This window comes from Protopterus annectens, chromosome 9.part0, assembly GCF_019279795.1.
Source record: "Protopterus annectens isolate FY-2018-M chromosome 9.part0, PAN1.0, whole genome shotgun sequence".
Taxonomy (NCBI): Eukaryota; Metazoa; Chordata; order Ceratodontiformes; family Protopteridae; genus Protopterus; species Protopterus annectens.
The window spans coordinates 338,991,068-339,063,156 of NC_056743.1; positions in this window are offsets into that span (position 1 = coordinate 338,991,068).

Sequence of the window (72,089 nt, forward strand, 5' to 3'; positions counted from 1 at the left end):
ATAGGTTACATTACCTACAAATGGGAGACTGGAACAGGATAATGATAGGTTACATTACCTACAAATGGGAGACTGGAACAGGATAATGATAGGTTACATTACCTACAAATGGGAGACTGGAACAGGATAATGATAGGTTACATTACCTACAAATGGGAGACTGGAACAGGATAATGGAAATGTTACATTACCTACAAATGGGAGACTGGAACAGGATAATGATAGGTTACATTACCTACAAATGGGAGACTGGAACAGGATAATGATAGGTTACATTACCTACAAATGGGAGACTGGAACAGGATAATGATAGGTTACATTACCTACAAATGGGAGACTGGAACAGGATAATGATAGGTTACATTACCTACAAATGGGAGACTGGAACAGGATAATGATAGGTTACATTACCTACAAATGGGAGACTGGAACAGGATAATGATAGGTTACATTACCTACAAATGGGAGACTGGAACAGGATAATGATAGGTTACATTACCTACAAATGGGAGACTGGAACAGGATAATGATAGGTTACATTACCTACAAATGGGAGACTGGAACAGGATAATGATAGGTTACATTACCTACAAATGGGAGACTGGAACAGGATAATGATAGGTTACATTACCTACAAATGGGAGACTGGAACAGGATAATGATAGGTTACATTACCTACAAATGGGAGACTGGAACAGGATAATGATAGGTTACATTACCTACAAATGGGAGACTGGAACAGGATAATGATAGGTTACATTACCTACAAATGGGAGACTGGAACAGGATAATGATAGGTTACATTACCTACAAATGGGAGACTGGAACAGGATAATGATAGGTTACATTACCTACAAATGGGAGACTGGAACAGGATAATGATAGGTTACATTACCTACAAATGGGAGACTGGAACAGGATAATGATAGGTTACATTACCTACAAATGGGAGACTGGAACAGGATAATGATAGGTTACATTACCTACAAATGGGAGACTGGAACAGGATAATGATAGGTTACATTACCTACAAATGGGAGACTGGAACAGGATAATGATAGGTTACATTACCTACAAATGGGAGACTGGAACAGGATAATGATAGGTTACATTACCTACAAATGGGAGACTGGAACAGGATAATGATAGGTTACATTACCTACAAATGGGAGACTGGAACAGGATAATGATAGGTTACATTACCTACAAATGGGAGACTGGAACAGGATAATGATAGGTTACATTACCTACAAATGGGAGACTGGAACAGGATAATGATAGGTTACATTACCTACAAATGGGAGACTGGAACAGGATAATGATAGGTTACATTACCTACAAATGGGAGACTGGAACAGGATAATGATAGGTTACATTACCTACAAATGGGAGACTGGAACAGGATAATGATAGGTTACATTACCTACAAATGGGAGACTGGAACAGGATAATGATAGGTTACATTACCTACAAATGGGAGACTGGAACAGGATAATGATAGGTTACATTACCTACAAATGGGAGACTGGAACAGGATAATGATAGGTTACATTACCTACAAATGGGAGACTGGAACAGGATAATGATAGGTTACATTACCTACAAATGGGAGACTGGAACAGGATAATGATAGGTTACATTACCTACAAATGGGAGACTGGAACAGGATAATGATAGGTTACATTACCTACAAATGGGAGACTGGAACAGGATAATGATAGGTTACATTACCTACAAATGGGAGACTGGAACAGGATAATGATAGGTTACATTACCTACAAATGGGAGACTGGAACAGGATAATGATAGGTTACATTACCTACAAATGGGAGACTGGAACAGGATAATGATAGGTTACATTACCTACAAATGGGAGACTGGAACAGGATAATGATAGGTTACATTACCTACAAATGGGAGACTGGAACAGGATAATGATAGGTTACATTACCTACAAATGGGAGACTGGAACAGGATAATGATAGGTTACATTACCTACAAATGGGAGACTGGAACAGGATAATGATAGGTTACATTACCTACAAATGGGAGACTGGAACAGGATAATGATAGGTTACATTACCTACAAATGGGAGACTGGAACAGGATAATGATAGGTTACATTACCTACAAATGGGAGACTGGAACAGGATAATGATAGGTTACATTACCTACAAATGGGAGACTGGAACAGGATAATGATAGGTTACATTACCTACAAATGGGAGACTGGAACAGGATAATGATAGGTTACATTACCTACAAATGGGAGACTGGAACAGGATAATGATAGGTTACATTACCTACAAATGGGAGACTGGAACAGGATAATGATAGGTTACATTACCTACAAATGGGAGACTGGAACAGGATAATGATAGGTTACATTACCTACAAATGGGAGACTGGAACAGGATAATGATAGGTTACATTACCTACAAATGGGAGACTGGAACAGGATAATGATAGGTTACATTACCTACAAATGGGAGACTGGAACAGGATAATGATAGGTTACATTACCTACAAATGGGAGACTGGAACAGGATAATGATAGGTTACATTACCTACAAATGGGAGACTGGAACAGGATAATGATAGGTTACATTACCTACAAATGGGAGACTGGAACAGGATAATGATAGGTTACATTACCTACAAATGGGAGACTGGAACAGGATAATGATAGGTTACATTACCTACAAATGGGAGACTGGAACAGGATAATGATAGGTTACATTACCTACAAATGGGAGACTGGAACAGGATAATGATAGGTTACATTACCTACAAATGGGAGACTGGAACAGGATAATGATAGGTTACATTACCTACAAATGGGAGACTGGAACAGGATAATGATAGGTTACATTACCTACAAATGGGAGACTGGAACAGGATAATGATAGGTTACATTACCTACAAATGGGAGACTGGAACAGGATAATGATAGGTTACATTACCTACAAATGGGAGACTGGAACAGGATAATGATAGGTTACATTACCTACAAATGGGAGACTGGAACAGGATAATGATAGGTTACATTACCTACAAATGGGAGACTGGAACAGGATAATGATAGGTTACATTACCTACAAATGGGAGACTGGAACAGGATAATGATAGGTTACATTACCTACAAATGGGAGACTGGAACAGGATAATGATAGGTTACATTACCTACAAATGGGAGACTGGAACAGGATAATGATAGGTTACATTACCTACAAATGGGAGACTGGAACAGGATAATGATAGGTTACATTACCTACAAATGGGAGACTGGAACAGGATAATGATAGGTTACATTACCTACAAATGGGAGACTGGAACAGGATAATGATAGGTTACATTACCTACAAATGGGAGACTGGAACAGGATAATGATAGGTTACATTACCTACAAATGGGAGACTGGAACAGGATAATGATAGGTTACATTACCTACAAATGGGAGACTGGAACAGGATAATGATAGGTTACATTACCTACAAATGGGAGACTGGAACAGGATAATGATAGGTTACATTACCTACAAATGGGAGACTGGAACAGGATAATGATAGGTTACATTACCTACAAATGGGAGACTGGAACAGGATAATGATAGGTTACATTACCTACAAATGGGAGACTGGAACAGGATAATGATAGGTTACATTACCTACAAATGGGAGACTGGAACAGGATAATGATAGGTTACATTACCTACAAATGGGAGACTGGAACAGGATAATGATAGGTTACATTACCTACAAATGGGAGACTGGAACAGGATAATGATAGGTTACATTACCTACAAATGGGAGACTGGAACAGGATAATGATAGGTTACATTACCTACAAATGGGAGACTGGAACAGGATAATGATAGGTTACATTACCTACAAATGGGAGACTGGAACAGGATAATGATAGGTTACATTACCTACAAATGGGAGACTGGAACAGGATAATGATAGGTTACATTACCTACAAATGGGAGACTGGAACAGGATAATGATAGGTTACATTACCTACAAATGGGAGACTGGAACAGGATAATGATAGGTTACATTACCTACAAATGGGAGACTGGAACAGGATAATGATAGGTTACATTACCTACAAATGGGAGACTGGAACAGGATAATGATAGGTTACATTACCTACAAATGGGAGACTGGAACAGGATAATGATAGGTTACATTACCTACAAATGGGAGACTGGAACAGGATAATGATAGGTTACATTACCTACAAATGGGAGACTGGAACAGGATAATGATAGGTTACATTACCTACAAATGGGAGACTGGAACAGGATAATGATAGGTTACATTACCTACAAATGGGAGACTGGAACAGGATAATGATAGGTTACATTACCTACAAATGGGAGACTGGAACAGGATAATGATAGGTTACATTACCTACAAATGGGAGACTGGAACAGGATAATGATAGGTTACATTACCTACAAATGGGAGACTGGAACAGGATAATGATAGGTTACATTACCTACAAATGGGAGACTGGAACAGGATAATGATAGGTTACATTACCTACAAATGGGAGACTGGAACAGGATAATGATAGGTTACATTACCTACAAATGGGAGACTGGAACAGGATAATGATAGGTTACATTACCTACAAATGGGAGACTGGAACAGGATAATGATAGGTTACATTACCTACAAATGGGAGACTGGAACAGGATAATGATAGGTTACATTACCTACAAATGGGAGACTGGAACAGGATAATGATAGGTTACATTACCTACAAATGGGAGACTGGAACAGGATAATGATAGGTTACATTACCTACAAATGGGAGACTGGAACAGGATAATGATAGGTTACATTACCTACAAATGGGAGACTGGAACAGGATAATGATAGGTTACATTACCTACAAATGGGAGACTGGAACAGGATAATGATAGGTTACATTACCTACAAATGGGAGACTGGAACAGGATAATGATAGGTTACATTACCTACAAATGGGAGACTGGAACAGGATAATGATAGGTTACATTACCTACAAATGGGAGACTGGAACAGGATAATGATAGGTTACATTACCTACAAATGGGAGACTGGAACAGGATAATGATAGGTTACATTACCTACAAATGGGAGACTGGAACAGGATAATGATAGGTTACATTACCTACAAATGGGAGACTGGAACAGGATAATGATAGGTTACATTACCTACAAATGGGAGACTGGAACAGGATAATGATAGGTTACATTACCTACAAATGGGAGACTGGAACAGGATAATGATAGGTTACATTACCTACAAATGGGAGACTGGAACAGGATAATGATAGGTTACATTACCTACAAATGGGAGACTGGAACAGGATAATGATAGGTTACATTACCTACAAATGGGAGACTGGAACAGGATAATGATAGGTTACATTACCTACAAATGGGAGACTGGAACAGGATAATGATAGGTTACATTACCTACAAATGGGAGACTGGAACAGGATAATGATAGGTTACATTACCTACAAATGGGAGACTGGAACAGGATAATGATAGGTTACATTACCTACAAATGGGAGACTGGAACAGGATAATGATAGGTTACATTACCTACAAATGGGAGACTGGAACAGGATAATGATAGGTTACATTACCTACAAATGGGAGACTGGAACAGGATAATGATAGGTTACATTACCTACAAATGGGAGACTGGAACAGGATAATGATAGGTTACATTACCTACAAATGGGAGACTGGAACAGGATAATGATAGGTTACATTACCTACAAATGGGAGACTGGAACAGGATAATGATAGGTTACATTACCTACAAATGGGAGACTGGAACAGGATAATGATAGGTTACATTACCTACAAATGGGAGACTGGAACAGGATAATGATAGGTTACATTACCTACAAATGGGAGACTGGAACAGGATAATGATAGGTTACATTACCTACAAATGGGAGACTGGAACAGGATAATGATAGGTTACATTACCTACAAATGGGAGACTGGAACAGGATAATGATAGGTTACATTACCTACAAATGGGAGACTGGAACAGGATAATGATAGGTTACATTACCTACAAATGGGAGACTGGAACAGGATAATGATAGGTTACATTACCTACAAATGGGAGACTGGAACAGGATAATGATAGGTTACATTACCTACAAATGGGAGACTGGAACAGGATAATGATAGGTTACATTACCTACAAATGGGAGACTGGAACAGGATAATGATAGGTTACATTACCTACAAATGGGAGACTGGAACAGGATAATGATAGGTTACATTACCTACAAATGGGAGACTGGAACAGGATAATGATAGGTTACATTACCTACAAATGGGAGACTGGAACAGGATAATGATAGGTTACATTACCTACAAATGGGAGACTGGAACAGGATAATGATAGGTTACATTACCTACAAATGGGAGACTGGAACAGGATAATGATAGGTTACATTACCTACAAATGGGAGACTGGAACAGGATAATGATAGGTTACATTACCTACAAATGGGAGACTGGAACAGGATAATGATAGGTTACATTACCTACAAATGGGAGACTGGAACAGGATAATGATAGGTTACATTACCTACAAATGGGAGACTGGAACAGGATAATGATAGGTTACATTACCTACAAATGGGAGACTGGAACAGGATAATGATAGGTTACATTACCTACAAATGGGAGACTGGAACAGGATAATGATAGGTTACATTACCTACAAATGGGAGACTGGAACAGGATAATGATAGGTTACATTACCTACAAATGGGAGACTGGAACAGGATAATGATAGGTTACATTACCTACAAATGGGAGACTGGAACAGGATAATGATAGGTTACATTACCTACAAATGGGAGACTGGAACAGGATAATGATAGGTTACATTACCTACAAATGGGAGACTGGAACAGGATAATGATAGGTTACATTACCTACAAATGGGAGACTGGAACAGGATAATGATAGGTTACATTACCTACAAATGGGAGACTGGAACAGGATAATGATAGGTTACATTACCTACAAATGGGAGACTGGAACAGGATAATGATAGGTTACATTACCTACAAATGGGAGACTGGAACAGGATAATGATAGGTTACATTACCTACAAATGGGAGACTGGAACAGGATAATGATAGGTTACATTACCTACAAATGGGAGACTGGAACAGGATAATGATAGGTTACATTACCTACAAATGGGAGACTGGAACAGGATAATGATAGGTTACATTACCTACAAATGGGAGACTGGAACAGGATAATGATAGGTTACATTACCTACAAATGGGAGACTGGAACAGGATAATGATAGGTTACATTACCTACAAATGGGAGACTGGAACAGGATAATGATAGGTTACATTACCTACAAATGGGAGACTGGAACAGGATAATGATAGGTTACATTACCTACAAATGGGAGACTGGAACAGGATAATGATAGGTTACATTACCTACAAATGGGAGACTGGAACAGGATAATGATAGGTTACATTACCTACAAATGGGAGACTGGAACAGGATAATGATAGGTTACATTACCTACAAATGGGAGACTGGAACAGGATAATGATAGGTTACATTACCTACAAATGGGAGACTGGAACAGGATAATGATAGGTTACATTACCTACAAATGGGAGACTGGAACAGGATAATGATAGGTTACATTACCTACAAATGGGAGACTGGAACAGGATAATGATAGGTTACATTACCTACAAATGGGAGACTGGAACAGGATAATGATAGGTTACATTACCTACAAATGGGAGACTGGAACAGGATAATGATAGGTTACATTACCTACAAATGGGAGACTGGAACAGGATAATGATAGGTTACATTACCTACAAATGGGAGACTGGAACAGGATAATGATAGGTTACATTACCTACAAATGGGAGACTGGAACAGGATAATGATAGGTTACATTACCTACAAATGGGAGACTGGAACAGGATAATGATAGGTTACATTACCTACAAATGGGAGACTGGAACAGGATAATGATAGGTTACATTACCTACAAATGGGAGACTGGAACAGGATAATGATAGGTTACATTACCTACAAATGGGAGACTGGAACAGGATAATGATAGGTTACATTACCTACAAATGGGAGACTGGAACAGGATAATGATAGGTTACATTACCTACAAATGGGAGACTGGAACAGGATAATGATAGGTTACATTACCTACAAATGGGAGACTGGAACAGGATAATGATAGGTTACATTACCTACAAATGGGAGACTGGAACAGGATAATGATAGGTTACATTACCTACAAATGGGAGACTGGAACAGGATAATGATAGGTTACATTACCTACAAATGGGAGACTGGAACAGGATAATGATAGGTTACATTACCTACAAATGGGAGACTGGAACAGGATAATGATAGGTTACATTACCTACAAATGGGAGACTGGAACAGGATAATGATAGGTTACATTACCTACAAATGGGAGACTGGAACAGGATAATGATAGGTTACATTACCTACAAATGGGAGACTGGAACAGGATAATGATAGGTTACATTACCTACAAATGGGAGACTGGAACAGGATAATGATAGGTTACATTACCTACAAATGGGAGACTGGAACAGGATAATGATAGGTTACATTACCTACAAATGGGAGACTGGAACAGGATAATGATAGGTTACATTACCTACAAATGGGAGACTGGAACAGGATAATGATAGGTTACATTACCTACAAATGGGAGACTGGAACAGGATAATGATAGGTTACATTACCTACAAATGGGAGACTGGAACAGGATAATGATAGGTTACATTACCTACAAATGGGAGACTGGAACAGGATAATGATAGGTTACATTACCTACAAATGGGAGACTGGAACAGGATAATGATAGGTTACATTACCTACAAATGGGAGACTGGAACAGGATAATGATAGGTTACATTACCTACAAATGGGAGACTGGAACAGGATAATGATAGGTTACATTACCTACAAATGGGAGACTGGAACAGGATAATGATAGGTTACATTACCTACAAATGGGAGACTGGAACAGGATAATGATAGGTTACATTACCTACAAATGGGAGACTGGAACAGGATAATGATAGGTTACATTACCTACAAATGGGAGACTGGAACAGGATAATGATAGGTTACATTACCTACAAATGGGAGACTGGAACAGGATAATGATAGGTTACATTACCTACAAATGGGAGACTGGAACAGGATAATGATAGGTTACATTACCTACAAATGGGAGACTGGAACAGGATAATGATAGGTTACATTACCTACAAATGGGAGACTGGAACAGGATAATGATAGGTTACATTACCTACAAATGGGAGACTGGAACAGGATAATGATAGGTTACATTACCTACAAATGGGAGACTGGAACAGGATAATGATAGGTTACATTACCTACAAATGGGAGACTGGAACAGGATAATGATAGGTTACATTACCTACAAATGGGAGACTGGAACAGGATAATGATAGGTTACATTACCTACAAATGGGAGACTGGAACAGGATAATGATAGGTTACATTACCTACAAATGGGAGACTGGAACAGGATAATGATAGGTTACATTACCTACAAATGGGAGACTGGAACAGGATAATGATAGGTTACATTACCTACAAATGGGAGACTGGAACAGGATAATGATAGGTTACATTACCTACAAATGGGAGACTGGAACAGGATAATGATAGGTTACATTACCTACAAATGGGAGACTGGAACAGGATAATGATAGGTTACATTACCTACAAATGGGAGACTGGAACAGGATAATGATAGGTTACATTACCTACAAATGGGAGACTGGAACAGGATAATGATAGGTTACATTACCTACAAATGGGAGACTGGAACAGGATAATGATAGGTTACATTACCTACAAATGGGAGACTGGAACAGGATAATGATAGGTTACATTACCTACAAATGGGAGACTGGAACAGGATAATGATAGGTTACATTACCTACAAATGGGAGACTGGAACAGGATAATGATAGGTTACATTACCTACAAATGGGAGACTGGAACAGGATAATGATAGGTTACATTACCTACAAATGGGAGACTGGAACAGGATAATGATAGGTTACATTACCTACAAATGGGAGACTGGAACAGGATAATGATAGGTTACATTACCTACAAATGGGAGACTGGAACAGGATAATGATAGGTTACATTACCTACAAATGGGAGACTGGAACAGGATAATGATAGGTTACATTACCTACAAATGGGAGACTGGAACAGGATAATGATAGGTTACATTACCTACAAATGGGAGACTGGAACAGGATAATGATAGGTTACATTACCTACAAATGGGAGACTGGAACAGGATAATGATAGGTTACATTACCTACAAATGGGAGACTGGAACAGGATAATGATAGGTTACATTACCTACAAATGGGAGACTGGAACAGGATAATGATAGGTTACATTACCTACAAATGGGAGACTGGAACAGGATAATGATAGGTTACATTACCTACAAATGGGAGACTGGAACAGGATAATGATAGGTTACATTACCTACAAATGGGAGACTGGAACAGGATAATGATAGGTTACATTACCTACAAATGGGAGACTGGAACAGGATAATGATAGGTTACATTACCTACAAATGGGAGACTGGAACAGGATAATGATAGGTTACATTACCTACAAATGGGAGACTGGAACAGGATAATGATAGGTTACATTACCTACAAATGGGAGACTGGAACAGGATAATGATAGGTTACATTACCTACAAATGGGAGACTGGAACAGGATAATGATAGGTTACATTACCTACAAATGGGAGACTGGAACAGGATAATGATAGGTTACATTACCTACAAATGGGAGACTGGAACAGGATAATGATAGGTTACATTACCTACAAATGGGAGACTGGAACAGGATAATGATAGGTTACATTACCTACAAATGGGAGACTGGAACAGGATAATGATAGGTTACATTACCTACAAATGGGAGACTGGAACAGGATAATGATAGGTTACATTACCTACAAATGGGAGACTGGAACAGGATAATGATAGGTTACATTACCTACAAATGGGAGACTGGAACAGGATAATGATAGGTTACATTACCTACAAATGGGAGACTGGAACAGGATAATGATAGGTTACATTACCTACAAATGGGAGACTGGAACAGGATAATGATAGGTTACATTACCTACAAATGGGAGACTGGAACAGGATAATGATAGGTTACATTACCTACAAATGGGAGACTGGAACAGGATAATGATAGGTTACATTACCTACAAATGGGAGACTGGAACAGGATAATGATAGGTTACATTACCTACAAATGGGAGACTGGAACAGGATAATGATAGGTTACATTACCTACAAATGGGAGACTGGAACAGGATAATGATAGGTTACATTACCTACAAATGGGAGACTGGAACAGGATAATGATAGGTTACATTACCTACAAATGGGAGACTGGAACAGGATAATGATAGGTTACATTACCTACAAATGGGAGACTGGAACAGGATAATGATAGGTTACATTACCTACAAATGGGAGACTGGAACAGGATAATGATAGGTTACATTACCTACAAATGGGAGACTGGAACAGGATAATGATAGGTTACATTACCTACAAATGGGAGACTGGAACAGGATAATGATAGGTTACATTACCTACAAATGGGAGACTGGAACAGGATAATGATAGGTTACATTACCTACAAATGGGAGACTGGAACAGGATAATGATAGGTTACATTACCTACAAATGGGAGACTGGAACAGGATAATGATAGGTTACATTACCTACAAATGGGAGACTGGAACAGGATAATGATAGGTTACATTACCTACAAATGGGAGACTGGAACAGGATAATGATAGGTTACATTACCTACAAATGGGAGACTGGAACAGGATAATGATAGGTTACATTACCTACAAATGGGAGACTGGAACAGGATAATGATAGGTTACATTACCTACAAATGGGAGACTGGAACAGGATAATGATAGGTTACATTACCTACAAATGGGAGACTGGAACAGGATAATGATAGGTTACATTACCTACAAATGGGAGACTGGAACAGGATAATGATAGGTTACATTACCTACAAATGGGAGACTGGAACAGGATAATGATAGGTTACATTACCTACAAATGGGAGACTGGAACAGGATAATGATAGGTTACATTACCTACAAATGGGAGACTGGAACAGGATAATGATAGGTTACATTACCTACAAATGAGAGACTGGAACAGGATAATGATAGGTTACATTACCTACAAATGGGAGACTGGAACAGGATAATGATAGGTTACATTACCTACAAATGGGAGACTGGAACAGGATAATGATAGGTTACATTACCAACAAATGGAGACTGGAACAGGATAATGATAGGTTACATTACCTACAAATGGGAGACTGGAACAGGATAATGATAGGTTACATTACCTACAAATGGGAGACTGGAACAGGATAATGATAGGTTACATTACCTACAAATGGGAGACTGGAACAGGATAATGATAGGTTACATTACCTACAAATGGGAGACTGGAACAGGATAATGATAGGTTACATTACCTACAAATGGGAGACTGGAACAGGATAATGATAGGTTACATTACCTACAAATGGGAGACTGGAACAGGATAATGATAGGTTACATTACCTACAAATGGGAGACTGGAACAGGATAATGATAGGTTACATTACCTACAAATGGGAGACTGGAACAGGATAATGATAGGTTACATTACCTACAAATGGGAGACTGGAACAGGATAATGATAGGTTACATTACCTACAAATGGGAGACTGGAACAGGATAATGATAGGTTACATTACCTACAAATGGGAGACTGGAACAGGATAATGATAGGTTACATTACCTACAAATGGGAGACTGGAACAGGATAATGATAGGTTACATTACCTACAAATGGGAGACTGGAACAGGATAATGATAGGTTACATTACCTACAAATGGGAGACTGGAACAGGATAATGATAGGTTACATTACCTACAAATGGGAGACTGGAACAGGATAATGATAGGTTACATTACCTACAAATGGGAGACTGGAACAGGATAATGATAGGTTACATTACCTACAAATGGGAGACTGGAACAGGATAATGATAGGTTACATTACCTACAAATGGGAGACTGGAACAGGATAATGATAGGTTACATTACCTACAAATGGGAGACTGGAACAGGATAATGATAGGTTACATTACCTACAAATGGGAGACTGGAACAGGATAATGATAGGTTACATTACCTACAAATGGGAGACTGGAACAGGATAATGATAGGTTACATTACCTACAAATGGGAGACTGGAACAGGATAATGATAGGTTACATTACCTACAAATGGGAGACTGGAACAGGATAATGATAGGTTACATTACCTACAAATGGGAGACTGGAACAGGATAATGATAGGTTACATTACCTACAAATGGGAGACTGGAACAGGATAATGATAGGTTACATTACCTACAAATGGGAGACTGGAACAGGATAATGATAGGTTACATTACCTACAAATGGGAGACTGGAACAGGATAATGATAGGTTACATTACCTACAAATGGGAGACTGGAACAGGATAATGATAGGTTACATTACCTACAAATGGGAGACTGGAACAGGATAATGATAGGTTACATTACCTACAAATGGGAGACTGGAACAGGATAATGATAGGTTACATTACCTACAAATGGGAGACTGGAACAGGATAATGATAGGTTACATTACCTACAAATGGGAGACTGGAACAGGATAATGATAGGTTACATTACCTACAAATGGGAGACTGGAACAGGATAATGATAGGTTACATTACCTACAAATGGGAGACTGGAACAGGATAATGATAGGTTACATTACCTACAAATGGGAGACTGGAACAGGATAATGATAGGTTACATTACCTACAAATGGGAGACTGGAACAGGATAATGATAGGTTACATTACCTACAAATGGGAGACTGGAACAGGATAATGATAGGTTACATTACCTACAAATGGGAGACTGGAACAGGATAATGATAGGTTACATTACCTACAAATGGGAGACTGGAACAGGATAATGATAGGTTACATTACCTACAAATGGGAGACTGGAACAGGATAATGATAGGTTACATTACCTACAAATGGGAGACTGGAACAGGATAATGATAGGTTACATTACCTACAAATGGGAGACTGGAACAGGATAATGATAGGTTACATTACCTACAAATGGGAGACTGGAACAGGATAATGATAGGTTACATTACCAACAAATGGAGACTGGAACAGGATAATGATAGGTTACATTACCTACAAATGGGAGACTGGAACAGGATAATGATAGGTTACATTACCTACAAATGGGAGACTGGAACAGGATAATGATAGGTTACATTACCTACAAATGGGAGACTGGAACAGGATAATGATAGGTTACATTACCTACAAATGGGAGACTGGAACAGGATAATGATAGGTTACATTACCTACAAATGGGAGACTGGAACAGGATAATGATAGGTTACATTACCTACAAATGGGAGACTGGAACAGGATAATGATAGGTTACATTACCTACAAATGGGAGACTGGAACAGGATAATGATAGGTTACATTACCTACAAATGGGAGACTGGAACAGGATAATGATAGGTTACATTACCTACAAATGGGAGACTGGAACAGGATAATGATAGGTTACATTACCTACAAATGGGAGACTGGAACAGGATAATGATAGGTTACATTACCTACAAATGGGAGACTGGAACAGGATAATGATAGGTTACATTACCTACAAATGGGAGACTGGAACAGGATAATGATAGGTTACATTACCTACAAATGGGAGACTGGAACAGGATAATGATAGGTTACATTACCTACAAATGGGAGACTGGAACAGGATAATGATAGGTTACATTACCTACAAATGGGAGACTGGAACAGGATAATGATAGGTTACATTACCTACAAATGGGAGACTGGAACAGGATAATGATAGGTTACATTACCTACAAATGGGAGACTGGAACAGGATAATGATAGGTTACATTACCTACAAATGGGAGACTGGAACAGGATAATGATAGGTTACATTACCTACAAATGGGAGACTGGAACAGGATAATGATAGGTTACATTACCTACAAATGGGAGACTGGAACAGGATAATGATAGGTTACATTACCTACAAATGGGAGACTGGAACAGGATAATGATAGGTTACATTACCTACAAATGGGAGACTGGAACAGGATAATGATAGGTTACATTACCTACAAATGGGAGACTGGAACAGGATAATGATAGGTTACATTACCTACAAATGGGAGACTGGAACAGGATAATGATAGGTTACATTACCTACAAATGGGAGACTGGAACAGGATAATGATAGGTTACATTACCTACAAATGGGAGACTGGAACAGGATAATGATAGGTTACATTACCTACAAATGGGAGACTGGAACAGGATAATGATAGGTTACATTACCTACAAATGGGAGACTGGAACAGGATAATGATAGGTTACATTACCTACAAATGGGAGACTGGAACAGGATAATGATAGGTTACATTACCTACAAATGGGAGACTGGAACAGGATAATGATAGGTTACATTACCTACAAATGGGAGACTGGAACAGGATAATGATAGGTTACATTACCTACAAATGGGAGACTGGAACAGGATAATGATAGGTTACATTACCTACAAATGGGAGACTGGAACAGGATAATGATAGGTTACATTACCTACAAATGGGAGACTGGAACAGGATAATGATAGGTTACATTACCTACAAATGGGAGACTGGAACAGGATAATGATAGGTTACATTACCTACAAATGAGAGACTGGAACAGGATAATGATAGGTTACATTACCTACAAATGGGAGACTGGAACAGGATAATGATAGGTTACATTACATACAAATGGGAGACTGGAACAGGATAATGATAGGTTACATTACCTACAAATGGGAGTTTTGAACAGGATAATGATAGCTTACATTACCTACAAATTGGAGACTGGATCGGGATAATGATAGGATACATTACCTACAAATGGGAGACTGGAACAGGATAATGATAGGTTACATTACCTACAAATGGGAGACTGGAACAGGATAATGATAGGTTACATTACCTACAAATGGGAGACTGGAACAGGATAATGATAGGTTACATTACCTACAAATGGGAGACTGGAACAGGATAATGATAGGTTACATTACCTACAAATGGGAGACTGGAACAGGATAATGATAGGTTACATTACCTACAAATGGGAGACTGGAACAGGATAATGATAGGTTACATTACCTACAAATGGGAGACTGGAACAGGATAATGATAGGTTACATTACCTACAAATGGGAGACTGGAACAGGGAGAATGGAACAGGATAATGATAGGTTACATTACCTACAAATGGGAGACTGGAACAGGATAATGATAGGTTACATTACCTACAAATGGGAGACTGGAACAGGATAATGATAGGTTACATTACCTACAAATGGGAGACTGGAACAGGATAATGATAGGTTACATTACCAACAAATGGAGACTGGAACAGGATAATGATAGGTTACATTACCTACAAATGGGAGACTGGAACAGGATAATGATAGGTTACATTACCTACAAATGGGAGACTGGAACAGGATAATGATAGGTTACATTACCTACAAATGGGAGACTGGAACAGGATAATGATAGGTTACATTACCTACAAATGGGAGACTGGAACAGGATAATGATAGGTTACATTACCTACAAATGGGAGACTGGAACAGGATAATGATAGGTTACATTACCTACAAATGGGAGACTGGAACAGGATAATGATAGGTTACATTACCTACAAATGGGAGACTGGAACAGGATAATGATAGGTTACATTACCTACAAATGGGAGACTGGAACAGGATAATGATAGGTTACATTACCTACAAATGGGAGACTGGAACAGGATAATGATAGGTTACATTACCTACAAATGGGAGACTGGAACAGGATAATGATAGGTTACATTACCTACAAATGGGAGACTGGAACAGGATAATGATAGGTTACATTACCTACAAATGGGAGACTGGAACAGGATAATGATAGGTTACATTACCTACAAATGGGAGACTGGAACAGGATAATGATAGGTTACATTACCTACAAATGGGAGACTGGAACAGGATAATGATAGGTTACATTACCTACAAATGGGAGACTGGAACAGGATAATGATAGGTTACATTACCTACAAATGGGAGACTGGAACAGGATAATGATAGGTTACATTACCTACAAATGGGAGACTGGAACAGGATAATGATAGGTTACATTACCAACAAATGGAGACTGGAACAGGATAATGATAGGTTACATTACCTACAAATGGGAGACTGGAACAGGATAATGATAGGTTACATTACCTACAAATGGGAGACTGGAACAGGATAATGATAGGTTACATTACCTACAAATGGGAGACTGGAACAGGATAATGATAGGTTACATTACCTACAAATGGGAGACTGGAACAGGATAATGATAGGTTACATTACCTACAAATGGGAGACTGGAACAGGATAATGATAGGTTACATTACCTACAAATGGGAGACTGGAACAGGATAATGATAGGTTACATTACCTACAAATGGGAGACTGGAACAGGATAATGATAGGTTACATTACCTACAAATGGGAGACTGGAACAGGATAATGATAGGTTACATTACCTACAAATGGGAGACTGGAACAGGATAATGATAGGTTACATTACCTACAAATGGGAGACTGGAACAGGATAATGATAGGTTACATTACCTACAAATGGGAGACTGGAACAGGATAATGATAGGTTACATTACCTACAAATGGGAGACTGGAACAGGATAATGATAGGTTACATTACCTACAAATGGGAGACTGGAACAGGATAATGATAGGTTACATTACCTACAAATGGGAGACTGGAACAGGATAATGATAGGTTACATTACCTACAAATGGGAGACTGGAACAGGATAATGATAGGTTACATTACCTACAAATGGGAGACTGGAACAGGATAATGATAGGTTACATTACCTACAAATGAGAGACTGGAACAGGATAATGATAGGTTACATTACCTACAAATGGGAGACTGGAACAGGATAATGATAGGTTACATTACCTACAAATGGGAGACTGGAACAGGATAATGATAGGTTACATTACCTACAAATGGGAGACTGGAACAGGATAATGATAGGTTACATTACCTACAAATGGGAGACTGGAACAGGATAATGATAGGTTACATTACCTACAAATGGGAGACTGGAACAGGATAATGATAGGTTACATTACCTACAAATGGGAGACTGGAACAGGATAATGATAGGTTACATTACCTACAAATGAGAGACTGGAACAGGATAATGATAGGTTACATTACCTACAAATGGGAGACTGGAACAGGATAATGATAGGTTACATTACCTACAAATGGGAGACTGGAACAGGATAATGATAGGTTACATTACCTACAAATGGGAGACTGGAACAGGATAATGATAGGTTACATTACCTACAAATGGGAGACTGGAACAGGATAATGATAGGTTACATTACCTACAAATGGGAGACTGGAACAGGATAATGATAGGTTACATTACCTACAAATGGGAGACTGGAACAGGATAATGATAGGTTACATTACCTACAAATGGGAGACTGGAACAGGATAATGATAGGTTACATTACCTACAAATGGGAGACTGGAACAGGATAATGATAGGTTACATTACCTACAAATGGGAGACTGGAACAGGATAATGATAGGTTACATTACCTACAAATGGGAGACTGGAACAGGATAATGATAGGTTACATTACCTACAAATGGGAGACTGGAACAGGATAATGATAGGTTACATTACCTACAAATGGGAGACTGGAACAGGATAATGATAGGTTACATTACCTACAAATGGGAGACTGGAACAGGATAATGATAGGTTACATTACCTACAAATGGGAGACTGGAACAGGATAATGATAGGTTACATTACCTACAAATGGGAGACTGGAACAGGATAATGATAGGTTACATTACCTGCAAATGGGAGACTGGAACAGGATAATGATAGGTTACATTACCTACAAATGGAAGACTGGAACAGGATAATGATAGGTTACATTACCTACAAATGGGAGACTGAAACAGGATAATGATAGGTTACATTACCTACAAATGGGAGACTGAAACAGGATAATGATAGGTTACATTACCTACAAATGGGAGACTGGAACAGGATAATGATAGGTTACATTACCTACAAATGGGAGACTGGAACAGGATAATGATAGGTTACATTACCTACAAATGGGAGACTGGAACAGGATAGTTATAGGTTACATTACCTACAAATGGGAGACTGGAACAGGATAATGATATGTTACATTACCTTGAAATGGGAGACTGGAACAGGATAATGATAGGTTACATTACCTAAAAATAAGAGGCTGGAAAGGATAATGATAGGTTGCATTACCTTCAAATAGGAGACTGGAACAGGATAATGATAGGTTACATTACCTACAAATGGGAGACTGGAACAGGATAATGATAGGTTACATTACCTACAAATGGGAGACTGGAACAGGATAATGATAGGTTACATTACCTACAAATGGGAAACTAGAACAGGATAATGATAGGTTACATTGCCTACAAATGGGAGACTGGAACAGGATAATCACATGTTACATTTTCTACAAATGGGAGACTGGAACAGGATAATGATAGGTTTCATTAGCTGCAAATGGGAGACTGGAACATGATAACTATATGTTACATTACCTACAAACGGGAGACTGGAACAGGATAGTGATAGATTACATTATCTACAAATGGGAGACTGGAACATATGATGGTTTTGGAATCTTTGCATGGAAATGTCTCCACAGATATTTTTAGACCCCACAAGTAAATATTCCAGGAAAAGAAAAGTGTCCAGAGGCCTCTGGAAATTGTTGGAGATGTAAGAGGAACTAGGAACAGTGGAACATATATTTTGGGAATGCAAGGGTCTAGTGCAATTTAAAAAGATTTACTGTAGCTAAGAATGATGGACAGTTATTCAGGAAAAATAAACAAAGACATATTTCTTCTCAACTTGAGTATAAATGGAAAAAACAAATGTGCAAATAATGTCCGTCTCCTTTTGATCATAGTAGAAGTAGAAGCAATCACAAGAGTTTGGGGAAAAAAAGAGAGGAATCTAAAATTAAATGAGGTGAAATGAGTGCTGAATGAAATTAGAGCGTTATAATTAAAATGCAGGTGATGACACAAAGGCAAGGACAGAGATAGAGAGAAAAACATGGAAGGTGTGAGAAGAATAGTTGGGTGAAGTAGTTATAATATAATTATAATATTAATAATAATAATAATAATTATAATTATAATATAGTAGTTATAATAGTAGTGAGGTAGTCATGAAGACACTTACCAGATAAGGCAACAAACAGTCATGGAAATAGATGGGTATTCACAGGAATAGCAGGGGAAACTGGAATTTTGGGCAAACCAGAGACAGTAGATGAAATCTGGACAGAAAAAATAAGACACAGCTATTGTAAATAGTGGTTAATATAGTTAATGATTAATTGGTTGCATGCCTAATGAAGCCAAACATGGAAGGAAAGAATGTCTACTAATTTTCATAGGTGAAAACTCTGAAATCAGAAATGCTTAACAAGCAAATGTAAAGAAAGGAATATAGGCAATTGATTTTGTTGTGGTTTATTGGGGAAACTTAAATAAAACACTGACTGTAAGCACGTATTCCCTAGTACTGCACCAAGTCCAAAGGTACTAAAATTATTTGAAAATATTGACTGAGTCTGAAAAGAATAAAAATGGGCCAGTCACTGAGGGATCAGAGAAACTGCAAATGATGCAAAATTGCTGTGTTATGAGATATAGTTTAACATTAAGATGGACATTAAAGATATTGTTTTTATTTAAAAAAATGAAGCAAATCACACTACCTGCATATGATTTGTATAGGAACAACACAATGTATGTGCTATTTGTACTTATTAATTAAAATGCCTTATGCACAAAAATAATTTAAAAAACATAATGCTAATGCACACAAATCAGTGTACTACTTTTATGATGCTCTCATTTAACAGTACTTAAAAAACAAAATATGGTGGAAAGTATCCATTTCTGTGCTACTTAACTGAGTCTTACGGCAGTGTGGAGATTTGTACCAGTTAATGACCCTGACCTGAACTGTCAGCCTTTAACAGGACAGCAGTACCTGTTCTTAGAGAAAAAGCAAGGCAGTCGCCTTTAAAAAGATGGATTGACAAAGTATGGATATGCCTAGTTTATTCATAAGTATCACAACAGCACCACTTTGTAGAAGCGAGAATGTTTTAAAAGACACAACCTAATCAAGCTGTGGATATTCCAGATACATTCTGAAACAAACTGTCATCTGTACATGATAGGGTGAATCAGCTTGCCTGTTAACACCTGTCATCTGTCCACAATAACAGGAGTGAATCAGCTTGCCTGCTAACACCTGTCATCTGTCCACAATAACAGGAGTGAATCAGCTTGCCTGTTAACACCTAGAGGTGTGGAATGCCACACCTCTAGCAGCTTGCATACACGTGCGCGCACAAACACACACACACTTCCATTCTAGTGCAGTTTCTGAAAAATCAACTTAAAAGCATAAGATAGGCATATATTGGAAACCGTACAGCCTAGACATATATTGCTGTAACACTTTTGGTAACCAGACATAAGCCTTCCCTTGACAGCAAGAAATTAATCTCTAAATGTATACTTATTGAGATATTTACAACAAATATGAAAACATATGCTTAATTGCATGATTGGCAAAATAAGTAACACTGAGTATCTCTTTGCAACCTACAGTGCAAATATTAATGACAGCTTTCTGCAACAACATCTAAGGTTTCACCTGATATTATGCAGTAGTTTGTAAGTCACTTAGATTTTAGTATTAAGTACATACAAAAATATTGCTTATTTTCATAATTATTAATGACAACTCCAGTATAGTGTTCTGTAAATGGACATTGACAATGAGTTTTCCTGTCTCCCACTTAGATTTTTCATACCACACCCCTCAACATCATGTAGGTCTGTAAGTTATTAAAATATGAGCATACATAGGAAAATATGAATAGTAAGTGGCAAATCGTGAATAATTTCTCTTCTGCAGACATAGGTGCTGGAAGCTGTTGAAGACTGGAGGGGCAGAGGATGAGAGGGGCATTTAGTGATCTAAAAAAGGCAATTTTTTATAACTATTTACTACCACAACATATGTTCACTTGGAGGACATTTTTAGCTTAGCCAATTCCCTTTTGATGTTTGATTTAACATTTTCTGATTGGTCTTACCTATCCCATGACTGATAACTGTATATTAGCCCTAGTGAGTACAACTGTGATCATTCCATAGATAATTTGAGGGGACCCATGTAAGGGATGCAGCACTGAGGAACTGCCGCTATCAATTAGTGGCATGAGGGGCAATCCTGGAGTACATTTTCTATTACGCATCCTTAGGTCCAAGCTGCATATGAATATGGGCAGATGAACTTTCTTTTATTTTTATGGATAGTCTGTTCTGGAACAGTGGTAGCCTCTGTGTATTGGGTGTGTACCAACTTTAATCAGTTGTTTTAATGAGTAGTACAACAATGACAGGCCTCCAGCAACTTTAGTTAAGAGTGATAACACACGAAGAATAAAGAAACTTATGATGAGATAACAGATGCATATAGAAATAATCATATACCCAGTGCATTAGACATGATTTTTCATTCACAGTTAAACTGGGGTCTGCCAGGTACATCCATATATCAGGGTCCCCTTGAAAATTTTGAAAGTATAAACTGCCCAAAGTACAACATTTTGAAACCTATTTTATGCAAGGAGGCAAGCACCCCCACACCCCCTGCTAATAGTATATACCAACACCAGGATCACACAAGTGGGGAAAGGACAAATTCCACTTTCAACATTTTCTACTTTTGATGTTTTTGGAGAGCTCAAAGAAAATCAGTGATGTTTAAAACTTGGTGAAATCAACATGATGGGTTCAGACCCCTCTAAAATGTCCCCATTTTGAAGTACATCCCTGTTCTGATGCTTACTTTACCCCTTTTCAAAAATTTCTGAACCCTGACCCCCCATCAGATTTGATTTTTAAAGCTGTTTAGTACACACACAGACTACATGACCAACACAATAACACAAGACACATTTCTGTTTTCCAGGAGCAAAGATAAACGGACCTCCCTGATAGAACTTTTGCAACAGTGTTCATAAAGTATACAATATTTTACACTCTCTTTAATAACATACTAACATTTTTCCATCACTCTTTTTTCAAACATCTGTTTCTGAACGAGTAATATCTCATATTCCTACTGGACATGGGAAGAGTTAAGTGTACTTGGTATTCAATTTTATGCTAAATAGATATCCATATTTTTAGCTGGGTGTTCCTACCTTTCAAGGACCTTTGCTCCTGTTTCCATCCAATGTCTGCAGTTCGAGAGGTATGAATGTTTTTTAGTAAGAGTCCTACTGGGCGGATGGATTCCATAAACAGGGGCTGGTTAGTTTGGAATGTTTTCAAAAACTCCTAAAGATTTTAGTATTGTAGATGCACACATATATACATACATACATACACACACACACACACACACACACACACACACACACACACACACACACACACACACACACACACACACACACACACACACTGCTGCAGTCAAGTAGTATGCATGCAAAACTCTGGGCTAATAGTAAGGTTAGTAGTAAGGAACTCTGAAACGCAATTTGGTGACTATATTTTCAGTGATTTGCCAGAAAATCACATATTTACGTGAAACAGATCAAAAACCCGAGGCAAAAATTTGGACATTTGAGAGGTATGTCACCAACCTACCCCTCTCTGCATATGTAGCATACCATGAGAGTTTTGAAGCATATACAATGGGAAAGTAACTGACAAAGGTGTATTTTTTTCTTTTTAATGTTACCTACGGTCAAATCCAGGTTGCCCTATTTAATGCGATTTGTAAAATGTCACCAAAATTATGCACCATAGAATTTTAAAATGGACATTTATAACCAATGGATATTCCACACCAGTTTAAAGACAGCAGGGGTTCAGATTCCAGACAGGATAACACCAGTGATCGGATATTCATCCTAATGGATCAGACTTTGTTCTTTTCATTCCCAGATTTGTGTTCGTTCGGACTTTTAATACACCACCAAGTGCACCCACAAATAACATTACCCGAACAAAAAACAACACAAACTAGTCACCAAGTGCAGCAAACCACAGCTGAATTCCAAACACAAACCAAGAAACTGCCACAACCTGTTTCCTGTGAATAATGAGCTGGGAACGAAGCTTCCAGTTAAAACCAAGTTTTAATGTATTAAACTGCCACAACACGTTTTCACTGTTAATACATGTATTTGGTACATACGGTACAGTCATCTGTAAACTTGGTCAGCTACAACCCCTTAGTTTTGACTGATCGTCTAAGAAGTATATACCAAACAATAGGGGGCCCAGCACTGACCCATGTGGAACCCCACTGATAACACATCTGCTGACTGATGTGGAGTCACCCACTTTGATAGCATGTGTCAACAGCAGTTGGCAACCCATCTTAAAACAAAGGGGTTTACATTCAGTTTGCTAAATTTATTAGTAATGCCTGAATGTGGGATTGTGTAGATAGATTTTCCCAAGTCGAGGTTTGCCGTTTGCACAGGTTTGCCCTCATCAGTGGCCTTGGTCACACTTTTGAAGAAATCCACTAGCTTTAGCAAGCAGGATCTGCCCTTCTCAAAATCAAATTGGGTAGGATCCAGGGTTTGGAGGTCACCTATGTCTTTATATATGAGGTCCATAATGATACATTCCATGGCCTTAAAGATGAGGTTGATCAGGCTTCTGGGTCTGTAATTTCCCAGGTCTGTTGCTAGGCCACCTTTATGGAGGGGGAATAACTGTAGCTGTTTTCTGTTCCACAGGAACAAAGCCTGTGGTTAGGCTATGACTGAAAAGGTACTTAGGGGTGATGCTAGTTAATGTTTTAGCCTGTTTAGAAGACAGCCTGGGATGTCGTCTGGTCCCATAGAGGCTGTGTTTTGTTGCCTTGGACAGGGCTTTGAGGACCAGCTCTTCAGATATGTAAGGTGGGGTGGAAGTTTGGGGGAAGGTTTGTTGTAAGTTAGGAGGAGATAAAGTAGTAACATTTTCACCAAAAGTATCCAGTAGCAGGTTTGCTATCTCCGTGGGGTCAGTGTGTGTGACACCGTTGGCCACTAGTTCTGCACATGCTTGGGTCCTACCCTTTAGGTTACATATGTAGCTGTAAAAGGCCTTATGGTTATCCTTGGCTGTATTTGCTAAGTTTCCCTCAAAGGAGCCCTTAGAGGATTTGACAAGTTATCTTATTTGCCAGTTGAGGCATAGAAGGGTCCTTTTCCATTGTTGGGACCTTGGCTTTGTTTTCTTGGACAGCAACCTTTTGCATTTATTGTAAAGTTTGTTGATGCTGGATGTCCACCATGGCAGCTTGTTTTTATTTGGTGCTCTGGCTTTGATTCCTTCTGGTACAGCTGAGTTTATACACTTATGCAAGAAATTGAACAGGCTTTAGTGTAAGCTTCAGTGTAGTTACCACTTCCAGCTTGGGGTGGGACTTGGAATGCATTTATACCTTCACCTAGGCAGGTATAGTCTGCTTTCACCCTTTGTGAGTTCTAGTGTTAGTTCGAAGGTGACCGATTTGTGGTCAGATTTAATTAATGAGGGTCCGACAGTAGCAGCAGTGCTCCTGCTGGACATGTTGTGGAGGACCAGACTCATGATGTTTGTTCCTCTTGTCAGAGTATGGACAATCTATTCCAGGGCACCTGAATTCACAAAGTCAAGGAACTTTCACTAGCGGGTTAAGGCGAGCGTATATTTCTCAGTTGATGTAGGGAAAATTGAAATCCCCCATACCCAGTGTGTTTGGTAAAATTTGGATCGTCTCCAGTTTGGATGCATAGGCTTTATAAGTGTTGTGGCCCATGGAGGGGGATCTTTAACTGGATGTGACTTGAATGGGGGTCTCACCCAGAGAAACGTGGACCTGGAGTAACTCCATGGTGTTATCTAGTCTAACTAGACGGGAAGTGAATTTATCTCTAATATAGAGTGCAACACCCACCTCCTTTGGTTTTCATGTGTTCATTTTGCAGTCTAAAGGTGTGGAAGGCATTGTAGCATTGTAGGACCAGGGTACTCTCTGACCAGGTTTCTGTAACTGCTCAGATATCTACATCTTCTAGTGATAGAAGTGCTTCCAGGGAGTGCCGTTTTTGGTTTAAGCTCCTAGCATTTAGCAGCATGACCATTATTTTGTTCTAATTGGTTAATTTCACATTGGTAATGTTGCTTTTGAGACCTAAAAAGGCACTACTGGAGGAGGCGAGAGCATTTTCCAGCAGCCGAAAGCCTAGCGGTGCCAGGAGCAAAACATATCTGGCAGAGCAGCGAGGTTCGTCGACCATGGCTTCCCAGGCTGACAAGAACTGGATCCCCTTTAAATGACACCAAAATCTAAGCCAGTTATTGAAATTGATCATTTTTGTTTATACTGTGGCATCATTCTAGGTGAGAGTAACATGCTGCTCAAGCCTAGGGACATACCTGCCTGTGACACATACTCAGAGAGCTCAATCATGTCTCTCTTCATATAGTCCATTGAGGTATGTCTCAGGTCATTCTCACCATCATGAACTATGACAGAGTCATAATGCTACTTGCTGCTAGGAGCCCTGAGTGTATGCATGATCTGACAAATCCTGGCACCAGACAGGCAGCTAACCGTGACTTTCTCTTTGTCCAGCCTGGTGAGTAGGACATCTCTATGTCTCACTATTGCAGCAAAACAACAACAGTGAATTCACCAAGGCTAACGCCCTGTTTGGATGCAAGTAACACTCAAAAAAGGTCCATAAGAACGAAGAAGCTTTCTTGAAACAAATTGAATGGAAACAGATTTTTCTGTTCCTTTATTTTGGATTCATAAATATTTATATTGAACTGCAAAGTTTCCAATTTATTTATCTGATATGGAGTTAGATTTACTTTTTCTAATTCAGCTTGTTTCTCTTTTATCTGTTGTGCAATTTTGTCTTCTTCTGGTTTAAAATATTCTAAAAGAAGCTTGATGTATCGAAAACTAGTTTAGAGATTAATGGCTTGCCAGCTTGCTAACAGAGCAGGATGCTGATTCCCATAACTGGGCATGCATTTAACCCGCATGCCCCTAGGTATAACTTGGTGGTGCAGACATGCTTCTAAATGGTATCGCTGCCAGGTTAGTCTTTTTAACTTAAATGCTACAGTTTCAATATCTTTAAATATTGCATCGAAGTTAGAATTATCCACACCCTCAGATGTGTTATTGGTTGCACTTACATCATTTAAATCAAACTGTAGATTCAGTAAAGGATTCAAGCTGGTTTCTGCATTGTCAATATTTGTACCATGGATGAAGTTCAAGCTGGCAAAATTACCTTTATTATATAGGGTTTTGATTCTCAAAGTGGATAGGAGGTGTGTTACCAACAAATGAAAGTCATTGGCTCTAGCTATGCAAAATAGATGGAATGATCTTAAAAGTGATTGGTCTAAACCACAATTATCATATTTGTATTGGATGACCAATTATTGTTAGGTTTTATTTAAGCAAATGATTGTCCCATGTCTTATTACGATCTGAGGAAGAATAATTCAAAAGTGCTTATCGTTTGTTGAAAGAAAGGGACTTTATTTTTTGTTTTGTTTTTAATCTGTTTCCATTAAATTTGTTTCAAGAAAGCTTCTTCGTTCTTATGGACCTTTTTGAGTGTTACTTGCATGCAAACAGGACGTTAGCCTTGGTGAATTCACTGTCATTGTTTTGCTGCTATTTTTCTTTAGGCAGTTCACTGCAGCAGTGGGGAAATTTGCTTTTTGTATATGTCTCACTATTGAGTCTCCAGTGACAAGAAAACTTGTTTTTTGAATGTTATGCCTTATGGGCTTGAGGGTGAGACATTGGTGTTGCTATGTGTCATAGGTGCTGTGGGGACTTTGTTAGCTGTAGCAGTGTTGTGTTTTCGAGGTCTCTGGTGTCTCCGTAACTTTTTTGAGAGAGTCTCCACGTATGTGGATTTAAATATTTGATACATACTATGTGAATGAGTAGTGATATGTGAATATGTAGTGGTGGGTGAATTGCTTGCTTCTTCTACTGGTAAGCCTTGCTTAGAGACAGACCTAATGCAGTGTTTTACCTTGATGAGGTGAGATACAGTGGTGGGCTGTCTCTCTGGCCAACTACAAATAGTAAATGAGGTATCTGGGGTAGAGACGTGATAATATGCACTGTGGTCTGCCCAGGAAATGCCTGCAGGAATTGATTCACACAGTGAAGAGATTCATGGAACTGCTTAGCTGTGTAAATAATGATTGCTAGCCACATTAATTAACATGCCCAAATCCCAACGTTCATCCATTGCTTTTATAGGTTCATAGGTTCATACTAGGCTATCTGCCCTAGGGCATTTATAAGCCTAGCCAGAGTGTGTTTGGCTTTCGCCACTCATTTTAAATTAATTTTGCTATGCCCTTTTTTAAGGTTAGTATACTGTGCCTCTGTCTAACAGTGACACAGAAGTGATACCCTGGGTAAACCTACGATCTCCCATCCTCTCATCAAGATTCCTCTTGAAGAGAGTCAATGATGGACTCTGCATAACCTGGACTGGGATTTTATTCCAGAGTGAAGGGAGCCTCTGGCTTATGAATCTGTCCCTCCAGCATGTCCTATTTATTTCAGTGCTGAGGTTCAAGTCTCTCGAGCGCGTAGCTCAATGGGATTTGGATTTTCTGAGGTGCAGTATGTCCATTAATTCTGGGTTGGACATGGCTTTATACATCAGGCACAGATCGCCTCTGAGCAGGCGGTATGCCATTGAGTAGAGCTGGTGTTTCTTTAACCGGGCAGCATATGGCATCTGTTTGAGCCCTTTGATCCTCTTGGTGAGGTACTTTTGGGGTCTTTCCAGTTGCTGCAGGTGTCTGGTAAGGTACATCCCAAAAGGGGCATTGTACTCAATTATGGGCCTGATGAGGGATGAGTAAAGAGGCACGATGACCTCCCCTGATCTAGATGTAAATCCCTTCATGATTAGGTGGGCTATATAAAATGTTTTTCTAACCACTTTGGCCATGTGGTTGTCAAATGAGAGATTGCTATCAACTTTGGTCCCCAGGTCCCTAATTACTACTTCTGTACTTAATGAATTGCCACCTATGTGGTAATTTGTGGGCACTTTGTTTTTGCCAAAGGGGATGACTATACACTTTTTGGCGTTTAGCTTGAGGCCATGGCTCTGGCACCAGTTGTCTGTTTCTATGAGGCCCTTTTGGAGGATGCTTGTGTCGGCTGGAGAGTCAATTATGGCGCCCAGTTTGCAGTCATCTGCGAACTTGGTTAGCCACAGTCCTTCTGTGTTGGCCTGTACCTCCGAGAAATATATACCGAACAAGAGAGGTCCCAGGACTGAGCCTTGTGGGACGCCACTTGTAACTGGTTTGGAGTCTGACATGGCTCCAGCAATTCTAACCATGTGGGTTCTGTCCTTGAGCCAGTTTGCAACCCATCTAGTGACATAGGGGTTTATATTTAAGCTGGTGAGCTTATCTATAATGCACGAGTAGGGTATTGTATCAAAGGCTTTTGCGAGGTCCAGGTAGGCTATGTGGACCACCTTCCCCTTGACAATGGCCCTCGTGACTGTTTCAAAGAAATCAACCAGGTTTAAGAGGCAGGATCTGCTCTTAACAAAGCCAAACTGGGTAGGATCCAGTGTCTATATGTCCCCAATATCTTTATTTATGAGGTCCATAATGATCCTTTTCATAGCTTTGCAGACCAAGCTAGTCAGGCTTATGGGGCGATAGTTTCCAGGATCCGTTGAGGCACCACCTTTGTGGAGAGGGACCACTGTTGCTGTACGCCACTCTTTGGGTACATATCCTGTAGTAAGGCTGAGATTGAACAGTAGTTTTATGTTTGGGTTTAGCTTTTCTTGGAGTTCATGTAGGACGCAGCTCGGGACACCGTCTGGTCCCATTGATGCTGTGTTTTTTGCTTTGGAGAGAGCGGCTCTTACCTGAGCATGTGAGATGTCAGGGGGGGGGCAGCACTCTGCTGGGATAGATATTTGCCCTTTTGGTGGGGAGGGGGGGAGAAGTTTGCGCTAAACCTGTCAGCTAGGATGTTGGCAATGTCTGTGGGTTTGATGTATTTTTTGTCATTTTGGAGTAATTCTGAGCATATCTGGGAATTCCCACCCAGGTTCCTAACATAACTAAAGAAAGCCTTGTGATTATCCTTAGTGTCCTGTGCAATTTTTCTCTCGAAGCTGGCCTTAGACTATTTTATGAGTGCACATAGTTTTTGCTAATACTGATCAGAGATGCCTTCCCTTTTTGGGATTTTGCTCTATCATGTAGTAGCTTCCTCCTTCTATTGTATAGTTTGTTTATGGCTGGGGTCCACCAGACAGGATGTCTGCCTTTGGAGGATTGGGTCTTGGTTTTATTTGGGATTGCATGATCCATGCATTCCTGAAGGTGTTCATAGAATGCATTTATAAAGGATTCTGCGGTCTGGGCCGTATTTTCCACAGGCTCGGGTGCTTTGAAGGATTCCACCTCGGTTTTGAGGAGTGTGAAATTTGCTTTAGAGAAGTTTTTCACTGTGGTTTTCTGGGCAGGGGGTGGGGTCAGGATGTGAATATCCAGTGAGATTAGTTTATGGTCTGATCTTACCAGTGAGGGATACACTTCTGGTCTGGAGCCTCCATAGGTATCAGGTCCAGTATGTTTTCCCCTCTTGTGGGAGTGGTAACAAGTTGTTCCATAGCATTTGAGTTTATAAATTCTAGGAACCTTTGGGCTAGGGTGTTGGAGCTAGAATAATGCTCCCAGTCTATGTTTGGGTAGTTGAAGTCGCCCAATATAATGGTGTTTGGAGAGACCTTCATATTTTCCAGTGTTCTCAGGAAAGCCGAGTGGGGTTCCTGGGTTTGGGAGGGTGGTCTGTAGCAGGCTATAAACTGGAAGGCAGTTTTACCCACTGTTAGTTGCACATGGATAGTCTCTGATGCTTCGTGCTGTGCCACCAACCTGGAGGTGTGGGTATCTTTGACAAATATTGATACTCCCCCTCCTTTTGTGGTTCGGTCCAAGTTTTGGGGCCGAAAAGCATGGTATGAGGTATAACCTGGTAGTGCTGGGGTGCTCTCAGGAGTCTTGAACCAGGTTTCTGTTACTGCACAGATATTGATGTTCTCCATGCTAAGGAGAGTTTCGAGTGCGTGCATCTTGAGGTTTAGACTTCTGGCATTGAGTAGCATTACTCTTAGTTTCTTATCTCTTGTGATACCTATGGAGGTGGGTTTGTCTTTTGAGCCTTGCCTAAAAAGGCACTATGGTGGAAGCAAGAGCCTTTGCCAATATCTGAAAGCCCAGGGGTGACATGTGCAAGCAGTCCCTAGCGAAGCATCGTGGCTTGTCGAGCATGTCATCCCAGGCTGACAGGCATTGGTTCCCCTTTGAATGACACCAATACTTAAGCCATTTGTTGAAATTGATCGTCTTGTCTTCATATTGTGGCATCATTCTTGGTGAGGGTAAGATGCTACTCAAGGTCAGGGTCATACCGGCCTGGGCTACATGCTCAGAGATCTCCTCTATGTCTCTTTTCATGTAGTCCAGGGAGGTACGTCTCAGGTCATTCACACCAGCATGGACAATGACCGAGTCATATTTGTACTTGCCTTGGAGTGACCTGAGTGCTTGTGTTATGTGGCAGATCCTAGCGCCTGACAGGCAGCTCACCATGACCTTCTCCTTGTTCAGCCTGGTGAGCAGGACGTCAGTGTACCTGATGATAGAGTCACCTATTACAAGTGTATCAGGTGTGTTGTTTAGCCTTAAGGGCTGTGACTGTTCGGCACAATGGCTTTGTGAGCTATGTGTTGCACGTGTTTTGTTTTGGGGTAGCGGTTGCTTGGGTGTCTGCTTTGGAGGTCTCTGCTGCTTAGGCAGATTTTTATTTAGAGTCTCCAAGTATGTTTTTGTGTGTTTATGTGTTTGGTTTGCTGTCGTGGTAGGTCTATGTGAGACTGGAATTGTAGTGAGTGTGGTTTCCTTCTCCTCCTGACTGGTTACGCCAGTACTGAGTTGAGAGAGCTTAGCCTCCAGTTTGGCTATATGGTTGCATCTCTCACGTGTTGGAATTTGTTGGGAGGAGGAGAGGGTCTTGTAACATTGCCTCAAGATTCCCAGATTCACCAGCTGGACCGGAGAGGAGATTGACAACTGACCTTTGGACATGCTAGAATAGTATTGGGAATTCCTTTATAATTGACAGAAAGGGCCAATGGGGAACAAGGTACTCAAGGGGAGTTTATGAGGGTGTAGTGCTTTTATTTTTTTAGTGCTGACTTATATAATTGCTTTAGTGAGCAAGTGCCAGGTAACTTAAGTGCAATGTGTTACAGGTAACTTAAATGCAAAAACGACAAACAGTAACTTTCTTTCAAGTGAAACAAGGAAATAAGTACAGTAAGCAATGCAGTCATGGCATAACTGGGTGAGACTGTGTTAGAGGTAAGTGTTGAGGAGTTTAGTGGACAGGTTGGAGGTATGTGCATGTCTGTATGACTCTGTGCAAGAATATAAGTGGTCTCATGTGAGTGTGTGTGTGTGTGCGCATGCATGCGTGTGTGAGCACATGTTTGGATGTGCTTATGGAGGGTGAATGAATAGGGTGTCTGTGCCTACATGATATAATATGTGGGCCACTGGCAGTGATTTCCACAGAAGATGCTTGTTAACAATTGTAACAATTACCAGGCAAGTCAGAGACTTGCGAATTAGCTGATTATAATGATGGGTTACTGTGAGGTAGAGGGATATTAAGGTACTGATCACACACATAATTCCATTTGGATTGGTCATTCCAGTTATGCCATGACAGTAGCCTTTTGTAAACTGTGAACCATGTGTATAGTAGGCCATGGACTAATAATTCATATGTATTTCTGAAGCAGTATTCCACTGACTTGTACCCATTACAAATCTGAAAACATTTTTTCATGCCAAGATTTTTAGTGAGTTTGAAAACAGTTTAATTGCACATGCAGCATGCTATCTGCTGTGTTAGTATGACAAATTACAGAAACACCGAGGAAAGTGCAGACAAGCACGGACTCCACATTAGTTCTCTAGTTTTCCTTTGCATCACTGAAGATACTAAGATCATTTTTAGAACATGTAAAACATTTCTGTTCCCTGTGGATCCAGAATTCTGCAGAATGATAGAGTCACAACTGTGTCTTGTACTGCCAGATATATTGGGAAACACAGTATGCTAAACATTTCTGAGACACATTTTAATACTCAGGAGACATTTTGAACAATGACTTGACCTGAAGATTTGTTAGGACCTATGTGGACAGCACAGGGAACAGATGGACTCTTTTCCGGTACACAGTCTGCAGGTGATGATCACATTGTTTCTGCGGTAGCTCTTGAATAACATTTTTATTTGCTAGGAACAGTAGAAGCTTTATGTTCTTAATAAGCTGACACAAGCAGTGAACAAAGGGCCAAAGACATCCATCCGATTGTTGGCATTAATTGTTGTGGAGCTTTAAAATGCAGTGTAGTGAGAAAACGTATGGATGCCACATTTGTCCAGTACTGGATTTCACAAATTCTTTATTTTCAGAATTGTTCTGTGCTACATTTTCAGGTCATAAAAGCGCAGCTAAACCTTTTCTACAGCTTAGCAATATTTCTTCAGACTGCAATTTAAAATTATTGAAGACGTGTAAATAAGTATATACTGCTCTTGTTTTACGAAATACCTTTTGTCCTAAAATGAGAAAGTGATCATCTTTGTATGTGAGGAATGAAATGACACACTGGTATCTTTGCATGAGAGGAACAAATGTATTTTAATACCACAAGCTTCTTTACTCAAAGGTGCTTTAAATCCCTGTGATCAGAGTTACTATTGATCCAGTCTTCAGAGGATATGCATTCATTCAGTCTTATCTGCCTGCATTTTGCTTAAATGACATAGGATTTGCAAAAGGAAGCAAATGCTAAAATGTGATATGTACATTATCAAGGCAAGATACAGTCCCTTCTGTAACACACTGAAACAAGGTTAGAAATGCTTTGTGTACAATGAAATGTGTTGTTTCAGAGACAGGCACTGGTATGGCATTTAACAACCCGACACCTGGGTCACAGTCAGGGGTCCATCCATCTGTGGTACAGAGACAGGCACTGACATGGCATTTTGTATTCCCGACACCTGGGTCACAGTCAGGGCTCCATCCTTGTGTGGAACAGAGACAGGCACTAACATGGCATTTTGTATCCCAGCCACCTGGGTCACAGGCAGGGCTCCATCCATCTGTGGTACAGAGACAGGCACTGATATGGCATTTTGTATCCCAGCCTCCTGTGTCACAGTCAGGGCTCAATCCATCTGTGGCACAGAAACAGGCACTGACATGGCATTTTATATCCCAGCCTCCTGTGTGACAGGCAGGGGTCCATCCATCTGTGGTACAGAGACAGGCACTGACATGGCATTTTTTACCCAGTCACCTGGGTCAAAATCAGGGCTCCCTCCATCTGTGGTACAGAGACAGGCATTGACATAGCATTTTACATCTCAGCCACCTGGGTGACAGTCAGGGCTCCATCCTTCTGTGGTACAGAGACAGGCACTGACATGGCATTTTACATCCCAGACTCCTGGATCACAGGCAGTGGTCCATCCATCTGTGGTACAGCAAAAAGGACTGAATGGCATTTTACATCCCCAATCACCTGGGTCAAAGTCAGGGCTCCATCCCTGTGTGGTACAGAGACAGACACTGACATGGCATTTTTTATCTCAGCCTCCTGTGTTGCAGTCAGGGCTCCATCCATCTGTGGTACAGAGACAGCTCTGACATGGCATTTTGTATCCCAGCCTGCTGGGATTCAGTGGATGCCATGCCTAACTCTACTACCCCCGAGGACTGATTGGGATCAGTGGATGCCATGCCAAACTCTACTACACATGAGGACTGTCTGGGTTCAGTGGATGTCATGCCTAACTCTACCACCCCTGAGGACTGATTGGGTTCAGTGGATGTTGTGCCTAACTCTACTACCCCTGAGGACTGCTTGGTTTCAGTGGATGCCATGCCTAACTCTGCTACCCCTGAAGACTGCTTGGATTTAGTGGATGCCATGCCTAACTCTGCTACCCCTGATGACTGCTTGGGTTCAGTGGATGTCATGCCTGACTTTACTACCCCTGAGGACTGATTAGTGGGGTTATAACCTCTTTTGGTCTCAAGGAGATGTCTTTACTAATCAAGTCTGCTATATAGAAAGCCTTCCTTACTACACTAGACACATGACGGTCGAAGTTAAGGTCTCTGTCAACTTGTGAACCCAAGTCCCTTACCACTTCGTGGGTACTTGGGGTACTGTTGTTGATTTGATAGTGAGAAGGGACATTGTTTGTGCTGAAGAGAATGATGCATTTCTTTGCATTCATTTTGAGACAGTGACTAAACCAGCAGTTGTTTGTCTGTGTAAGACTCTCCTGGAGTATACTGACATCATTTGGGGATTCAGTAATTGCACCCAGTTGCAATCGTCTGCAAACGTGGTCAGCCACAACCCCTTCATTTTGACCTGAACTTTTGAGAAGTATATTCCAAACAGTAAGGGTCCCAGCACTGACCCCTGTGACACCCCACTGGTAACAGGTCTGCTGGTTGTTGTGGAGTAGCCCACTTTGATAGTGTGTGTCTGGTTTGTGAGCCAGTTAGCAACTCATCTTATAATAAAAGTTGTTTAAATTCAGTTTGCTAAAATTTATCGGTAATGCCTGAGTGTGGGATTGTGTCAAAAGCCTTTGCAAAGTCAAGGTATGCTGTGTGCACAGATTTGCCCTCATCAATGACCCTGGTCACATTTTCAAAAAAATCCACAAGATTTAATAGACAGGTTCTGCCCTTAACGATGCTGAATTGGTTGGGATCCAGGGTTTGGGAGTCACCTATGTCTTAATTTATGAGGTCCATAATGATACATTCCATGACCGTACAGATGAGACTGGTCAGGCTTATGGGTCTGTTGCTAGGCCACCTTTGTGGAGGGGAATAACTGTTGCTGTTCTCCATTTCACAGGAACAAAGCCTGTGTTTAGACTATGATTGAAAAGACTATTTAATGGTGAGGCTAGTTTGTGTTTTAAGCCTGTTTAGAAGACAGCCTGGGATGTCGTCTGGTCCCATAGCAGCTGTGTTTTTTTGTCTTGGACAAGGCTTTGATGACCTGTTCTTCAAATATGTAGGGTGGGGGGGAGTTTAGGGCAAGGTTTGTGATAGATTTGGTGGGGAAGGGGGGAGGAATTTTCACCAAACTTATCTGCTAGCAGGTTTGCTATCTCTGTGGGGGTCAGTGTGTGTGATACCATTGGTCACTAGTTCTGCACATGCTTGGGTCCTACCCTTTAGGCTATGTACATAGCGGTAAAAGGCTTTATGGTTATCCTTGTCTGTGCTAGCTACGTTTTTCTCAAAGAGGCCCTTAGAGGATGTGAGAAGTTGTCTTATTTGCCTGTTGAGGCTGAAGAAGTTGCTTTTCTATTGTTGGGTTCTTGCCTTTGTTTTCATTGACAGCAACGTTTTTGCATTTATTGTAAAGTTTGTTGATGGTGGATGTCCTCCATGATGGCTTGTTTTTTATTGGGGCTCTGGCTTTAATTTCTTCTGGTACAGCTGAGTCTATAGACTTATGCAAGTGATTGTACAGGGCTTTAGTGTAAGCTTCAGTGTCGTTACCACTTCCAGTTTGGGGTGGGTAATACATTTATACCTTCAGCTAGGAGCATATAGTTTGCCTCGGTGAAGTTCTTTAGTCTGATTTTACCCTTTTTTGAGTTCTGGTGTTGGTGTCAGCTTGAAGGTGACTGATTTGTGGTCAGATTTAACTAATGAGGGTCAGACAGTCGCAGTAGTGCATAAGTTTGACATGTTAGTGTGGACCAGATCTTGTATGTTTGTCCCTCTTGTCAGGATATGAACAATTTGTTCCAGGTTATTGGAATTAACAAAGTCAAGGAACGTTTGTGCTAATGACTTAGGGCTAGTGCAGGTTTCCCGGTCGATGGTGGGATAATTGAAATTGTCCATAACCAGAATGTTCGGTAATATTTGGATTGTCTCCAGTTTGGTCAAGTAGGCTTTGTGCGTGTCATGAAACATGGAGGGGGTTTTATACTGGCTATGACTTGAATGAGGGTCTTACCCACAATAACCTGAACATGGAGTTGTCCAGTCTAACTAGACGGGAGGTGATTTTTCTCTAATATAGATAGAAACACTGCCTCCTTTGGTTCTCACACATTCATTTTATGGTCTGAAGATGTGGAAGGCAGTTGTAGCCTGCAAGGCCGGGGTACCGTCTGAGGCCTTGTTCCAGCTTTCTGTGATTGCACAGACATCTACATCTTCCAGTGATAGAAGTGCTTCCAGGGGGTGCTGTTCTTGGTTTACGCTCTTAGCGTTTTGCAGCATGACCCTTATTTATCTTCCAGTGATAGAAGTGCTTCCAGGGGGTGCTGTTCTTGGTTTACGCTCTTAGCGTTTTGCAGCATGACCCTTATTTATCTTCCAGTGATAGAAGTGCTTCCAGGGGGTGCTGTTCTTGGTTTATGCTCTTAGCGTTTTGCAGCATGACCCTTATTTATCTTCCAGTGATAGAAGTGCTTCCAGGGGGTGCTGTTTTTGGTTTACGCTCTTAGCGTTTTGCAGCATGACCCTTATTTATCTTCCAGTGATAGAAGTGCTCCCAGGGGGTGCTGTTTTTGGTTTACGCTCTTAGCATTTTGCAGCATGACCCTTATTTATCTTCCAGTGATAGAAGTGCTTCCAGGGGGTGCTGTTCTTGGTTTACGCTCTTAGCGTTTTGCAGCATGACCCTTATTTATCTTCCAGTGATAGAAGTGCTTCCAGGGGGTGCTGTTCTTGGTTTACGCTCTTAGCGTTTTGCAGCATGACCCTTATTTATCTTCCAGTGATAGAAGTGCTTCCAGGGGGTGCTGTTCTTGGTTTATGCTCTTAGCGTTTTGCAGCATGACCCTTATTTATCTTCCAGTGATAGAAGTGCTTCCAGGGGGTGCTGTTCTTGGTTTACGCTCTTAGCGTTTTGCAGCATGACCCTTATTTATCTTCCAGTGATAGAAGTGCTTCCAGGGGGTGCTGTTCTTGGTTTACGCTCTTAGCGTTTTGCAGCATGACCCTTATTTATCTTCCAGTGATAGAAGTGCTCCCAGGGGGTGCTGTTCTTGATTTACGCTCTTAGCGTTTTGCAGCATGACCCTTATTTATCTTCCAGTGATAGAAGTGCTTCCAGGGGTGCTGTTTTTGGTTTACGCTCTTAGCGTTTTGCAGCATGACCCTTATTTATCTTCCAGTGATAGAAGTGCTTCCAGGGGGTGCTGTTTTTGGTTTACGCTCTTAGCATTTTGTAGCATGACCCTTATTTATCTTCCAGTGATAGAAGTGCTTCCAGGGGGTGCTGTTCTTGGTTTACGCTCTTAGCGTTTTGCAGCATGACCCTTATTTATCTTCCAGTGATAGAAGTGCTTCCAGGGGGTGCTGTTCTTGGTTTACGCTCTTAGCGTTTTGCAGCATGACCCTTATTTATCTTCCAGTGATAGAAGTGCTTCCAGGGGGTGCTGTTCTTGGTTTACGCTCTTAGCGTTTTGCAGCATGACCCTTATTTATCTTCCAGTGATAGAAGTGCTTCCAGGGGGTGCTGTTCTTGGTTTACGCTCTTAGCGTTTTGCAGCATGACCCTTATTTTGCTATAATTGGCAAATTTCATGTTGGTAAGTTTGTTTTGAGACTTTGCCTAAAAAAGGCACTATGGGGGAGGCAAGAGCCTTTGCCAGTAGCCAAATGCCTAGATGTGCCAGGTGAAAACCATCTCTGGCAAAGCAGTGAGGTTTGTCAAACATGATTTTCCAGGCTGACAGGAACTGGATCCCCTTTGAATGACATCAAAAGCTAAGCGAATTATTGAAATCAATCTTTTTTTGTTTATAATGTGGCATCATTGTAGGTGAGGACAGTATGCTGCTCAAGACTAAGGACATACCTGCCTGGGACACATACTCGGTGAACTCAGTCATGTCTCTTGTCATATAGTCCAGTGAGGAACGTCTCAGGTCATTCACACCAACATGAACTATGACAGAGTCATAATGGTACTTGTTGCTGAGAGTCCTGAGTGCAGGAGTGATCTGATAAAAACTGGCACCAGACAGGCAGCTGACTGTGACTTTTTCCTTGTCCAGCCTGGTGAGTAGGACATCCGTGTGTCCCACTATTGAGTTTCTAATGACTAGAAAATGTGGTTTTTGAGTGTTGCACCTTACTGGCTTGGCAGGGGAGACACTGGTGTTGCTATGTGTCATGGGTGCTGTGGGAACTGTGTTAGCTGTAGCAGTCTTGTGTTTTGGTAGTCTCTGATGTCTTGGTAGTTTTTTTGTGAGAACCTCTGTGTATATGCTGATTTTTGTGTTGGATGTGTACTATGTTTACGAGTAGTAGTAATACGTGCATGTGTAGTGGTAATACGTGCATGTGTAGTGGTAATACGTGCATGTGTAGTGGTAATACGTGCATGTGTAGTGGTAATATGTGCATGTGTAGTGGTAATACGTGCATGTGTAGTGGTAATACATGCATGTGTAGTGGTAATACGTGCATGTGTAGTGGTAATATGTGCATGTGTAGTGGTAATACGTGCATGTGTAGTGGTAACATGTGCATGTGTAGTGGTAATATGTGCATGTGTAGTGGTAATATGTGCATGTGTAGTGGTAATATGTGCATGTGTAGTGGTAATATGCATGTATAGTGGTAATACGTGCATGTGTAGTGGTAATACATGCATGTGTAGTGGTAATACATGCATGTGTAGTGGTAATATGTGCATGTGTAGTGGTAATACGTGCATGTGTAGTAGTAATATGTGCATGTGTAGTGGTAATACGTGCATGTGTAGTGGTAATATGTGCATGTGTAGTAGTAATACGTGCATGTGTAGTGGCAATATGTGCATGTGTAGTGGTAATATGTGCATGTGTAGTGGTAATATGTGCATGTGTAGTGGTAATACGTGCATGTGTAGTGGTAATACATGCATGTGTAGTGGTAATACGTGCATGTGTAGTGGTAATACGTGCATGTGTAGTGGTAATACATGCATGTGTAGTGGTAATACGTGCATGTGTAGTGGTGAGTTGGTTATCGACCTCTTCCACGCTATTGTTTTGAGTGCGAGAGAGCATGCTTGTCTTTCTAATAACTCATTAAGATTGGAATTTGTGTCTCATGTTCATGACTTGGGTGAGATTGACACTAAAAGACCAGGTGCCATCTGTCATGAAGACATCTTACTTCCATTGGAAGAACATTTTCTGGGTCACTGGGAGAACATTTTCTGGGTCAAACACTTGATACTGTCTTCAGACTTGGCATTGATGGTTTATGTGCTTGTTGTTTCATATTTGTAGTATTACTGTAATGCCTTTAATCTCAGCATTATGGAAGGTGACCTGGCTCCTCTGCAGTGAATGCAGAATTCTTTGACCAAACTATTGACAGGTACTGCCTGTAATAATTGTCTAACTCTGATTTTATTTAATCTGTATTGGTGTCAAGATGCATCTAGTTGTGTCTTTAAAGTCTTGACCCTAACTTCCCATGCCCTTCACAGTGTGGAAACTTCCTACCTTACTGACCTGCTGAGACCACCATATGACCACATCATCAGGTGAGGGCCTGCTGGCTGTTCTACAGGCCACACTTCTAACATCGGGCAGCTTTTGTTTTGCTTATCCTGGCAATGTCCTGTGTTGCCACCCACCACCCTTTATTTTAATAAATGATATTGAATACTCCTCCAGGAAGAAAACAAAAGTCCATCCTTATAAGAGGGTTTGTTTAGACCCTTGTAAAAGTACATCACCAACCTTTAACTAATTAGAGCCTAGTGACCCTTCCAGACATTTCTGCAGTTACATTCTACTGGTTCTTCAAGGTATCTAATTTGTCTGTTTATATTTACATTAATAATTCCAAAACCATGCTAGATGTTTGTTTGTTTGTGTCTTTCGGCTTTTCCCGGTTAGGGGTCACCACAGCGGAACTCCGGTCCGCTAATGATTGGCAGTAGAGTTTTACGTGCTGGCTTGCCGGGCCTAACGCACAACCTTCAATGAAGGAATGCCCGTTCACGCATGTCAGCACACAGAAGACGCTCTAACTGAGAATGGAACGGGCAACGTCTAACTGCTAGATATTAGCTAGTAAAAGATTTTGTCATAAAACTTATGTTTGACTTCTATCTAGTGCTGCTTAAGAGATATTAACTATTATTCGTACACTATTTATTTATATTCTCATAATTTTCGTATTGTTTTTAATATCATAACAACCAAATAACACAGGCAGATCTGTATAGTTTCATAAGAAAGCTGATGAATGGACAAACAGAATGCCACTGATAGTACACGTATAACTTGAGTGGTTATTGAGATGGTATAAGTTGTTTACAAAATACTCCAAAATCATTATTTGCTATGTTTATTCTGACATGAAATATGTTTTAAAGCCTAGAAGTGAATGTGTACTTCCAGTATAAAAATTTGTTTCTGCTGAACAGTTTGACATTCATGTCCCTTTTGTAACCTTTATGGCTCCATGTTTATGGTAATATGTTTAAATAATACAGTCAGGACTAGTTAACTTTGAAACAAAAAACAAGCTTTAGGAAGTGTCCCACTCAAGTAGAACGTAAAAAAGTTGTTATTTAATAATATTGTTGTTAGCATACGCTTTCGGAGAGCTCAATGTCCCTCCTTCCTCAGAGAGAATTACACAAATGCAATTTACGAGATTTATACACATTTAAATCAATTAATTATGCTTAGGGTACAATCAAGATCAATTAAAACCAATTAAAATCAATTAAAATCAATTGAGGAAGCCTCACATTAAAACCGGAAACAACAACTAAATCGAAATAATACACTTCAGCTAACGCTAAACCAACACTAATACTGGTATACAAGCACCTGACCAACACTTCAGCTAACGCTAAACCAACACTAATACTGGTATACAAGCACCTGACCTACACTTCAGCTAATGCTAAACCAACACTAATACTGGTATACAAGCACCTGACCTACACTTCAGCTAATGCTAAACCAACACTAATACTGGTATACGAGCACCTGACCTACACTTCAGCTAACGCTAAACCACCACTAATACTGGTATACAAGCACCTGACCTACACTTCAGCTAATGCTAAACCAACACTAATACTGGTATACAAGCACCTTACCTACACTTCAGCTAATACTAAACCAACACTAATACTGGTATACAAGCACCTGACCTACACTTCAGCTAATACTAAACCAACACTAATACTGGTATACAAGCACCTGACCTACACTTCAGCTAATACTAAATCAACACTAATACTGGTATACAAGCACCTGACCTACACTTCAGCTAATACTAAACCAACACTAATACTGGTATACAAGCACCTTACCTACACTTCAGCTAATACTAAACCAACACTAATACTGGTATACAAGCACCTTACCTACACTTCAGCTAATACTAAACCAACACTAATACTGGTATACAAGCACCTTACCTACACTTCAGCTAATACTAAACCAACACTAATACTGGTATACAAGCACCTGACCTACACTTCAGCTAATACTAAACCAACACTAATACTGGTATACAAGCACCTGACCTACACTTCAGCTAATACTAAACCAACACTAATACTGGTATACAAGCACCTGACCTACACTTCAGCTAATACTAAACCAACACTAATACTGGTATACAAACACCTGACCTACACTTCAGCTAATACTAAACCAACACTAATACTGGTATACAAGCACCTGACCTACACTTCAGCTAATACTAAACCAACACTAATACTGGTATACAAGCACCTGACCTACACTTCAGCTAATACTAACCAACACTAATACTGGTATACAAGCACCTCACCTACACTTCAGCTAATACTAAACCAACACTAATACTGGTATACAAGCACCTGACCTACACTTCAGCTAACGCTAAACCAACGCTAATACTGGTATACAAGCACCTGACCTACACTTCAGCTAATACTAAACCAACACTAATACTGGTATACAAGCACCTGACCTACACTTCGGCTAACGCTAAACCAACACTAATATCAGTATACAAGCACCTGACCTACACTTCAGCTCATACTAAACCAACACTAATACCGGTATACAAGCACCTGACCTACACTTCAGCTAATACTAAACCAACACTAATACTGGTATACAAGCACCTGACCTACACTTCAGCTAATACTAAACCAACACTAATACTGATATACAAGCACCTTACCTACACTTCAGCTAATACTAAACCAACACTAATACTGGTATACAAGCACCTGACCTACACTTCAGCTAATACTAACCAACACTAATACTGGTATACAAGCACCTGACCTACACTTCAGCTAATACTAAACCAACACTAATACTGGTATACAAGCACCTGACCTACACTTCAGCTAATACTAAACCAACACTAATACTGGTATACAAGCACCTGACCTACACTTCAGCTAATACTAACCAACACTAATACTGGTATACAAGCACCTGACCTACACTTCAGCTAATACTAAACCAACACTAATACTGGTATACAAGCACCTGACCTACACTTCAGCTAATGCTAAACCAACACTAATACTGGTATACAAGCACCTGACCTACACTTCGGCTAACGCTAAACCAACACTAATACCAGTATACAAGCACCTGACCTACACTTCAGCTCATACTAAACCAACACTAATACCGGTATACAAGCACCTGACCTACACTTCAGCTAATACTAAACCAACACTAATACTGGTATACAAGCACCTGACCTACACTTCAGCTAATACTAAACCAACACTAATACTGATATACAAGCACCTTACCAACAAATAACTTAAATTCTATTTTAAAGACTAATAAAGCAAAAAAAAAACCCAAAACTTTTAAAATCATTTAAAACCCTTTTCACCTCTTCAAGGAAAGGTTTTTTAGGATGCAACTAATAGAAACATGGTCACTCGTTAACTTTTGTCATTTGGTCACATATGATAGTTACACAAATTCAGATATCACAATGTGGGGTTAAGGAAGTTTTCCTTTTACCCTAAGGTTGTGTGATATATAGAGAGAGAATAAAAAATGTGACAATGCAGCATCCCCCGTGCAAGAATGTTTTTTTTTTCTAAGGTTACGCTTTGTGGCATCAAGTTTGAAAGAGTAATACTTTCCAAAATAAATGCTTTTCAAATTAATATTTGCAGGTTTGATCACTAACTACGACTCCTGATTAATGTGTCATATAATTCCTTACCACATATTGTGGACTAATTCTAAATCATAAATTAAATCTGCGATGTATAAAATCTGACTCAGTCTTCAGTAACTATAAGCAGTTTTTAATCAGCATCCATAGCTGAAAACCATCAGGTTCTTAACATGCAGTTGATTGGTGTCATGGCTTTGAGGCAGTGAGGGACAATCTTGTTTTCATTTGTCCTCTAGTCCATCTGATTTGTGGAGGAAGTTATCAGATGTAATGCCAGCTACTCTCCCTGCCAAGTATCGCACTGTCAAACATCCGTTTCCCTTATTGTCCTTATTTTAGGTTGTTGACGTTTTTCTGTCGTATGCTTGAAACTGCTTTAATACCTGACCTTCCTCACATGTAATTTTGAAAAAGAAAAGCTCTTTATCTGAGAAAGCTTTACATGAGGATTAGGTGTCCCCATACACTTCTGTTGGCAAGAGATAAGTTCAAAGCTGTGAATCTGCCTGTATAAAGCAAATGGTTCAAACCATTTATTCTTATTCGGAAATTTCTCTGAATCCTCTCAGTACTTAAAATGTCACTCTTTGCTTTGGGAGTCCAAGGGAAAGCCGTATTCTGTGACTTACTTTTCTGAAGAGTAGTAACTAGAGGAATTAAGTTGTCTGGGCACTCTTTACTTTCATTTTATAATACTCAGGTATATGATTTGCTAGTTTACAGACTATGCCACTGTATAATTTGAAACTTAAACTGCCATTTGTCAAAAATGCCAAAATCATTAGCTGAACAATAAGACAGGACTGTATGATGGTGCAATCATGCGGTGGTCAGTGCAGCATAGTGTTTGAGACTGTATGATGGTGCAATCATGCGGTGGTCAGTGCAGCATAGTGTTTGAGACTGTATGATGGTGCAATCATGCGGTGGTCAGTGCAGCATAGTGTTTGAGACTGTATGATGGTGCAATCATGCGGTGGTCAGTGCAGCATAGTGTTTGAGACTGTATGATGGTGCAATCATGCGGTGGTAAGTGCAGCATAGTGTTTGAGACTGTATGATGGTGCAATCATGCGGTGGTCAGTGCAGCATAGTGTTTGAGACTGTATGATGGTGCAATCATGCGGTGGTCAGTGCAGCATAGTGTTTGAGACTGTATGATGGTGCAATCATGCGTGGTCAGCGCAGCATAGTGTTTGAGACTGTATGATGGTGCAATCATGCGGTGGTCAGTGCAGCATAGTGTTTGAGACTGTATGATGGTGCAATCATGCGGTGGTCAGTGCAGCATAGTGTTTGAGACTGTATGATGGTGCAATCATGCGGTGGTCAGTGCAGCATAGTGTTTGAGACTGTATGATGGTGCAATCATGCGGTGGTCAGTGCAGCATAGTGTTTGAGACTATATGATGGTGCAATCATGCGGTGGTCAGTGCAGCATATTGTTTGAGTCATAGCTTTGACCTTGTCATTTCATTCTTTGTGAAGTTTGCACATCTTGCCTGTGTTCATCTGATTTTTGCCAAGAGTCTTGCTTTCTTCCCATGTACCACAGACATGTAGGTATGTAATTATATTCAAAATTGCCTGTGTATGTGTGTGCGTGCACTTATGTGCATTTGTGCATGTGTGTGTATGTGTGTGTGCGTGTGTCTGTCTGTGTGTTCTGCATGTCCTCTGTATAACTAGAATAAAAACATATGAGTTCCAGGACTTCACCCATGGGTATTCCCCTTTCTATGCCACTGTCTGTCCTAGGGGTGCCATAATCTGCCACTGCCTATCTTGGCAGGTGCCATAGCTGCTTTCTATATATTCCTCCCACATATACATTTATTTAATGTCTTACATATGCATTTATTGTGATATACATTTCAAAGGCTTTTTGGAAATCTAAACTTATAGGTTCATAGGTAGGTACTAGGCTATTAGCCCTAGGGCCTATATAAGCCTAGCCAAAAGGTACCCTGGCTTTCACCACCCAAGAAAATTATTTTCCTGTGCCACTGTTGAGCAGAGCCACAGAAGTGATCCCCAGGGTGAATTTCCTATCTTCCATCCAGTCATCAAGATTTTTCTTGAAGAGTGCTAATGAGGAGCTCTGTTTGATATAGGTAGGTTGTTTGCTCCAGAGTATGGGAAGTCTTTGGGGCAGGAATCTATCCTTCCAGCATGTTCTGTTTATTGTGGTGACAAGGGTTAGGTCCCTAGAGCGTGTATCTTGGAGGGATTGGGATTTCTTTAAGTGGAGCATGTCCAAAAGCTCTGAGTTTGACATAGCTTTGTGTGTTAGGCAGAGATCGCCTCTGAGTAGGTGATATGCGACTGAGTAAAGCTGCAGTTTTTTGAGACGGTATGTGTAGGGCATCTGTTTGAGGCTGGTAATCCTCTTTGTGAGGTATTTCTATGGCCTTTCTAGTTGTTGTAGATGTCTTCTGAGGTACATACCAAAAGGGGTGTTGTACTCTATAATGGGTCTAATGAGTGTCGAGTAGAGGAGAACAATGACCTCTTTTTTCTTGGATGAGAAACCTTTTTGTGATGAGGTGTGCCACATAGAAGGATTTCCTGACTACTGTGGTGATGTGATTATCAAAGGAGAGATTACTGTCCACCTGTGTCCCAAGGTCTCTTATCACACTTTCGGTGTTAACTAGACTACCACCTAAGTGGTAGTTCATGCGTACAGAGTTTTTACCAAAAGGGATGACAATGCACTTTTTGGCATTGAGCTTGAGGCCATGGCTTTGACACCAGGCATCTTTCTCAGCGAGGCCCTTTTGTAGGATGTCCACATCTTCTGGAGTTTTGATTATGGCTCCTAGTTTGCAGTCATCTGCGAACTTCATTAGCCAAAAGACCTTCTGTGTTTGCCTGTACTTCAGAGAAGTAGATACCAAACAGGAGAGGATCCAAGACTGAATCCTGTGTCCACTTGTCACTCGTCTGAAGTTGGATTTGGAGTCTGCTACTTTCACAGTGTGGGTTCTGTCAGTGAGCCAGTTGGCAATCCATCTTGTGACATAGGGATTTATACCTAGTTTAGTGAGTTTATCTATAATTCCAGAGTGGGGGGTGGTGTTGAAAGCCTTGGCAAGATCTAGATAGGCTGTGTGAACCACCTTACCCTCATCTATGGCTTTGCTGACCACTTCAAAGAAGTCTATAAGGTTTAGGAGACATGATCTGCCTTTTACAAACCGGAACTGGGTGGGGTCCTGAGTTTAGATATTACAAATGTCATTGTTTATAAGTTCCATGACGATACGTTCCATAGCCTTGCAGACCAGGCTCGTCAGGCTAATGGGGCAGTAGTTTCCAGGGTCTGTGGTGGCTCCCCCTTTGTCGAATGGGATAATCATCACTGTGCGCCATTCAGTGGGCACATAGCCTGAGGTGAGGCTATGACTGAACATGGTACTTAGGTGGGGTGCCAGTTTGTTCTGTAGTTCATGTAGAACGCAACCTGGGATGTTGTCAGGTCCCATGAATGCTGTGTTCTTGGCTTTGGGGTGTGTGTTTTTTACCTCTGCAACCATGATTACAGGAACTCTGCATTCTTCCAGTATAAAGATGGGCCCTTTGGGGATGAGGGGGGGGGGGGTAAAGTTAGCACTGAACCTATCTGCCAGGATGTTGGCAATATCACTTGGTTCTGTATATTTAGTGCCATTGTGCTGTAACTCAGAGCAGATCTGAGTGTTGCCATTGAGAATCTTGACATAGCTATAGAATGCTTTGTGGTTGTCTTTTGAGTCGGTGGAGATTTTGTTTTCGTAACTAGCTTTGGCGGATTTTATGAGGGATCTCAGCTTCTTACTGAGGCTGACCAGGGAGTTCCTCCAATCATGGGATTTTACTCTTTTTTGCAACAGTTTCTTTCTTCTGTTGTAGAGTTTGTTTATGGCAGGGGACCACCAGATTGGCTTCCTTTATTTGGAGGATAGCATCTTGGTTCTATTAGGGATTGCATGATCCATGCACTTGTGTAAGTGCTTATAAAGTGCATTTGTGTAGGATTCAGTAGTCATACCACTATTGTCCATCTGCATGGGTGTCATGAAGTTTGCCACTTCTGTCTTAAGAAGTATGAAGTTGGCTTTGGAGAAATTTTTTATGGTAGTTTCCCTAATGGGGGGTGGGGGAGGGATGTGGATGTCTAGGGTGATTAGCTTGTGGTCGGATCTGACCAACAAGGAATTGACCTCTGGTGTGGAGCACCGGTTGCCCATGTAATAACCAGGTCTAGGATATTGCTGCCCCTGGTAGGGGTGTGGATAAGTTGATCCAAGGCATTGGAATTTATGAATTCCAGAAAACGTTGAGAACAAGAGCTGGTACATGAGTAGTTTTCCCACTTAATGGTGGGGTAGTTCAAATCGCCCATTATTAGGGTGTTAGGTTGCACTCTAATATTTTCCAGTGTATCAAGAAATGAGGAGTGGGAATCCTGGGGATGGTGGGGGATCTGTAGCAAGCTACAATTTGGATTGCGGTCTTGCCCAGAGTTAGTTGCACTTGGATAATCTCGGACGCATTATGCTGAGCAACAAGCCTGGAGGTGTGGATATCCTTAATGAATATGGACGCGCCTGCACTTTTAGTGTTTCGGTCCAGGTTAGGTGGCCGAAAGGTGTGGTATGAATTACAGCCTGGTAATGCAGGGGTACTCTCTGGAGCCTTGAACCAGGTCTCTGTCACTGCACAGTTGTCGATGTTCTCCATTTTAAGGAGTGCCTCGAGTGAGTGCATTTTGAGGTTTAGACTTCTAGCATTGAGTAGCAATACCCTCAGATTCTGCTTGCTTGTACCTGTTATGGTGGTGAAGTTGTCACTTGAACCTTGCCTAAAAAAGGCACTATAGGGGTTGCTAGAGCCTTAGCCAGTATCTAAAATCCCAGGGGTGACAGGTGCAGGCCATCTCTGGCAAAGCATCATGGTTTGTCAATCATGTCATCCCAGGCAGACAGATACTGGATCCCCTTAGAATGACACCAGAAGCTTAGCCAATTGTTGAAGTCAGTCATTTCGTCCTTGTACTGTGGTATCATTCTGGGTGATGCCAGGATGCTACTCAGGGCTAGGGTCATACCTGCCTGGGCTACAAGATCGGACAGTTCCTCTATGCCCCTTTTCATGTAGTCGAGGGAGGTACGTCTCAGGTCATTCACACCAACATGGACAATGACAAAGTCATATTTGTACTTGTTGTGGAGTGACCTGAGTGCATGCGTTATGTGGTGTATCCCGGCACCCGACAAGCAGCTGACAGTAACTTTCTCCTTATTTAGCCTGGTGAGTGGAACATCATTATGACATCTATTTGTTGGGCTTTCTCTTTACCAATTAGAACTTTGTTGATAATACAACTCTTAAAGCCAGAACTGCAGAATTTATTTTATTTATGTCTATGTGGGGCACTGGCATTTGATTGTCCTATTAACAGTGAAATGGAGAAGCACCCAAAAAGCTTTCAAAGGATTCTAATAGACTGCAGGGTCTATAAATAATGCAGGAATGCTTGCTAACTTTTCCAATATAGACAGCAACAATAGTAAGTCCTTTCTAGTCCATCTGTACTATGAACACTTTAATATGTGTTAAACATGTCATGACATGAGTGTAGCATACTATAAACCAGGGCTGCTTTTAATAATTACCCTTTTTTCTTTCATTTTCCCACACCTCCCCAATAACCGTCAATCCATTTCCTAATTCAATAACTTACAGCTAAATATGTGCACATTATATATTGCTCAGGGAGAGGATTTTTTTTATACAAGAGAACATCATTGTGGAAGGGAAGGAATGTTCTTTCTATTAGGTTTGAGATGAACATTGTGGCTGGGATAAATGTATGTAACTATGTGCTATACTGTGCTATGTGGGGAGGATGCTGTCTTACTTGTGGTGGTCCCATCTGTATGAACTAGTTATTGCATGGTATATATATATATATATATATATATATATATATATATATATATATATATATATATGTAAATATATATATGGGTCTACTTCGTAACGTTGAAATTTCATAATGCTGAATTTCATAACATTGAGACCAAAAGATCTAAATTCCAAAACATTGAAAGCTCAAAACATAGAAAACTCGGAACATTGAAAGTGTGCTTCATAATGCTGAAAACTACAATGCATTTGTAAATAACATTCTCTCCACCTATAACACCACCTACCTAGCAAACACACTTTCTACTACATTTCTGCAGGGGGGCAAGCCCCCCTGCACCCCCACCCCTCATTAAATTAAATATACTAACTCCAAGATCACATTACAGTGGAAAAAAGTTAATTTCCTAACCTCACTGTATCACAATCACCATACACTGAGGTTAGGAAATTAACTTTTTTCCACTATAGTGTGACCTTGGAGTTGGTATATTTAATTTACGGGGGGGTGGGGGGGGTGCAGAGGGGATTGCCCCCCTGCAGTAACATAGAAGAAAGTGTGTTTGTTAGTTAGGTGTTGTAGGTGGAGGTGATATTATTTTCTTGTGCAAATGTAGTTTCAGCGTCATGAAGCACATGTTCAATCTTCTGAGTGTTCACTCTTCTGAGTGTTCAATCTTCTGAGTGTTCAATCTTCTGAGTGTTCAAACTTCTGAGTGTTCAATCTTCTGAGTGTTCAATCTTCTGAGTGTTCACTCTTCTGAGTGTTCAATCTTCTGAGTTTTCAACATTCTGAGTGTTCAATGTTCTGAGTGTTCAATCTTCTGAGTTTTCAATATTCTGAGTGTTCAATGTTCTGAGTGTTCAATATTCTGAGTTTTCAATATTCTGAGTGTTCAATCTTCTGAGTGTTCAATGTTTTGGGTTTTCAGTGTTCTGAATTTTGTTCTCAGTGTTATGAAATTCAGCGTTGTGAAATTTCAATGTTATGAATTAGACCTATATATATATATGGTTCTACCTGACTTCGTCGACAGCGCAGAAGACCGACAGCGGAATTCGGAGCTCCAGAAGATCGAAAGCGAAGAAGACCGACGCGAATCGCGAGTGGCAGAACATCGACAATGCAGAAGACCGACACGACGGATGACAACACCAACGCCGAGGATGCCGACATGGGGAAAGGCTGTGTGAGTATGCGGTAGTGACGGACGTTAGTGCGAGCAGGTAAGTGTGGAGATTGACGGTCTGTGGGGATAGGGGTGGGTTAAGTGAGTTAGGGTTAGGGAGCGATAGGGGTGGGTTAAGTGAGTCAGGGTTAGGGAGCGATAGGGGTGGGTTAAGTGAGTTAGGGTTAGGGAGCGATAGGGGTGGGTTAAGTGAGTTAGGGTTAGGGAGCGATAGGGGCGGGTTAAGTGAGTTAGGGTTAGGGAGCGGGTAGGTAAGTGTGCGATAGTGACGGACCTTAGGGTTAGGGTAAGGTTTAGTGTGGGCTTGTAAGGATTTTGGTGTGCTTGTGTTGTGTGTGTGGTTTGTGGAATGGGGATGTGTTTTGTTTTTAATAATTGTTATTGTGGTGTGTGCAGTGTATGGGGTTTCGTGTTTGTGTACCGTCGGTTATTTCGTTGTCGGTTATGTGTGGTTTCGTGTTTATGGACTGTCGAATATGTGGTGTCGGTGATGTGGTTGTCGGTGTTGTGTGGTTTCGGCTATGTCAGGTAGAACCATATATATATATATATATATATATATATATATATATATATATATATATATATATGTGTGTGTGTGTGTGTCTATATACATATACATATATTATGGTATTTCTGCAGTGAGAGGTAGCCAAGGAACTTGAGTATGCCTGGCCGGGATTCAATAACGCCTACAATAAGTGTACACTAAGTGTACACTGTTCTGAGTGAACAGACAACACAGACATAACTCACACCTTCCTCCTCCTGATTTTAGTTTTCCTACTGATATTCTTGCAGCTTTAAATATTGACTGGGATTCATAAAGGTTACCACAACGTGTAGACTACATATACACTTAGTCCAATCTTTCAAGCACAAAAACTGTGATAAGAATTTTATTGAATACATATCTTGTACACTTAGTGTAGGCTTTATTGAATTTAGCCCTCTGTTTTTTGTTTTATTTTTATTTTTATTAATTTACTTAGTTAGTTATTTGCTGTAGGCATCCTATCTATTTTTATTGTCTTTTATTTTATTTAATTGTGTGTGCAGATCTGTTTATATTTTAATCTGTATGTGCACTACTTACTTTATTATTTAAGTAAGTTAATTTACTAACCTTTATTACCTTCCGTCCTGTTATTTATCTGACAAAGCAGGTAAGCATTATTTACACTGTTGGGTAATCAGTTGCACTGCCTACATCTCCCATTAGACTGCTTAGTCATACTACTACTAAAGGAATTATTAATTGCTATTCACCAATTAAATATAAAAGAAAGTTCTTAAATATTAAATACAATAATAAACTCAAAGTGCCAATCTTTGTGGTGGAATAATCTGTATTTCTTTATGCAGTCAGAGAAACTCCATAACACTTTAAACGCCTTCATTTTGTGGGCGCAACATATATAAAGCTTCTATAAGCACAGAAAATAAGGTAGTTTCATAACCAGTTTTTGTATAACATCTAATGCAGTATAATTATTCCTGGAATCATTTATAAAATATATAATTTTTTGCATAATCTGCTTCAGCACACTTTCTAAATATCTAGAAATAAATTCTGTTTTGCATCTACTGCTAGAAACTATAGGACCAAAATGGGGAATTATAGCATCTTTATGAATCTCAGGAACCCTGAATTAAAAGTAGCCTGAGATAAAGAACATTCAAAAATGCAAAAATTTGAAACTTAAAGCATTCTTGTTATATTAGTTATAATAATGCCTTATCAATAATATTGTACCTTGAATTAACAAAATTCTGTATTTTTTAAAACAATGTAATAACAATAAAATACTTCTTTCATTTGAATTTAAATAAAAAAAATTGTTTGTGGTTTAGTGTTAATTAAGAGTGATTAGTTACTGGGGTGCCAAGGTGGTGCAGTGGTTATCATTGTTGTAATAATGTTACTGGGGTGCCAAGGTGGTGAAGTGGTTATCATTGTTGTAATAACGTTACTGGGGCACCAAGGTGGTGCAGTGGTTATCATTGTTGTAATAACTTTACTGGGGTGCCAAGGTGGTGCAGTGGTTATCATTGTTTAATAACGTTACTGGGGTGCCAAGGTGGTGCAGTGGTTATCATTGTTTAATAACGTTACTGGGGTGCCAAGGTAGTGCAGTGGTTATCATTGTTGTAATAACTTTACTGGGGTGCCAAGGTAGTGCAGTGGTTATCATTGTTGTAATAACGTTACTGGGGTGCCAAGGTGGTGAAGTGGTTACCATTGTTGTAATAACGTTACTGGGGTGCCAAGGTAGTGCAGTGGTTATCATTGTTGTAATAACGTTACTGGGGTGCCAAGGTGGTGCAGTGGTTATCATTGTTGTAATAACGTTACTGGGGTGCCAAGGTGGTGCAGTGGTTATCATTGTTGTAATGACATTACTGGGGCGCCAAGGTGGTGCAGTGGTTATCATTGTTGTAATAATGTTACTGGTGTGCCATGGTGGTGCAGTGGTTATCATTGTTGTAATAACGTTACTGGGGTGCCAAGGTGGTGCAGTGGTTATCATTGTTGTAATAACGTTACTGGGGTGCCAAGGTGGTGAAGTGGTTACCATTGTTGTAATAGCATTACTGGGGTGCCAAGGTGGTGCAGTGGTTATCATTGTTGTAATAACTTGACTGGGGTGCCAAGGTGGTGCAGTGGTTATCATTGTTGTAATAATGTTACTGGTGTGCCATGGTGGTGCAGTGGTTATCATTGTTGTAATAACGTTACTGGGGTGCCAAGGTGGTGCAGTGGTTATCATTGTTGTAATAACATTACTGGGGTGCCAAGGTGGTGAAGTGGTTATCATTGTTGTAATAACGTTACTGGGGTGCCAAGGTGGTGCAGTGGTTATCATTGTTGTAATGACATTACTGGGGCGCCAAGGTGGTGCAGTGGTTATCATTGTTGTAATAATGTTACTGGGGTACCAAGGTGGTGCAGTGGTTATCATTGTTGTAATAATGTTACTGGTGTGCCATGGTGGTGCAGTGGTTATCATTGTTGTAATAACGTTACTGGGGTGCCAAGGTGGTGCAGTGGTTATCATTGTTGTAATAACATTACTGGGGTGCCAAGGTGGTGAAGTGGTTATCATTGTTGTAATAATGTTACTGGGGTGCCAAGGTGGTGCAGTGGTTATCATTGTTGTAATAGCATTACTGGGGTGCCAAGGTGGTGAAGTGGTTATCATTGTTGTAATAATGTTACTGGGGTGCCAAGGTGGTGCAGTGGTTATCATTTTTGTAATAACGTTACTGGGGTGCCAAGGTGGTGCAGTGGTTATCATTGTTGTAATAACATTACTTGGGTGCCAAGGTGGTGAAGTGGTTACCATTGTTGTAATAATGTTACTGGGGTGCCAAGGTGGTGCAGTGGTTATCATTGTTGTAATAACGTTACTTGGGTGCCAAGGTGGTGAAGTGGTTACCATTGTTGTAATAACATTACTGGGGCACCAAGGTGGTGCAGTGGTTATCATTGTTGTAATAACGTTACTTGGGTGCCAAGGTGGTGAAGTGGTTACCATTGTTGTAATAACGTTACTGGGGTGCCAAGGTGGTGCAGTGGTTATCATTGTTGTAATAACGTTACTGGGGTGCCAAGGTGGTGCAGTGGTTATCATTGTTGTAATAACGTTACTGGGGTGCCAAGGTGGTGCAGTGGTTATCATTGTTTAATAACGTTACTGGGGTGCCAAGGTGGTGCAGTGGTTATCATTGTTTAATAACGTTACTGGGGTGCCAAGGTAGTGCAGTGGTTATCATTGTTGTAATAACGTTACTGGGGTGCCAAGGTGGTGCAGTGGTTATCATTGTTGTAATAACGTTACTTGGGTGCCAAGGTGGTGAAGTGGTTACCATTGTTGTAATAACGTTACTGGGGTGCCAAGGTGGTGCAGTGGTTATCATTGTTGTAATGACATTACTGGGGCGCCAAGGTGGTGCAGTGGTTATCATTGTTGTAATAATGTTACTGGGGTGTCAAGGTGGTGCAGTGGTTATCATTGTTGTAATAATGTTACTGGTGTGCCATGGTGGTGCAGTGGTTATCATTGTTGTAATAACATTACTGGGGTGCCAAGGTGGTGCAGTGGTTATCATTGCTGTAATAATGTTATTGGGGTGCCAAGGAGGTGCAGTGGTTATCATTGTTGTAATAACATTACTGGGGTGCCAAGGTAGTGCAGTGGTTATCATTGTTGTAATAACGTTACTGGGGTGCCAAGGTAGTGCAGTGGTTATCATTGTTGTAATAACATTACTAAGATGCCAAGGTGGTGCAGTGGTTATCATTGCTGTAATAATGTTATTGGGGTGCCAAGGAGGTGCAGTGGTTATCATTGTTGTAATAATGTTACTGGTGTGCCAAGGTAGTGCAGTGGTTATCATTGTTGTAATAACATTACTGGGGCACCAAGGTAGTGCAGTGGTTATCATTGTTGTAATAACATTACTGGGGTGCCAAGGTGGTGCAGTGGTTATCATTGTTGTAATAACGTTACTGGGGTGCCAAGGTGGTGAAGTGGTTATCATTGTTGTAATAACGTTACTGGGGTGCCAAGGTGGTGCAGTGGTTATCATTGTTGTAATAATGTTACTGGTGTGCCATGGTGGTGCAGTGGTTATCATTGTTGTAATAACATTACTGGGGTGCCAAGGTGGTGCAGTGGTTATCATTGTTGTAATAATGTTACTGGTGTGCCATGGTGGTGCAGTGGTTATCATTGTTGTAATAACGTTACTGGGGTGCCAAGGTAGTGCAGTGGTTATCATTGTTGTAATAACATTACTGGGGCACCAAGGTAGTGCAGTGGTTATCATTGTTGTAATAACATTACTGGGGCACCAAGGTAGTGCAGTGGTTATCATTGTTGTAATAACTTTACTGGGGTGCCAAGGTGGTGCAGTGGTTATCATTGTTGTAATAACATTACTGGGGTGCCAAGGTGGTGAAGTGGTTATCATTGTTGTAATAACGTTACTGGGGTGCCAAGGTAGTGCAGTGGTTATCATTGTTGTAATAACGTTACTGGGGTGCCAAGGTGGTGCAGTGGTTATCATTGTTGTAATAACATTACTGGGGTGCCAAGGTGGTGAAGTGGTTATCATTGTTGTAATAACGTTACTGGGGTGCCAAGGTGGTGCAGTGGTTATCATTGTTGTAATAACGTTACTGGGGTGCCAAGGTGGTGAAGTGGTTACCATTGTTGTAATAGCATTACTGGGGTGCCAAGGTGGTGCAGTGGTTATCATTGTTGTAATAACTTGACTGGGGTGCCAAGGTGGTGCAGTGGTTATCATTGTTGTAATAATGTTACTGGTGTGCCATGGTGGTGCAGTGGTTATCATTGTTGTAATAACGTTACTGGGGTGCCAAGGTAGTGCAGTGGTTATCATTGTTGTAATAACATTACTGGGGTGCCAAGGTGGTGAAGTGGTTATCATTGTTGTAATAACGTTACTGGGGTGCCAAGGTGGTGCAGTGGTTATCATTGTTGTAAAAGCATTACTGGGGTGCCAAGGTGGTGAAGTGGTTATCATTGTTGTAATAACGTTACTGGGGTGCCAAGGTGGTGCAGTGGTTATCATTGTTGTAATAGCATTACTGGGGTGCCAAGATGGTGCAGTGGTTATCATTGTTGTAATAACGTTACTGGGGTGTCATGGTGGTGCAGTGGTTATCATTGTTGTAATAACGTTACTGGGGTGCCAAGGTAGTGCAGTGGTTATCATTGTTGTAATAACATTACTGGGGTGCCAAGGTGGTGAAGTGGTTATCATTGTTGTAATAACGTTACTGGGGTGCCAAGGTGGTGCAGTGGTTATCATTGTTGTAATAACGTTACTGGGGTGTCATGGTGGTGCAGTGGTTATCATTGTTGTAATAACGTTACTGGGGTACCAAGGTGGTGCAGTGGTTATCATTGTTGTAATAACATTACTGGGGTGCCAAGGTGGTGCAGTGGTTATCATTGTTTAATAACGTTACTGGGGTGCCAAGGTGGTGCAGTGGTTATCATTGTTATAATAACGTTACTGGGGTGCCATGGTGGTGAAGTGGTTACCATTGTTGTAAGAACGTTAGTGGGGTGCCAAGGTGGTGCAGTGGTTATCATTGTTGCCTCACAGCAAGAGGTTCTCTGGTTCTATTCTCAACTGGAGTATCTTCTGTGTGGAGTCTGCATGTCCTCTCTGCAGTCATGGGTTGGCCATACCTTCCAGCAAGAGTTTCTCCAATTTGATTTTCAGCTGTGGTTCCTTTTGTATGGAGTCTGCATGTCCTCCCTGTGGTAGGAGTGGCTGTACTGGTGCATTGGTTAGCATTGTCACCTCACAGCAAGAGGTTATCTGGTTTGATTCTTAGCAGAGATGCCTTCTGTGTGGACTCTGCATGTCCTCCCTGAAGTCAAGTGGGTTTCCTCTTAGTGTTCCAGTTTCCACCCACATTCCAAAGATATGCAGTACGTAGAATAGACACTTAAAATTCACCATAGGTGAGAGTGTGTGTTTGAGGAAGTGGTACGAATGAACTACTGTGGCAGGGCTAGCCACCCGCTGGTGTAAACCTTGACTCAAGATGATTGTCACTGCTGAAGTGACACCCCAACCCCATGTGCAAAATGGGAAAAGTGGTTGAGGATGGATGGATGGATTACTGTTAACTAACTTATAAAATCACAACCACACCTCAACAAAAATGTTTTGGGTAGCAATGAAATCAGTATTATATACACTTTATTTTATTCTCAATATGGTTAAAGATAAACACTTCCAGAAGGTAAATAAAGGGAACAGCATTATAGCAATGGACAATGAACATTATAGTAATAGTACATATGGAATGAATAATGACATTAGGAGGTGCTGGTGCTTTGTGTTATTGATATGTTATTGGACTATATATAAAAATGGAGAGTACATATGATTCTCTAAACATGCCACTGATTGAAACCAAAAAATAAAAAGAAACCAAGAAATATTATGGCACATTTTTTTTAAAACAAATGTTAGTGATTTCATCTTTTTGCATGCAGGTCTTTATCAGAGTAAAAACTTCTTTGCTACTTTAGCTTTTCAGCAGCCTTCCTTACCTGGTGAAATTAAGTAAAACATCATAAATTCATCGATTAATAGAGAAAATACTTTGTCAGTAGGACTAACATTAAGTGAAATTGTGCCTAGGTAAAGGGATCCACAGTAATGCGTTTCAAGTTTGATTTATACAAACACACACTAGCCATAGTAAAAATATGCCAACTTATTGTGCCCATTTGCACAGTAGCACTTCAGAACTAGGCTGACTGTTTAAACTGAGTAAATAACAATATTCTCTGTCACTTTCATCCATAGACTGCGGAACCTCACCCAACAGTTATTGCCACTTTAAGTATGTACTACTCAGAAGTCCAGTTATAATTTAAAAATTAAAATAATGACAACAATATTGAGTTTTGGCTTTTTATCACACAGAATAACAGGCACTGTAATGATTTCTAACTTGCTTCACACTAATCAGATTAATCCAACAAATCCTGAATAATGAGAAATTAACTGGAAGGTCAGTCATTTTTGTCCATAGACAACTCCCTGGTCATACTTAACAAATTACAACTACTTTGTTAATTGTGCAGATCTCAGAACCTTTGGTCTAATAAAGTAAATAAATACATAAAATAAAATACTGTCCACAATAATTTACTCCATTTCTCTCCCCCCTCACATACAAACATAGACAAACAAAAAAAAAAAAAAACAAACATACACCCCCACTACACACACAGTTGCCAGACAGCCACATTAAAAAAAAAACATCAAAAAAATAAAACTCATGTCAGTAATGGTCCTCCAATGCATTGTCCTGTACAATAATATCTGGTTAGCTGCTAGGTTTTAAAAATATTAACTTTAACCTCTGAACTCTCCTTGGTATTTTAATCATATCAATCATAATTTCTGAGATTTCTGCTCTGTCCCACCCATGATGTGGATAACAAATCAGATTCATTGTCTAGACTGAGGGTTGGACAGAGCAGAAAGTCTGCAAATTCATTGGTTAAGTTAGCTGCACAGCACTTCCCCCATTTTGAACTGCAGTCACAACTACATTTTTCATATCCTGAAAATTATGCAACCTTGGCATATATTGCTAGAGCATTTTTGTTAACCAAACATAAACTTTTACATAACAAGAGAGTCCTCTATAAATGCATGTTTACTGAGATTTACAGAAGTATGAAAACATATGTTTAATTGTATAATTAGCAACAGAAATAATACTCAGTATCTCTCTCAATGTGCAACATACAGTACAAATACTAAAGACAGTTTTCTTTGACCATATCTAAGGTTTTACCTACTGTTATTCAACAGTTTGTAAGCCACTTGTATTTTCAGGTATTAAGCACATATGGAAATATTGCTTATTTTCATAATTATTAACAAACACCTAACACTATTTACAGTATAGTGTGATGTCAGTCAGCATTTTCAGTGATTGTCCTGTCTCCAGCATTGTTTTTTCACTCCATATGCAACAATAAAATGCACGTCTCTCAGTTATGAAATTATGAGCATGAATATGAAAACAGGAATAACAAGTACAACGAATAATTTATTCACTGCAGGATTTATTAGACTAACAATCTCAGTGTCATTTTGTTAATAACTGCTTGCCCTTTCTAATAGTGCCATTATTAGCTGGTAAATGACTTGGTTAATGTTTGTTAATAACTGCTTGCCCTTTCTAATAGTGCCATTATTAGCTGGTAAATGACTTGGTTAATGTTTGTTAATAACTGCTTGCCCTTTCTAATAGTGCCATTATTAGCTGGTAAATGACTTGGTTAATGTTTGTTAATATCTGCTTGCCCTTTCTAATAGTGCCATTATTAGCTGGTAAATGACTTGGTTAATGTTTGTTAATAACTGCTTGCCCTTTCTAATAGTGCCATTATTAGCTGGTAAATGACTTGGTTAATGTTTGTTAATAACTGCTTGCCCTTTCTAATAGTGCCATTATTAGCTGGTAAATGACTTGTTAATGATGCCAGACTCAAAAAAAACTATTGGACTAAGAAGGGACAGTCCTAAGAAATGCATGAATACAAGAAAGCAAGGAATGATCACAGCTCATTCAAAAATAAGGTGCGAGATATGCTTAGTGACCCTAAATGTTATGAATTAAAAAACAAGAAACTTCACAGTGTGGAGGGTATGAAGTTCACTCCTTGAATTATGTTATGTGTCTAGTTCACTAATGAAAATCAAACTGTAAAATGCTTACTACAAAATAATACGATAGAAAATAGTAGCAAGTCCACAGTTAAGTTACAAATGGAATATCCCTCATTGAAACACACGAATGAACAATCCTAGTTGAGTACAATGAAAAGCAACAAAGACATTCATTATTTATATATAATCAGGTTATTTGGAGCAAGGGAGTGATTACAGAGGCTGGTTCTGTTAAGAGCAATTAAACTTATTCCTTTAACCAAGTCCCCATTCCCCCTTGTTTCATCCGTTCATTGGTCCACTGATTTTACTTTTTAAATGTTATGAAATAGTATATCATTATAAGACTGATGACCTGGTTTTAAAGTGATTTACTTCTTAACAGATTGATTACTAATTACACTTATGAGTATTGTTTGTTGTGTCCACCTAGTATAGAATCTTTTTGATATTCCCAAAGATCTACAGATGATGTGTAGCCCACCCTTCTGTCCCCTAATTTCAGCAAGAGGATTGAGAACTGAGGCACTCACATTTTAAATTGATAGAAAGCTTACCATCTTGGTTAACGAAATGCCTTCTTATGTGAAGAACACTTCTGAATATGTGGTGAAGCTTAGAACTGAGCCAGCAGATGATCAAATGTTTTAGTTATAACTGATATTAAGTTGTTGCAATCTGACAGTCTTCAGCTGTAACTGATATTAAATTGTTACAGCCTGTCAATCTGCAAGTTTCAAGTGTACAAATGACTAGAGAACTGTGAATGGGCTTTTGTGAATTTTCTAATGATGATGTCACAGTGATCTACAAGTTTCTACAACTGATTTTAGAAAATGCTTTTGGTGTATAAAATAAAACTAAGTTAAAACTGAAGCCACAGTGGTACTCAGTGTTATCATTCATTTTATTGAGCTTGAGAGAGAAACCACATTTATCATTTTGATTTCAAAAATGAAGTAAAAGTCGTGAAGCTTTACTTTTGTTACATAGACACCTTATTATTATTATTTATTTATTTATTTATTTAATCTTTGTTGACAAGATTAATGCCACTACGCTAGTAGACTCCTTTCAGAGGAAATTTGGCCAGGGCATTGTGGAAGTTCCCCTACTCGTCATTGTTGTGAGTGGAAACCACTTTGGAGGAGCAGTTCCTATTTCCATTCTAGATGCAAAGGTACCCTGGAAAAACAAGGAGGCTGACTGAGAGAGAAGGAGATAATGGAGACGTGAAAGAACTGAAGGAGACGCGAATATCGAGACCAACGAGTGTGTGCAGGATTCTGAAGAAACGTTTTAAAGAAAGCTGTTTGATGGAGATGTGTCAGCAAATGATGGATGTATAATTACAAACCTCCAGTTAGGAGGGCTGTGGGATGATTTACTTAAAGGAATAGTAGTGCAGAGTGAGCCAAAAAATGAAGGAGATTTTTCCTGGGGGGATATTATAGAGAAAATATAAAAGGCGGATGCAGAGACAATCTTAAAGCATAGTGGTGAGACAGAAAAGAAAACCTTTGCAAAGAAAGTAAAAGAAGGCAAAAGGGGGGCAACAGAAAAAAAGGCAGAAGAAAATGAAAAACTGGAGTATGTGATAAGGATTCAAAGTAAAGAAGACAAACAAATGGACAAGTATGAAGTGCGGGGCAATTTAATAGCTCCATTTCGATGTAAGAGCACAATAGGTAAGAGCATTAATTCTTATTAACTTTGAGACATTTTGTGACATTATATTTGAGACTTTTTTTCAATGTAAGTTTTTTTTGGAGAATATGAAAAAAGAAAGACTGTAACCCAAGGAGTCTTTATGTGATAAAAGCATTTAACGGGTAAACAAAAAAGAAGACTCATGAACAATTTTGAACAATTCTGAACAGATGCAGACAGAGAGACTTTGAAAGGGCATTTGAAAGCTTTTTTTGTAAAGAAGTACTGAACATTGCAAGGTTTATGATAAATAGGGTTTATGGACTGGCACCTGGGATTATAATATTGTGTTAAAATAGAAGGAGAGAAAATATACATATACCAAGGATGATAAATGTGGAGGGTGGTATAGATATTGTAAAATACTGGGGACAACACAAAACATGTTTTTGAAAAGAAGGACATTTGATAAGTAAGTGTGACAAAAGAAAATGTTAAATTTGGGGGAAACTAATGCAAAAAATCTGATTTGAAATGTTATAGATGTAACAAAACTGGACATTTATGGATGGATTGCAAAACTGATAACAGAAAGGAAAAAGAAAAGGTATGGCAGAAAATGGACAAAGGGAAGAAATTGTAGAAGTAGTAGAAATAGAAATCATGTAGAGGTTTGATGGAGATGAAGGTTCTGAAATAAGTGTTGGACAGGGAGGTAGTAAAAGGTTAAAAATAATTCTATTGGTAAAAGGGTAAAAGACATAAAATGAAAATTTAAAGGGATAAGCACAAAAGAATAAAATAAAGGAAATTAATGAGAAAGAATATATACAGCTAAAGACTGGGGCTTGGCCTAATAGTTAAGGTGTTTGACTCACAAACACAAGGTCCAGTGTTTGTTTCTCACCATTATGAAGGAAATTGCTTAGGCTTACAATGGCCTGTTAAGAAAGCTAGAGTAGTAATTATCTAGAAACTTAAAAAAAAACATGAATCTAAGAAAAAGAGAAAATGAAAATGTTAGAGTTGTTTCTGTAAATGTGAATAGTGTTCATAATGTAGTAAGAAGAAAAGGAATTTTGCAGTGGTGTAATACATGTGATGTGATGTAACTATTTAGAAGACACAAGATTTTTAACAAATAAAGAAAGATTATAAACAGAGAAACTATGGGGAGGAAAGATAATTTGGAATTTGGGAAATGAGATGTTCTGGAATAGCCATATTGTGTAGAAATACAGTAAATATGGTAGATGCAACTTTAGCAAAAATGTGAAGATTAACTAACCGTTGTAGATTTAAAAATGAAAGAACAAGTATATAAAATTATAACATTATATGCTTATACTAATTGTAAAGAAAGGAAAAGCTTATTTAGACTATGTAGGGATACATATGAATATTTTAATGGCAGGATACTTTAACTATGATTTAAGAGGCAATCATAAAAAAAGGAAATTAAATAAGAAAAATGTTAGAAGTTATAGGATGTGGTAAGTTAAAACTGTAGGACAAAAATTCATGGACTTAAAAAAGAGGTATGTTTGGAACCAAAATAGATTATTTTATAGTATTACAACATTTAGTTATAGGAGAAGAGGAGATTATTGAAATGGGATTTATGATCATCTTACAATATGGCTAGAGATAAAGAAAAACAAGGAATATATAAAATAGGCAAAGCAATAAAAAGGATAAATAGGACAGCATGGGATGAAGAAGGGAAGAGATTAGTAATACAGTTATGGAAAGATCATATTACTATGAGAAGATTATATAAAAATCGGTGTGAATGGTGGATATTTAAGGAAAAATATAAAAGACTTTAGTTTGTTACAGTGGCAATATGATGTGAGAAAAGTAGAGAAAGAAAAATATAACAGAACATATACTAAAGCATTGTTAGATTTAGAACATAATGATAGTATTTTGACAAAGAAAAAGATTTATATGAAGGAAATCAAGATAAATGCAATAATTATTGTATAAGCAAATCTATTTTTACAAAGAAAAAGAGAAGAATAATCAAGTTACTTAATCAGATGAGTAAAGGAAGGTGGTAGTGTAACGAGAGAAATAAACAGTGTAAAAGAAGAAATAGAAAAAACTCAGCAAAATATTATCAAATAGTATAGTGCAATATGTGTAAGAAATGTTTAAAGAAAAGAAAGGAGGTAATGAAAAAAACATGCAAAGTTTAAAAGTTAACAGAAAAATTGAATAAAGAACTGGAAAAGGAGATTTTTTAAATGAGCTAAAGTATTAAAACAAGTAAATATAGCTTGAGCTGCAGGCCCAGATGGAGTTGGGCATGACATGTATAAAATTTAAGGAATTGGCAAAAATATTTTTCAAAGATTTGTATGAATGGTTAAATTAAGGTTTTGTGTGTAAATAATTATGTAGTGGAATGTTTAATTTATATTGATAAAGGAAGATAGAAGGGAATTAATAAGCTGGAGACTAATACCATTGAATTGCAATGATTATAAGATCTTTATGAAAGTAATATAAAAGAAATTTGAAACTAACATGGAAAATATGGAAGATAACATATTTAGTACAAAGCGGAAGTGTTATCAAGCATTATTAATGATAGAGAAATTATGGATGATATTATGAACAGAAAAGAAGAAGCAAAAATCATGACTGGATATCTTAGGCATTTGACAAAACTGGACATGCCATCTTATGGATAATAATGAAATAATATAAGTGAGAAAGTCAGGAAATTATGTATGTTAGTGTATACTAATAATACAGTAAAAATACTTTTAAATGGCTGGTTAAGCCAAGAGGTACATATGAAGAGTGGTGTAAGACAGGAAGTCCAATGAGTTGTATACTCTTTTTATTAATTACGAATGGGATAGTATATGAAATAAATTACAAAATGAAGGAGTTGGAGTATATACCACCTGAAGGGTTAAGAATTTCAGTTCTGTTAACATATACAGGTAACATAATTGCAAAATAAATAAATAAATAAATACAATAAAAAAATGTGGATAAAAGAAGTAATAATTTACACAAATGAGTGTCTAGATATGATAGTGATATCTTTAAATAAAGAGAAAGATAAAGATTTAGGTGATGTAGCAAAGATCAGGAGTATATATTTTACAATAAATGAAATTTCTGTGATAGGTATAACATTTGTGAATAAAGATGTAAGTAGAATTCAATGGGGAAAACAATAAAAGAAATAAAGTAAATGTCATGTCTGGAGAACATAGAAATTATCATTCAGAAAAAAAGTCTGTTCTAATAAATTCAGTAATTATGAAAAAATAGCATATTTAGCAAGTGTATTGAAGTTACCAACAGCATTTGAAAAGGAATTATTGCAGATATATTTTTTCATTTATATGGGGTGATAGATTAAATCCAGTAAAAGAGGAGTTTTGTATATAAATAAAGAAGGAGGTGGTTTAGGATTAAATAACCCAGTGGTATACACTGCAACATTAAATTTGTAGAAAGTGTTAAAGTGGATAAATGAAAAAATGAGACATTAGTAGTAAAACTGTATACATATAAGTCTGATGTATTTTAGGGTATGGTAAAAAGAGTAAAAGAGAAAAAGACTGCATAAATGAAGAAATAAAATGTTACCAAAAATATTGTTATGGAAAATAAAAATTGATGATATAGAAAAAAAGTATAGTATAAGAATATGATGATAAAACAATATTATGTAAAACCATAGGAAAATCTAGCAGATGAAAATATAAAACTAGTAAGAAGCAAATGCTGCAATCAGAAAGTAGAATTTTGAGATTTATTTTTTGTGTAGACTAGTAACAGATAAATTGCCAATAAAAGGAAATGTGCCATATAAAAACAAAAGTGATAGAATAAGTTTACATTTTCAAGAAGAAGAAACTATGCAACATGTGTTTTTGAAATGTAAAATAATAAAGATGTTGTAGGGAAAACTATGCATAGAAGAATTTGTTAAGCTATACAAAAAGTGGATAAAATAAACATGGATATGATGAAATATGGATATTATTAGAATAGAAGTAAAGCATACGTTGAAAGAGTAGATAACAAAGTATATTATGTTACATGGAATAAAAGAATAATTTAAATTATGCTTAATGGTAAATGGATTTTAGCAATTATATCAAGTAAAATCAGATGTTGGTTATGAAGAAAGAATTGGGGGTCTAATAGGGATGACAATTTAGCATAACTGTAAAGGAAATTATGAATATTTGTAAACAGTTTTATATGTTTGTATATATGTAAATATTTTGTAAATAAGAGTTATTTTGTATGCAAATAAAGAACCCCTATTCTTTGGAGCTGCTAGATGGCAGCTGAAGGCTCATACAGTAGCAAGGAAGAGGTATGCAAAAAGCACCGGCATGGAGGACAGAAAAGCTATGGAGAGTTTGCAGGTGAAAAGTAAGAATTTGAAAAAAAAAAATGTTCCACATTGAGCTTCAGAATATGAACAAATATTCCTGTGTGCTGAATGTTGTAAATGAAAAATATTTAGCTGTTTCCATGGAGAAAGAAGTAAGCTCATCTACTGAAGTGGTGCAGATAACAGAACTAGCATCAGGAGCATTTCCAGATGATATTCTGTTAAAAACTATTGAACAGGATGATCTAAGTGACAGTTCTGCTGTTTGATGAGGTGAGCTGGCAGGTAACTATTTCAGCAGTGCTGAAGATGGTAATCTGGGAAAGGAACCAGGTGATGTGGCAGCAGAAATTCAGCAGTTAAAACTTAGCAGTGACAGAAAGTAAAAGAAGAAAGCAGCACCAGACAGAGAAGATGCCTGGTTTTCTGGCAGCAAATCATGCAGTACTAAAATCTATGCAGTGGTGACAACAGGCAAAGAAAAAGGGCAGAAAATAAACTGTAAGTAAAACTGTTCTTTATAAGAACAAAAAACGACACTGTAATAGGCATGCATTATGTATGGGAACAATTTGATAACTGTTCTGGGTTTTAAAGCTCAAACAAATTCAGTCTTTTATACATATTAGGCCAGAGACTTTTCATGACTTAATATTTGAAACTGATGGACTGATGATGGCATTTCTGGAACTGTGTAACAAAACAGCACATTTATCTGTGGAACAGTTATTTGTTTTCTGGTAGTAACTCATGTTAAAAAAGTTTTAAAAGTTTTGAACTGATTAACTGGAAGAAGATGATGATAAAAATGCATGAAACTATTTATAATGTTGTGAAAGTTAGAGATGAGAGAAACATATGGAAAGGAGGGTGGAAGTTGAAAGCTGCTTTGAAATGTGAAAAAAACATGGCAAAACACTTGCCAAGTGTTCATTTTGTGTATCATCACAGACGGACATTAACAGATGCTGGCCAGTCTAAATCATGTTTCTTTTGTGGGGACTTTTCTCATTTAATTAATGATTGTGACAAGGTACAATCTAACCAGTGTTGGGAGAAAGGACATACAACAAGAAGGTGTGGATCTGAATGCAGGTTGTGTGAAAAAAGGGACACTTTGTCAAGAGCAAACAGTACATAATGAAAAAAACAGGAAGAGAAGAAAACACACAAGGAAGAACAAAAAGAAGCTGGGGAGAGGGTGAACTCGGCGGAGAAGAAGCTATAGAAGATGAAAAAAAATGATGGATGGTAAAAATGAGGAGAGAGAGTGTGCATGCAGGAAGAGAGGTCAGGAGCAGGAAATGATACTAATAATGTTTTTGAAGTTCTCGGCAGCAAAAAAATCTGATTCTGTGGACCAAGGATTATTTAAACATAAACACAGGACAACTTTCAATTGGGGACAGAGTAAAAATAAGAAAACATTTAGAAAATATTTCCCCTAAACTTAGAAAGAAAGAAAAGCAACAATTCTGGAGTACTTTCAGTAAATGTGAACTATATTATCAATACTGTAAGAAGGTTATTGTCCCAAATCCCTGAATACAGGAACAACTTTTAGGGGTGTCTTATCAGTGGAGTAATTAGCCTTGGTGACAGTTCTCCCAAAAGGCTCGATAATGCATTTTGTGGCATTGAGTTTTAATCCAAGACTTTGGCACCAGCCATTCGTCTGTGTTAGATCTCTTGTAAGAGGTTTGTATCAAGGGGGATCTATGATAGTTCCTACTTTGCAGTCATCTGTGAACTTGGTCTGCCAAAGGTCCTTGCCATTTGCCTTTACTTCCAAAAAGTAGATGCCAAATAGGAATTGTCCCAGTACAGAGCCCGAGAAACTGAGGTACCCCACTAGTGATTGGTCTGTAAGTAGAGGTGGTCTCACTAATACTGACTTCCTAGGTCCTGTATGTGAGCCAGGAGGCAATCAAGCAAGTTATGCAGGGGTTTATGCCCACTTCACTAAGTTTTTTACTATACCCAAGTGGCATATTGTATCAAACATCTTAGCTAGATTCATGTAGCTGGTATGCACCATTTTCTGCTCATCCATTCTCAAAGAATTCCACCAGGTTTATGAAGAATAATCTTCCATTGACAAAGCCAGACTGGGTTGCGTCCAGTGTTTAAAGGTTACTGATATCTTTGTTGACCATTTAAATGATAATTCATTCCATGGTTTTGCATGTTAGGCTAGTTTCTGGGGTCAGTTGATGGTTCGACCTTGAGAAGTGAGATAACTGTTGCAGTCCTCCATTCTCATGGTTCAAAGCCTATTTCATGGGTACAGTTGAAAAGTGACTCAAGTGGTCCCAATAGGTCATGCGTCAATGTGTTTTGGAGGCATCCTGAATATTGTCACAGCCCATTGAGGCTGTGTTTTGGCATTAGTTAGCTCCGCTAGGGCCAGCTCCCTGCTAATAGTTGGGTGAGTTATGCTACTATGTATTGAATGGAAATGATGAAGGAAATGTGGAGAGAAGTCATTATGCTAGTTGGTGTTTCTTGGGGGAAGGCAGAGGGAAATGGGAGGAGAAGTCTGAGCTGAATTTGTTAGCCAGCAAATTTGCTAAATCACTCTGCTCAACGAAGATGACACCATTGATCACAAGTTCAGCACACTGATGTGTGCTCCTCAATGAAGGTGGCACCATTGATCAGCAGTTCAGCACACTGATGTGTGCTGCTTAGTAACAGCAGCACCATTGATCACCATTTCAGCACACTGATTTGTGCTGCTCAGTGACGGTGGCACCATTGATCATAGTTCAGCACACTGGTGTGTGCTGCTCAGTGAAGGTGGCACCATTGATCACCATTTTAGCACACTGATGTGTGCTGCCTTTGAGAGTTCAGATGTAGCTGTAGCACGCCTTTTGGTTATTTTTACCCTCTAACATTATATTGACATTGTAATTGTCCTTGGACATTATTGGTCTTCTTAGTTCTCATATTTTTTAAATTTTTGGTTTTTGAGGATTATTTTGTTACAATAAGAGGTGGAGATATTAAGAGTTTAACAGAGTGTCTTGAAACCAAATGGATCTTATTGCTTCGAGCAACTAATACCTGCTTTAAAATCACGTGATCTTAGGCACTAGTTTTGAAGGTATTTAAGTATGAATGGATGATTTGTATTCAGATCTGATGAAGCACCCTGTTCTGGTGCGAAAGCACTCATCGTTTTTATAGTTTGGTTTTATTCATGTGTTCATTAATGGTTTTAATGTTTATAATTGTTTCTTTGAAGTTAGTGCTGCCTGCCTGCTTGGTTGGCTCTCCTTTGAATCTTTTTGTGAAGTTGGTTGGCTCTCCTTTGAATCGTTTTGTGTACTTGGTTGGCTCTCCTTTGAATCTTTTTGTGTACTTGGTTGGCTCTCCTTTGAATGTTTTTGTGTACTTGGTTGGCTCTCCTTTGAATGTTTTTGTGTACTTGGTTGGCTCTCCTTTGAATCGTTTTGTGTGCTTGGTTGGCTCTCCTTTGAATCATTTTGTGTACTTGGTTGGCTCTCCTTTGAATCTTTTTGTGTACTTGCTTGGCTCTCCTTTGAATGTTTTTGTGTACTTGGTTGGCTCTCCTTTGAATCGTTTTGTGTGCTTGGTTGGCTCTCCTTTGAATCATTTTGTGTACTTGGTTGGCTCTCCTTTTTGTGTACTTAATTTATGGTTGAATCTGCCTATTGCTTCTACATTTAGTTCACGCTGTGCTTTTACTTATTTTCTCCTAAAACTGGACATGGCGGAAGGTGGAAGCATTGACCTGGACTATGTTCCGAATGATGGCAGAGTGAACGTGTATAGTAATCGGTTGGACCATGTTCTTACTGTGGATGGTAACAATTTGTTCTCCATAGATGAGCTCGCTGCTTCTGACCAGAATATTCAGATATTGACTTTGTTAATTTTAAGCCACTGCTCAGAGCCCTTGAGAACAACTTGTAAAAGTTTGAGATGATGCAATGGCAAAGATATAATTTAGAAGCATGCCTGACACATAAGTTAATCCAGAGGGGTATGCATAATTTGCAAGATGCCTTTCCGTGTCTTTTAAAGGAGTGGCAGAATTTTAATCTTGAGATCTTGAGACTGGTTGTAAATATATTGAATTATTGTTGAAGTTCTATAGCCCTAATGACTTCTGGCTCTGTAATGACATTGTATGTGTCATCGAAAGTGTAAGTAACTTTGCAGATTCCACTTTAAGTGGGCTGAAATTAGAGGATTTATTTTCAGATGTTATGCTGTTTGATGAACATCTTATGGAGATTAAAAATGTCGGTGATTTTTTCATGGCCGAGGAGTGATAGTTTAAAGTGCTCAGGGCAGAATGTTGTATCTGCAGGGTGTGATTCTGATCCATGTGTTTTGGACTCTGGCCCATCTAATGCTTTGCAACCTCTAACTGATACGGTAGGTCAATTCCTGGAAGATAAGAAAACTGATGATATTTATCTTAACTCTTATAATTCTGATACTGTAATGGCCTCAAGTGTGCATAATATGGTTTCTAATGAACAGAATACTGTTGAGAATTTGAGCTCTGTGAGTTTAGGAGTAGGAGGGGATGTTTTGGTTTCAGCTAATCAACAGTGTTTTCTACACTTATGATTAACAGAACCAGTAAGACAGGAAGTGAGGGGATGGTCGTGGAGCAGGAATAGACTCAGCCTCAAACGACTGAAACTGGATGGTCAATTGGAACTAGGTCCTGCGGTATGGAGGAAATTTCCAAAGACCTGATAATTAACATTTCTTCTGCTACACTAACTAGAGAGGAAAGTGAGGATATTGAACCTTAGTTTATCTTTTATACCTGCAAAGGGACTGAGTCTGTGCGATGTATTACTTGACTTAAAGTTGTTTGCTCTGA